This window comes from Rousettus aegyptiacus, unplaced genomic scaffold (genome assembly GCF_014176215.1).
Source record: "Rousettus aegyptiacus isolate mRouAeg1 unplaced genomic scaffold, mRouAeg1.p scaffold_m13_p_4, whole genome shotgun sequence".
NCBI lineage: Eukaryota > Metazoa > Chordata > Mammalia > Chiroptera > Pteropodidae > Rousettus > Rousettus aegyptiacus.
The window spans coordinates 7014090-7086178 of NW_023416307.1; the positions used below are offsets into that span (position 1 = coordinate 7014090).

The window sequence follows — 72089 nt, forward strand, 5'->3', positions numbered from 1 at the left end:
AATATGGAAAGTACTCTGCCACTATTGCCGGCTGTACAAATGGAGGGAGGGGCCACAAGCCAAGAAAAGCGCATGGCCTCTAGAACTGGAAAAGACAAGGGAACAGATTCTCTCCTAGCGCCTTGAGAAAGCCACGTTGCCTTACCAACACCTTGGTTCTAGCCCCGTCAGACCCATGTTGGATTTCTCGCCTACAGAACTACAAGATAATCGACTTGTGTTATTTTAAGTCGCTAACTCGGGGATCACTTGTTATAGCAGCCATAATTAACTAATACGACCCTATAGTTGTATTAGTTTAGATGCATCTTAGATATTGGCTAAAATAGCCCAAACCAAATGGAGTCTTACCTCTAAGTTTTAAGGGCAAGAACCTCATAGAGACTAGATCTTATAGACCTAGTGCCTACAATCACATTACCGTGTAGTTGAAGGTCAGCGACTATTTCAAGTGCATTTCGAAGGAAGGCGCTATTTGAACTGATGGATCGAGAATAGGTAGAAGTTTATTAGGTGCAGAAATGGATTGAGGAAGGGCTTTGAAGATGTTTGAGCCAAGACATGAATGTTTGTGGCGTGTTTGGAGAAATAAATGATCATCAGGCAGAAATCAGTGTGCTCAGGGAGAATGAGTGATAACAAGTCCTTGGTGTGACACACCAAGGCGTTTTATTTGAGTCCTTCTGTCAATCTCCTGTGTGACATTAAATGTGATGCCTTCTCCCCAAGCGGTTTCTTCATAACATACCCCGGAATCTTGAGTCTCTGGAACCAAGACCCTTGCCATCCATGCAGATGTTTTGGGAGAAGTCCGAACCACATGGGCTGGGGCTCTCGGGCTGCGGGTCAATTGTTGCACATTTAGAAATGGCCAGACAGAGGAAGCCAGGAGCCTGAGAAGCTGAGTGAATCTCAGGGTTCCTTGTGCTCCTTCCCTGCAGGAGCTGACAAGCTGTCAAGGTTTCCGTCATAAACCCCATACTCCATGTGTTTCCAATGCGGCCACGGAGATGCACACGGGATCGAGGGCTGGGGTGTGAGGGCTTAGTTCTGGAGGCATTGCTTCCTTTCTTTTCCTGTGCATTTAAGAGAGACATTATTTTGCTTTCTTAAAGTTATGGTGTGGAATAAAGGGACAGTAATGAGTTCCAGATGCTTTTATTTTTCTCCTCCTATAATTGGAAACAAAAATATAGCATGGCTTTTAAATTGAAAGTGCCAGAGAGGAATGATGCTTTTAGCTCTGGGGTTTTAGCTGTGATTTAGAGCTCAGCATGTGGCTGTGGCCGTCATCACGACACACCCGCTCACTCACACTGCTCCCTGCAGACCAAGCTCGCGGCTCTATCTCAGAGCCTGAATGAGGTTCAACTGTGAGTCCTATTTTAAGAAACTCTAATACATGAAACCTAAACTTGCAAAGCAGACAGATTTGGGCGGAGAGAGCAGCCACATATTCAAAAGATGATTGTTTTGCAGAAGGCCACGACTCAGGCCACTTTTAATTGGAGCTCCCCTGGTGCAGCTAAAAGTCTCCCCACACGTCATTAATTTTTGAGGAAGGGGACAATGAACCTTCCAGCTAGAGTGTTCCAAGCTTGAAGTGCCAAGCAAAGATCAACTAAACAATCGAGAAACTAGAATCTTGAAGTATGAAGTGATCTTAGGAACAAAGAATGCTCAAATTACCACGGATTCATTCGTAAAACATCTGACTTTTCAGGAGACTTTGAACAACGTCCTGTAAAGACCTGATTTACAGCCACACTTAGAATCAGATTAGCCTCCTTGTAAGATAGACAAACAGAGCATCCTAAATGTGCAGGAGGAAACACCTACTCAGTCACACTCAAGGTGCAGGTCCCTTTTGGAATCTTCCATTCTTCCCTGTAGCCAACCAGCTGTTACGAAATGGAACGGTGGGAAAATTCAGATTTAGACTGTGGGAAATCAGTTGGCTTCCCCCTTCAAGACATAATAATAGCAGATTACATTCTCTCCAGGGAGATAATCTGTAACACAAAGCAGATCCCAAACCCCAATCTAACAGCAGGCCAGGAAGGAGAGATAAAGCTAACTGGTCACTCAATCCTTACATGATTTGCACAGCACACTGGTATAAATAGGAGTTCTGGACCCCAGAGCTGAAATTTAAGACCGGCCTCTTATGCTTTGTGCATGGCAAAACAAATATTAGTTCAAGGTCTCTGCCGATGCCAAGGCTCTCAGGTCAGTTTTGATGAGTGGTAGAGACTGACCCTCTTCCGGATTCTCTTGCTGCCTGGTTTGTCATTGCTTTCTAAATTTTCTTTTTGCAGCCATGAGAGAAGGCCCAACCTTGTGGGCTTGGGTTCTTGGGCTAGGGGTCAAATGTTGCACATTACCAATGGCCAGCCAGAGGAAGCCAGCAGCCTGAGAAGCTGGGTGAGCTGTCATCCATCAAGTACCTACTGCACGCTAGCCACCTTATAGGGTTCATGTCCGTTACTGCTCCCATTCTCCAGGCCCTTGGATCATCACCCAGTTCTAAAGACACACAGACTTCCCTCACATGCTGCTCTATCTAATCATAAGTAGTGATTTTTACCCCTTTTGAAAATCTTGCCAAGGCTGAGGCTCTATGCTGGACCTGTTACTCAGAACTCTTGGGGTCTGAGCATCTGTGTCTTAAATATGCTCGCCGTGATTCAGATGCACGATGGCACCGAGAACCACTACAGGAGCATCTGAGGTGATGTGGAGTTTAAAGGGGCGACTTGGAGAGCTTCCCCCTTTTCGGGGAACCGTCCACTCTGCTGTGGGTACTGAAGCCCCCCCTGCCGCCTCTCACGGCGCCCGAGAAAACAGTAGAGGAGACTGAAGCAAGGGCATGCTCTTCGTTCCTAGCCGGTCTTCTGACCTAGCTTCGCTCTCTCCTGACCTTCCGAGCAGGGCCGATGGTCCAGGAGAAACCTGGAGATCCATCTGCTTCCTCCATCAATCCTAGAGCCAGTTTCCTGCTCCTATGTTTTCTCCCCCATTCCTACCAGTTCTGAAGACCTGAGTGAGGATCCCAAGAAGTCTTTCTCAACCCCTGTGGGAAACTTGCTAAGCCCTAATGACACAGAGCTTAAAATACGAAGGAGAAGAGGAGAAAACTGAGGACTCTGAAGAGTTACCCGGTCCTCTCAATGCAGGGGAGCCCATTCTCAATGTGCAGGGTGTCCTCAGCTCACTTTCCACCGAATGGCTGTGATTTGCCCCATCTTCCCATCTTTCCATTTCGGTGGGGTCTCCATTAAGTATTGACAAGGCCCATCTTCCCAGCGGCCCATCCATTTCCTTGTGTTTCCATGCTGATGGGACCTTCGGAGGTTGGGGTACTCTGGGCTCTAACCCCCACCCCGCAGACTCTATCTGGGAGTTCGCTGGAGCTAAGCATCCAAACACAAACACCAACTTGCCCTTCCTCTGTGGGTAAACTTGAAACTTATTTCAAGCCAAGGTCTTCATAGAAGGATGTGGACTGAGTTATTTTCCGAAAAACATCTTTACAGTCTTGATTGTCCTCTTGGAATTTAGCTTAAATGAATAATTAAGGATATGTTCCCACAAGTAGCTGTGAGGGTATTCACTGCAGCATTGCTTTTGCTGAGAAAAATTGGAAACAACCTAAATAGCCAATCACAGAGTCTTAGGTAAATGAATAATGTTACTACTAAAAATCATGGTGTATACTCCTGCCCTGGCACATGGAAGGTTATTTATTACATTTTAAAAGCTAAAAGTAGGTTACCAAGTAACATGGGCATTATGATCTCATTTTCACTTCCAGAAAAATGCATACCGAACTATTAATAATCACTATCTCTGGGTGAGGATTAAAGGACATTTTTATTTTTATTTCTTCCTTCTTTGCTTATCTATGTTTTCTAATAATAATAAAGACTGTATAGTACTTGGTTAATTGGTACAGACGTGACTCCCAGCCCCGCCTCTACTGTCACATGACCGTCTGTCTCCTCTTCTGGGTCAAGTCCTTGAGTAAGTGTCTTGCAAAGACATCTGTGATGGTACCGAGGGCCACCCACGTAGTTCAGGATAATTTCTTCTTCTCAAAAGCCTCGATTTCGTTACATCTCAAATAAGGTCACGTGGATAGGTTCCACAGATTAGGATGTGGAGGCATCTCCAGGGAGGGGAGATTTCAACCTGCCATGGGGACAAAAGACTGGATTTGGTCAAATTAAGGAAAAAGATCTGTCTTGGGAAATTTGGAGTGAGACCCTCTGTAAACCAGGAGACAGACCAGATGTTAGTGATCACGGGGGAGCCGCAACCCTACAACACTTTCCGTGGGGTCCCCATCCCCACTCCTGCCTTCTCTGCCCGCAAAGATCACTTCCCCTGGGAAGAGGGCCTCAGAGAGAGACAGTTCGTACTCAACTGTTGAAATTCATGCCTAAAAAGTTCACGGAAAGGCCACAGAACTGAAGACTCAGATTCACTGTACAACGTTGGGCAAAAAGCTTCATTTCAGTTGGCCTCAGTTTCCCCAAATGTAAATCAAGTTACCTCTTCCCAAGGGAGTGATGGGGATGTTATCTTATTCCTTCTTCTCCGTCTTGGGACAATAGTGTCATTGTATTTACCAAGTTCCTTGCAGTGACTGCATCTTACTCTCGAGGCAACTTCTTACAGCTGCGAACTCTCCAGCTGCCTCTAAAAACAACGACCAAAATCCGGAGCTCTCAGTCACCACACACCTGTGTCTGTTCACGCCCCAGGAGGTGTCCTCCTCCACCGTGTCTTGTAACTGGTCCACAGCCATCTGCCGCCTTAACCAGCCCTGAGAAATGGGCCCTCTGCGGCCAGGGCTGTAATAACATCTCTTAAAAGGTGTAGCTTCCTAACAAAATCAGAACACAAACATCAAGGCCCGGCCGGGAATAAACGCTACTGTATTTTTGGAAGGCTGGCTTCTTTCGTTTTTAGGTAATGAGCCTAATCCGATTTTTAGAAACTCCAGTCGCCCTTCGGTGGTCTGACTTCGCCAGAGCATCCTGCGCTTCTGGGCAGCTGTCTGAAATGGCGAGGCCGGCTGGTTGCGCTATTTATGAGGGAGAATTGGGGCGAGGTTCCATTTTTGGCAAAAGGTAAAAATAAAGAGCGTTCTTCTGAGTGGGCCCCTCCGAGGACCCAGCCTGGCGGCTCGGCCTGGACTGCGCACGCGCGGCGCCTGTCAAACTTGCCTCTGAAGAGGTGGGTGTGAATCACTGTGCCTGGCTCTGCTCTGGGGACTTTTAAGTCACGCTGCTCCTCCAAAGTGTAAAGCAGCATTTGATTTCCAAAGAGGGAGGTTATAGATTTTTTTTTTTTTTTTTTGGCAGGAAAATACAGTCCGTACCCACTGTGAGGACTTAGGGAAAACAAACTGAAAGATGACCATCGGATGACTTCCCCACCACGGGGAGCTTCCGGACCCCTTCTCGTGGGATAGTGGCCGCCTTCTGAGGAGGTGAGGTCATTCCTCCAATCAGCGCCGGGGAACCACTGGGTTAGCGAAGAAAACAATGAGCTGGGTGTTCTTAGCGCGTTTGCTTTTTTTAATGAAGCGAGTCGCTCCTGGCTCCTCCCAGATCGCAATGTGAGCAGTGAACTGGCTCCTGATAACCAAGTTCAAGTACAGCAGTGGGTTCCAGCTATTCCATGCACCGAGGTCCTCCCTCCCTCCCTACTGCAGGCGAAGAGGACTGACCTCCTCCTGCTTACGAGCCGGGGGCTCCGAGACTTTTGGGGGAGTTTGGGGAGATTCTGGGAAGTTAGACTGAATTGAATGTGGTACCTGCTGGGACCCTCCTCTGGGATGCTCCAGGTTTGGGCTCAAAGCCATTCGTTCCTTTGGGGCCACCCAGGAAGTGTTTGCAATCCGCCGAGGCCCCAGTGGACCCCAGAGGTGCCAAAGTTCCAATCTGCTGTAGCGGCAGAGGGTGTTCTTGAGCCCCCCTGGGCCGGGCTGGCCAGTACTGGTCCGTGGCCTGTTAGGAACCGGGCCACAGGGCAGGAGGTGAGCGACCAGGCGAGCAAGCGAAGCTTCATCTGTATCTGCAGCCGCTCCCCAGCGCTAGCGTCACCGCCTCGGCTCCACCTCAGATCAGCAGGCCTTAGATTATCATAGGAGCACTGGTCCCTCGTGTCAAAAAGGGACCGCTGTTCTTTAGGGATAGGACTGGGGGGGAGCAGGGGAGGTGATTCAGCCGAGCACCTTTTGAAAACAAAAGGCAGGAGGCCTCTGGCAAGGCCATGTGGCCTGTTCCCTCCCCCTGAGGCCTGAGGAGTGTGAGGGGTTGTGCCTGCAGGGAGGGCCGACTGAGATGCAGTTATGAGCCCCCCACTCCCCAGACGGTGCTAGGAGAAGAGATGCTGGCTGCTGGCGTGGATGAGGTGATGGGAAAGGGTGGAAAAGGTGAGCGAGCCGGAGGAGGGAGGAGGCGCAGGAGAGGCGAGGGAGGCAGGAGCCCCTGCTGGTGTTTGTGTGATGATTTCGCTCCTCTACGTTCGTTCATGTCACGAAAGAGGAAAGGTGTGTTCAGACAGGGCCTGGACGTATCGAAGGACGGCCTGCTCAGCGGTGCCACGGGGAGGAGTGAGGAGGTGCAGGGGCTCGGATGTGAGCTGGGTGGGGAGGACCCTTGGGAGGGGTGCCCTTGCCACCTATGGGGACCCCGTGGGCACCGGGGGACGCGAAGGCAGGTGGATGGAGAATGGAGAGCAGAAGCTCCTGGAAGGATCATCGGCCCTCAACGCCGGCGTCTCCCGTTGTGCTGAAGGACAACTTTCACTCACAGACGTTTGCAACACAGTCCTCACGTCTTCCCACTGGTGCCCGTCCTTGTCCACAGTGGCCTCTGCTCCCATCTTCACACAAACACACAATTATGAAACAGAGTTATCAGCTCCGTCGCTTCTCCGAACGAGCAAGGCAGAGGCCTGGGCTGGGGTATGGAGCCCGACGCCGGCTCCGCCTCCCGCAAGCCCACTAGATTCACCCTTCCCCGCCCCCCCCCCCCCAGGTCCCTCATCTCTGCAGTCGCTTGGTGTTTTTCAACTCTGTCCTGGAATGGCCTCCTCCCTCGGGCTCACGAGGAATTTTCTGGAACATCGCAGGGATCTTCTGGAATAAAGCCTAAGGAGATGTTTCTCTAAGCACAGGCGCAGGCAGACCTCATGGCGGTGTCTCTGCTTTTTCTAGTCAGGCTCCCGTGGAGTCGGATCAGGGTTCAGGTTGCTTTCCCCGAGGTGCCTTCCAGAGCGGCCGCCTTCCAGCTCCCTCCCCTCCCTCTTCTTTTTCTCTGGAACCTCCAGATGTTACCTCGAGAAAGACACATGGAGGCCTGGGACCACGGGGAGGTCCCCTCACTGTACCCTAAGTGGGAGTTTCTGGATTAGGCCTTTCCTCTGTCTGGACTGTGTGGGGAGTCGGTGCTGCCTTTCGACCACACTGGCCAGCTGAGAATTTAGGGGTGACAGAAAAATTTGTGCGGAAGATCTCCCAGCGAAACGCTGCCCCTGTTCACACAGCTTCCCGTAAAGGTGTCTGCGTGTGCTTAAGACAGGAAGTAGTTAATTAATTCTCTCTACTGACCAAAAAATTAAATGCCAAAACAGAAAGAAAAGGAAACCAACGTAAGTCCTCGGCACATACCATCTTTTCTTCATATGTGTAATTAAGGGCCCGGCTCACATAGTCTATTCTTAACTGTTTTTAAACTGTTGGTTTGATGTTAATTTTGTTTTACTAAGAAGGTCTGAGTGCCTTGGTCTGCTTCTTCCTTGGCAGCCGGTCTCCCCTTTCTGGAGGAGTCCGGAATAATCTTAGTCTCGAAGCAAATACTTCCTTGAGGAAACACAAGGTGTTCAAGGAAAGAGCCCAGTCAGGCAGATTTAGGCGTGAATCTTTGTTCGGCTCTGTGTCAAACAGATCTCAATTCAGATTCTGCTTTTGTCATTTGCCAGCTAGGCGTAGCCGTCATGTACTGCTGTGTAACAAACAGCACAATTCTTAGTGGCTTAAAATTACGACCATGCATTTGTTCAGAACGCCATGGTTTCGACTGAGCTCAGATGGGAGGCTCTTTCGTGGCTCTTTGCAAGGGGTCATTTATGTGGCTGCGGTGAGAGCTGGCCGGTCCAGGATGTCCTCACTCACATGTCTGGTGTGTTGACAGGAATGTCTGGATAATTGGGACAGCTGGGCGTGTTTCTCCCTGTGCTATTTTTCCCACTTGGTCCCTCATCCTCAAGGAGGCTAGACAAAGTGTCTTCACGTAGTAGAGGGATTTTTTCAAAAAGGGAAGACCCACTGCACAGGTGTTTATCCGGCCTTTGCTTGTATCACATTTGCAGATGTGCAAAGGCACGTCACATGGTCGAGCCCAGGGTTAATATGGTGGTGGTGGGCGGGGGTGGGGTATGGATTATAGGAGGGTATATAGATTCTGGGAGACGGAACTCACTGTAGAATGAATGTAGCAATCTACCACACTTGTGACCCTGGCCCCGTTTTTAATCTCTCTGAAACTTGGTTTTCTGATCTATAAAATAGGGAAAATCATAGTCTGTGTATTAATCGGGAACAGGCTGAATTCAGGCAACAAAATCCCCCATGAAGCACGGCGTGCATGATGCAGGCGTTATGTTTATTCCCCGTGCGACATGATGTACGGGGTAGGCGGTTGGTAGCGTCACCTCAGAGACTAAACGGTGTCAGGGTCTAGGTCTCTGCACTTCTCTTGGCTTTTCCCTCACGGTGGGAAGGTGGCTGCAATAGCTTGGGTCCTTTCCATGCTTTTCTAAGAAGTAGGAATGAGTAAAGCACATAGCAAAAGGCAATGTCCCAGCTGGGTCGGCCTCCCGCCGAAAGAGCTTTCCACTCACATCTCATTAGCCAGAACTGTCACGTGGCCACCTCAAGGGAGGTTAGGAAATGTCACTTCTAAAGCTGGGTGCAGGACTCGAGGAACAGAAGACAGGGAGAGCCTGTCCGGGGTAGGCGCCCAGCAGGGACGGCAGCCCTCATGCCCCTCACGAGGTTGCCGACCCCCAGCAGGTGCTCACGAAACAGTAGCTACTTTTCTTCTTCTTCTTTAGCCAGCTGGCCCATCTGGTGCCCTTCCATATCCATTCTCCAAAGACCGGGGAGAGGGGGACCGCCGAGTTGTCCCGCAACTCTCGTCTTCCGTGTGTCCCATGCGATTCTGATATCTGTCAGGGATAGCTACGTAACGAACCACCTGGAAACACAGGTGGATAAGACAACAAGCACTGTTATCAGCAAGCATTGTCATTGCTCATGAGCGCACAGGTAAGCTGGCCGGTTTTGTGGTCTCTTGGCTGGCACCACTCGTCCAGCCGAGGTCAGCTGTGGGTCAGGGAGACGGTTCAGCTGACCTTGGCTGGGCTCTGTCACATGCTTGGTTGGTTGGAGCTGCAAAAAGACACTGAAAGACTGGATGGGGGAGGAGGGGGGGGTGAAGCTGGTTTTATAATCACTCTACCCGAGGTCGAGGGACGCCGCAGTGCCCTGTATCACAGAAGAACCCAAGATAGTCTGTGTCCTTGTGAATTGTGCTTCCTCGGTCTTGTCATTTCTCCAGCCCGCATTTCCTTGATTCCTCTCAGTTTTCTGCAGAAACTGTCATGCACCAGCTTTAATTTTACTTGCTCAGTCTTTCTGCCCCTTCCTGCTATCTAGCGAACACGAGGACACTGGACAATTAGAATGTTTTGAGGTGTGGGTGGGGGAGGGGCACATTCCAGCTCCACCCTCAGGCCCACGCTGACTTGCCCTGGGCATTCTCTCCCATCTGCTGGCTCTTGCCCTGGGTAGCTCAGCATCTGAGGACACAAGCAGCCTAGACGGTTGTAGCCCCAGGTCGAGGCCTGGCTTGGGGTAGTTTGCACTCTACAAGCCCTCATTCAGTAGCGAAGGCTCCTTCTTCTCCCTTCTCGCCTGGAGCTTTCTTAACAAGCCTAGCTGGAGGTACCCAGCCAGGTCTGCTCCCTGGGGCCGCATCCCTTGCACATTGACCTCAAAGGGCTTCACTCCTTCTGACCACAGGCATGAAGTTCTGATGAGTGTGGACTCTGGAGCCAGAGGGCCTGGGTCCTAAACCTGGCTCATCTGCCACCCTCCGACGGTGCGCTATGGGGCCAGTCACGTGCCTTTCCACTAAATGGGAGTAGTAATAATCGTGTTATTACTCGTGCATTATCGGGAGGACTAATTGCGCTAATACCCCTGATTCTCCCAGAACACTGCCTGGCACAAGCAGACACTGTGTAAGAGTCAGTCGTCCTTGTTATCATTGGGGTCTGCAGCATTTGCCACTATTAACGGACCCCCTTTGGGGTCCTTGCCACCCTACACTTTCGCAATGTAGTATTAATCCCGGCTGCTGCTTTAATTATTTCTTTTTACATTTATTCAATTCTTCTCCCCGTCTTCATTTATTCACATACGGCCTGTGTGCCTTCCCCGGATTAATCTCTGTGTGAGACACAGGAGACGGAAAAAAAAAAAAAAAAAAAAGCCAATCAGCTATGGTCTTTGTCCTCATGAAGACAATCCGTTAGACAAACGCTTTAAAAATCCCCAAGGAGAAAGGATGAGAAAGTGTGATCACGGTTTTTTGTTAAGCGCAGTAGAATGCTACAGGCGCCCAGAGTGGAAAGCAGGGACTAGAACTTTTTCAGTGTTCTAAAAAGCTATGGCAACAAATTATGCCGGGGTAACGAGGCCGTTACCTGGGGCTTACACACATTTTGGCTGCACTTCACTTGGATTTTGACTGTAACTGGATTTGACTTGTATTTAGTGGCTCCACTTCCTCAGGGTTGAAAAAGAGGTCACGTCTTCCAGCCAAGGGGCCTGCCAGCTTAGCGAGCGGCAGCGTGTCTTCTCTGTGAACCGCACGTAGGAAGGAAGTCTGTCACGTGGCACTGGGTACAACTCGTTCTGTTATACAGCCCGGTTGGCGGGCCGAGCTGTGACAAGCAATGGAGTTTAAAAAAAAAAAAAAATTAATTTATATTTCCGTTAGAGAAATACAGGGACTTCGTTTAAAAAGTCAAACAGTATTGAAAGGGTTCTATTGAAAACAGCAGGGCCTTCACCCATTCCTGCCCCACTATTTAACTCCTCCTCCCCTGGGGCAAACTTCCAAGTCTTTTGAGATGTTTCTTATGGTTTCACCTCAGGGTTTCTCAATAGCATGCACACACTGCTCTTTCTTAATGTCCCTCTTTGGATGCTTTCGTATCCCTCCCCTCCCCCAACACTCACCAACACTTCCTTCCTCTGCCTCCCCAGCCTTCCACGATGGCTATGTGCCCATGTTTGGTCAAATCGGTATTCAGGGTTTGTATTATTTTAAACCAAGTAAATATTAATCACGGCCGAACCATAGAGCTCACCATGATTATTTTTTTTTCTTTTTCATACAGCGTTTCATTTTCCTAGAGTTAATAACCACCCCATTAATTTGTTTAATTGTCTGTGTCTTTGTCATTCATCTATTGCCGCTACCAAAACATGAATCCCTTTGAGCGCCAGCACGTCAAGCGCCATTTTTACCTTAGAGACACATCTCTCGTGAAGAATCTCTGAACTTGCCCCCGGAAAGACTCCAGACTGCAATTCCGTCACTTCCCTTCACGCTTATCATCATAGGATTTCCCTTCATTACCAACCTGGGGTTTCCTTTAACTCTTTCCCATGTAGGCGTCTATATCTCCTTGACTTCCTATCATTTCCTTAAAAAAATTTACTTCCTTGTTTTGGTTGAGCATCTTAATAAATGGGGTTAATGAATGTCTCTGAAAAGAACTTTATTCTACCTTCCCACTTGATTGCTAGATCGGCTGGTACAATGGTGAATTTTATGAGTCAACTCGACTGAGCTAAGGGATGCCCAGATAGCTAGTAAATATCGCTGGGCGTGTCTGTGAGGGTTTTCTGGAAATGGTTAGCATTTATTCATTAGACTGAGTAAAGAAGATCCAGGCCCGAAAGGATAGTGATTTCCTTCTCTCTCTTCTCCAGCTGGGACGGTCATCTCCTCCTGCCCTCAGATATCAGGGTTCCTGCTTCTCGGGCCTGTGAACTCTGGAACTTACATCAGTGGCCCCCTGGTTCTCGGGCCTTCGGCCTCAGACTGAATTCCACCACTGGCTCTCCTAGTTTGCAGCTTGCAGTTGGCAGATCGCGGGACTTCTCAGCCTCCATATCTGCGGGAACCGATTCCTACAATCAACTCTTATCTATATCTGTATATATCTATAACTATAACTATATTTATGTCTATATGTATATATCTATCTGTATCTAAATCTCCTATTAGTTGTGTTTCTCTGGAAAACTCTAACACAGCTGGATATAAAATATTAGTTTACAAATAATTTTTGCTCCTAGTTTTAAAAGTATTATTCTATTCTTTTCCAGTTTCTAAAAATTATTACTATTGAGAACTCTGATACCATTCTAATTCTAAATCCTCTATATATGACTTATTTTTTTTCCACCCTGGAATTTAGAATTATTTTCCTATTCTAGCTCTTCTCAAATCTTACAGGGGTTAACCTTGTGGGTCTCTTATCATCCTTTGTGTAGGAAACTCAAGGAGGCTCTTTTAATTTGGGGAAGACCACCTTCAGTTTTGGAAACTTTTCCTGTGTGTGTCCTTTAATAACATTTTTCCCTCTATACTCTCTTTTCTCTCTTTCTAGAACTTCTATTATTCAATGTCGGCACTCTTAGACAAACTCGTAGATTCTAATTATCTTCTTTTTCCTATTTACATTCTTTGTCTTCCCTCTGGACTATTTTTTTTTCAACTTTATCTTCTAGGTCTTCAATTTTTTTTCTTTCCTATTAATATTTTAAAATTTCTATTCTCATACTTTGAATGTCCAAGAGCTCTTTCTCATTTTATACAGTCTACAAATACTACCTTTTCTCTTTTAGCATCAGCTTTTTGTTTCAAATATGCAACACTTTGTCATCTTTCTGGGGAGAACTTTTTAAAGCTTTATTTTATTTTATTTTTTCTATTCTTGTCACTCTCCGTCTCTTTGAGTTCTTCTTGTCTGTTGTCTTTTTCTGTTTGTCATTCATGCCAGAAGTTTTCCTCAGATGCCTGGTGACTCCTGGCTGTCCATTTTTAGTCAAAAGTGAAGCACGGGGGTTTTCTTTGGGGGTGATGAAATGTTTTGGAACTAGATAGAGATAGTGGTTGTACAATGTCGTGAAATGTGCTAAATGCCACAAAATTGTTCATTTTAAAATGGTTAGTTTTATGTAAATTTTATCACAAGGGAGGAAGAGAGGAAGGGAGGGGAGTAGGGAGCGGGGAGAGGCACAAAACTGCGTTGGGCCTAGGATCTCTCTGTCATGCAAAAGTGCGACCCATTGACTGGTAGAACTGGTCTTAGGGGATTGGCCAGGAACCTTGTCATCTCACTGGAGATTGACGAGCGTCAGTTTCCATTGGCCTTTTCCATCAGACAGCTGTTTCCTCAGGGAGGAATGCTCCAATCTCCTGTCCGGGTGGGGGTACCAACCTGGATCCCAATGTCAAGAGGGGTCAAGGGCATGCCTGCTTTCACCCAATCTCCTTCCTTTCGGTGTGGCATTTCTCCCCGCTATGCTGTTCCCGATACCTTTCAGATCAAAGACACGTGAGTTCAACCTCTCCAGAGAGTAAACTCTGATGCAGTTCTCTGCCGCATTAGGGGAGGATGCTCTCCTGGCTGCATAGATCTAACATGGAGGGAGAGAGTCCTCTGGCTGCTTAGCTCTGGAAGGTCTAGCTTTGCATTGGCTGATCCCGATTTTATTCCCACCCACATTCTTGCTGTTCTGGGTTCTTGGGCCTCTAAACCTTGAGACTTTCCAAATTTTGCTTCCTTCTTGATCCTCAGCTGCCTATAGTTAACCCCCAGACATGTGTTTGAAAGACATGTGTTTCTTCACTCTGCTGACCAGGTCGTGTATTTTTGTTTCAAGCACAAAGACACCATGTTTTTAGCTCACGACGTTCTATTGGGAGGTTCCTACTGCAGGAGAAGTTGTGGTTAGACATGTGAATGCAGGATGGGGTAGAGTCTCAGGATCTAGTCTTTACTTCAGCACTAACTGGCTTTGGCACTTGAATATGTTATGGGACCGCTCTGCAAATATTTACAGTTATGTAAATATTTCCTGATCTGTAAAATGGTGAGTCGAAGGCAAATGCCCATTCCAGTCCTCAAAGCCAGGGCCTGGCCGGAGGCCTTTCGAAGATCAGGTGTCAGTCAGCCCCTTTGGGAGTTGAGAATTACTGGGAGTCCCTTTGAAACTTCGAGTGGTCATTTAATCCGACCTGCACCTTTGGAGCAAATTCTCAGCTAAAGGCACAAAGCTCATTAAAAGTAAGAGAATACTTGAAACACAAGATAATCCCTAGGGGATAGAACTATTGAATAAAACAGGTGACTAGAGCTTAGCCTGTTGGCTGAAATTGATATACTTTAAATTTTCATGCATAAAGGATGGCTAATAGTTTGGCCTTACATTCCTCTACTCAATGACCCGTTTTCCTTGGATCGGACGCTGGCTCGTGCTGGCTTCACACTAATTTTCCAAACTGCGGTTGAAACTGAAGCAAAAATCTGCAGAACTCACGCAGAAGGTTCATTGGCCCTTTAGAAAAGCCAAAACAAACCAGTGATGCAGAACAAACATTAATATTCAAAAAGGATGGAAAAGGCAGCCTCATTTGCGTACGGAAACAACTTGGGAGGGGTGGGGAGTCAAAGGGATTTGGGAGAAGAGTCTGGGGTCCAGAGGGAGATATGGGCAGTGATGCGAGAGTCCCCTTCAGACCTTTTTTAAAAATGCAGAACTTTAAAGCTGTACGCAGAATCTAGGCTACTTCTGAGACCCTGCTGTTAATCTTAGAAAATAAGAATTGGAGGCCAGCATGTGTGGTTTGGGTTTCACTGGTGCTAAGCAACTTGCTTTTGCTTGTGCACCTCAAATGTTTCCTTCCCCCTCCATCCCTTTCTTTCCCCTCCTTCTATATACCTGTCTTTCTCATCTCTCTCTTCTCTCTTTCCTCTCTCCATAAAGCCCTCATCCCTCCTCTCTCTCTCCCTCTTTCCCCAAACACTGAGACCCCTGCCCCAGCCTTGGGGGCAGTGGGAGGCACGCAGGCCTCCCTCCTCTGCTTGCTCTCTCCTCCAGCCCCTGGCCTCTCCTGGCTGCTGCCAGGTCAGCCTCTTGGCTGTCTCTGCTCTAACCTCTCAATCAACCCCTTTAGGTCCCTGATGTTTATTTTCCAAGTTGAAAAGTTTAATTGCAGCTCAGAGAGGGAGGCCTTGGAGGCTGAGCTGGTGTGGGGGAGGTTGATGGAAGCGATAAATTCCAGCCCAACCTTCAGGACACTGTCCAGTGCTAGTGACCACCGGGGGCCACTCAGGGGTCAACCCCTCGGTGGGTAACCGGCGTATGACAGCTTGCTGTGCACAGGCGGCCCCGGTCTGCTCATTCCCTCATCCTATTTTTGCATGACTCACGTTTTTCTCTTCGGGGTGAATTCTTCAGTCCCATCCCCCAACGTACTGTATACGCGGGACTAATATAAAATTTAAAAAATATACATATATAGCACAGATGGAGAGAAAGAAGCTCACCAGGTCAAATCTCTCTGCCCCGCTGCATCCTAGCAAAACCTTCGTGTTTTCCGCCTGACATATTTGAAGTGGCCTGAAGGGCGAAAGGGGAAACTCGGCTTCCTTTGATATGTTAGATACAGTCAATCTGTTTGCCATCTTTGATAGAGGAATGGGTTTGAGAGCTTGCTTTTTAAAAGAAGTGAGTTTTTAAACAGACCTGAGGTCCAAAGGCCCCTGGAGCACCTGTCAAAAAAAGATGCAAAATCCTGAGCCCAGGAAGACAGGGGAGCCCAGCTGGGGTCCCCAGGGCCAGATCAGGAGGCATCCTGAGTGCCAGGGGTTCAGGTGGGGAAGTACCTGGGAGGCCACACTCATTTCCCTGCTGATTTCCTGTGCAATTTTCAGCCATCAGTATCTGCTCTACTATTTCCAGTTGGGTAAAATCTGAAGGCAGAAAATAAATCCTGAGGCGAATTTTTCCGGCATTCGAGGTCTAAGCAAGACATGGTTTGCCGTGTGTGTACACCATCACACCCGGGCAAGGTGGAATTGGCTGGAAAGTCACTTCTTGGGCTGGTTTCTAAAGGTGTTGGTGCCTCAGTTTCTCCTTTCATTTGCCTTTCGCTTATCAGCCTTTCCCAACAAGTTAGAGACACTTCATATTTGTATTGACAAAGAGTCTCACCTTGACCAAACTCTACTCAGGCTCCCCCAAACCCCTCAACTAGGCCTTGACTTTCGGACTTCCATGTTCATCTCTGCATCATTTAAGTTTAGCAAGAATCCCTCTAAGTCAGTTTAAGCAGAGTCCTCCGCCTTTGATATTCGGTCCAGTTTCTCATGCTCCACCTTCCGCCAAGTGGTGTCTGGTCACCCTGGCCTGTCTTCAGCAAGAATCCCATTGGGTTGCTTTAGCAAGAATCCCCTGTACCCTGAGGTTTCCTTCAAGTAATTTTCCATCCACTGACCACCTCCCACCCTGCTCCTTGGCTATACAGTTCTACTTACCCATGTTATATTCAGAGTTGAGTCCAATTTCCCCTCATTGCAGTGGTCTGTAAGCTATTGCCATGGCCCCACTTGAATAAACGTTTCCTTACCATGTTTTAACAAGTGTCACTGAATAATTTTTTCTTTAGCAGTATTTTTGATTTAAATCATTCTTTTGCTAGTGCTAATATCGGCCTGTGACATGACTTATTATTACTATTTCTGCTTCACAGATGAAGAACCTAAAACTCAATTAGGTTGGGTGACCCACCCAACAGCCCACAGTTAGGGACTAATGTTCGAGTCTTCTGATGCCTAAACCCAAACGCTTGCTCTCCACCAGAGGCAGAAATGAGGCGCATCTCTAGTTTGAAGACTTCTTGGAGCAAAAAGTGTTAGCCTCAGGAGTAAGTATGGGTATAATTTTGATGAATTCTTATTCCCTCCCCAAATAACCAAGTGCTGTTTCATCTGCTAAGACAGAAAAGTGCCAACCTTTACTACGTAATAGCAGCTGCATTTCCACTCAGATCACTATCTTAGCAGCATCTAAGCTTTGAAAAGTGCCCTGGGAATGGTCTGTGGATATTTTGGGCCAGATCTCTACCAGGGGAAATAATCTGGGTGATTCAAAGACGCTTTTTTAAGCCCACCAAGTCCCACGTTGAGGTCACACGTCATCAGAGACGCCACTTGCTTCTCCAAGGCTCTCCGAGGCTCCCTTTCTCACTGGCAAATCTCAAACTCATTGCCACTGGGCCAAACCAGGAGCTAAAGGAAGAAATAAATTTGAAAGGAGCCAAGAGATCCCAGAGTCAACAAGCTCAAAAGAAGGAACAGAAGAGAATTTACAGCACTCATCTGTGCTCCGCTGGGGTTGCCAGGAAGCTGTCATTAAAGGTTAATGGCCATGTGTTTGAGATGAATGCTAATCTGTATGAAATGATCCAGCAAGGATGTTACAGAGGAAGCCTGGGGGGAAGAAAGTAGGAATCATGTAACCAGGGTCTCAGTTCTGGATCAATTATTAACTACTCATGTGACCTTGGAGAAGTCACCTCCCCTCTCTCCTCAGTTTCCTTATTTGTACAAAGAGGGAATTGGGTAAGATAATCCCATTTTTAAGTCCCCTATAACCATCCGATAGTCTTTAATCCTCAGTTTTCTGTCTTGGCTTCCACAGAGCACTGAGAGGGGTCATGGCAGACCGCAGCTATTACCAGCAGGCAGAGAGGATGCCTGCCAAACGAGTGCCTTCCCGTGCCCACACATAGTAAGAAACAATAGTGTCACCGTCCCACATGATTCACGTCCAAATGGGGCTTTCTAGTTACAGAGCCTTCCATGGACATTATCTGAATTATTGAGATAAGCAACCCAGTTTGTCCCCCAGACCGCTGAGAGGCCTGGCACACATCCAGGTACATGGAAGAGGTAGGTACCTGTCTTAACCAATCTGAAGAAGTAGGATGAGCCTCTAGACACGGGCCACACCAAGAAATAGACCAGCTACTTCTCGAGATAAGCTTTTGATTAACCTCTGAGGTGATGATTCTGATTATAGTCGTGTGTTTCTATCCCTCCCTTCATCTGTCCATCTGTCCAGCCAGCCAGCCAGCCATCCATCCCTCATCTGTCTATTAGTCTCTAGAAGTGTTTAATGAGCACATACTTCATGCAGGCTGGGGCAGTCCCTGTGTGAGATCCAAGGGACACGTTGAAGCTGGGCCCTTGTACCAGAGGAGGAGGCATTTTGTGACCTGGGAAGACAAACTCCTGAAGCAAAGATAATGAAGCCGGAAGGATCACCTCTGAGAAGGAGTACCAGAGAGTCGTGGGGTCCTCTTTACCTCCTCCCTCCTTCCCCACCCGCTTTATTCTCTTGGACACCTGTGTAGCAGGCTTATCCTTGTCAAACTTCTTTGTTGCCTGAAAGTCATTACGTGATCACATTTACCTAGCTGAGAGAAGGCATTATGCGGCCGCTTCTCAAAGCCTGCCCCAGGGAATGGCGTTATTATTGCCGCTGACTCTTACTCAGTTTTCTCAGAGCATGTTAACACTTTTTTTAAAAAAAATTGAATGTGCTCTTTTTTTGAACAAGCCTTTTAGTATGATTCCCATTCAGCTTGTTATTTTATCATTAATATAACATGAGTGAATAAAGGGTAAGTAATTGCTATGATATTCTTCACTGACTATGGCACTTTTAGGGTAGGTATGGTAAGCTGGAGTTTGTCAGAGGAATGTGAGCCATGTGGTGAGGGAGGGCGTGGCCCAGATATCACCTCACCCCATGGCCACCTGCAGCTCGTTAGAGGGAGGAGAATCTTCACACATTAAAGAGGCTTCCACTTGAAGGAGGAGGATGTTTGTCATGGGTTAACCTCGAAGGTCAAAGGTAAGATGGAATTCTGAGGCAGGGTTTAGTTCAGCGTGAAAAACTACTTTTTGAAACAACCAAAATGTCCATCAAGTGAGAAATGGATGAACAAGACAGGACGTATCCATATGGCGAAATATTATTCGGGAATAAAAAGGAATGAAACACGGACATGTGTTACAACGTAGACGAACCTTGAAAACGTTATGGTAAATGAAGGAAGCCAGACACAAAAGGCCACGTACTATATGAGTCCGTTTATTTGAAATATCCGGAATAGGGAAATCTGTAGAGACAGAGAGTAGATTTGTGGTCTCCTAGGGCTGGTTCGGGTGGGGGGGGGGGGTTGGAGGGAACTGGGGGTTAACTGCCCATGGGTATGAGGTTTCTTATTCAGTGGTAGAAATGCTCTAAAATTGATCGGAGTGATAGTCACAGAACTCTGTGAATATATGAAAAACCATTGAATTGTACACTTTAAGTGGGCGAATTGTATGGCATGTAAATATCTCAAAAAAAAAGCTGTTCTAAAAATTAATTTGCCAGTTTCTAACGTTTTATAAAACAAAGTACTTCTTAGCAATGAGAGTGAAAGAATCCTCTAGCATAGCGCTCACCCATGGAAAGTCCTGCATGGCCACTGGCTCACTTCTGTTCCCCGGTCTGGCCCAGAAATGGGAGGACTTAGCTGAGGCAGTAAGAGCTCCTGCCATCCCTGAAGATGCCAGCAAATATCTGGTGACCAACTAAAGAGCGTTGTAGGTTTCTGCAGTAAGAGAGTGGATGGGTCTTGGCTGGGATGTCCTTGAAAGTAGAGCTTGAGGCCAAGACTTGGGACAGATTGTTGATTTGAGAATGGTCCCAGGAGCTAGTAGTTTGGAGCAGGGCGAGTGAGGTAGGGAAAGAGGAGAAGCTAATGTAAGGTGCATTATCAAGGTCACTGCCAACGGCAGGGGGCTCGACCTCCATAGGAGGGAGGAGTCCTCCTGAGGAGCTCACAAATGCCTCTCCAAACGTTCTGCTGGCAGGGTAGAGGTCACCCATCCACCGGCTTCTTTCCTTGCTGGCTGCGGACTGCTGTCTGGGGTGCGTGAAATCCCCCACACTTCCAGGCTGTGCCTTTGTGGGAGCCAAAGGGACCACCACAAGTCCCCGGAGTTCAAAGCAGAAAGCTGAGCACTGCATGCCCGGGGTGGGACGCCCTGAGTGAAGTGAGCCTGTACGCACGGGGAACTTTCCGGCACAGCTGTGGCTGAAACCAGAGGCGGCTCAAGAAGGCGTGTGACAGGCACCAGACCTATCTGCCACAATGGGCGATTTTGGCTTACACAAGCGACTTCATGGATATGACTAGCATTTTTAAAAAATGAAGTAAGATGGAACAGAAATGATCGAATGTGTGACATCTGAAAAATATCATCTTAGGAATGGTTGTTTTGTGACACGTTCAGCGTGTTTGTGTGCACACACGTGTATTGGGTATGTATTGGGTCGAAACATAAGTTGTCTTCGTTTCTATGGATCACAGTGAAAAATGCTGCTCAGCTGAGGCAATCTAAATGTTTTCAGAAAGTGAAGTTCATTCTAAATAAGTTTTTAGGTTACAGCACAGTAAACTGAAGGGCTGTGTATCTTGGTGAGAAGAAGAGGAATGAATTATGAGTCCAAGGAGATTTGGGTTCTATTCCTGTCTTTGTTTCTTAGGAATACATGATCTAGGACCACTCACCTTATGTAAAGAGATTTATTTTAAGGAATTGGTTCACGTAATTGTGGGAAGCTATCAAGTCTGAGATCTGTAGGGAAGGAAATTAGACTAGAAATTCAAGTAGGATTTTTATGATACAGTCTTGAGGCAGAATTTCTTTAGAAAATCTGTTTTTCCCCTTAAGGCCTTCAACTGATTAAATGAGGCCCACCCATCTCCCTTAGTTAAAGCCAACTGATTGTAGCTGTTAACGGCATATACAAAATCCTTCACAGCAACACCTAGATTAGAGTTTGGTTAAATCACGGGGTGCTCTAGCCCAGCCAAGTAGACAAATACAGTGACCATCGTACCCAATATGTAGGGATTTAGACTGGGAGCAGCCTCAGTTCCTTGCAGTTGGGTGGCTCTTTGAATGTGAGCTCCTTCTCTGACAGCTTTAAAGCTAAATGCTTCAAGGAGGGTGGAATTGACGGCCTGAGGCTTGAGCTGTTATCGGAAATCCCCGAATGTTTGAGCCCAACCCTGCTGTACAGGTGAAAGGACTCAGGCACAGAGAGCTTAGCCCACTTCGTAGAGGTCCTGCCGTCGACTTGTGGCCACAGCCTTGATCTCAGTGGGACCCCTTGCCTTTCTCAGAGAGTGTGATGGGTTCCAAAAAGATAGTTTGCGCCAGCCTAGTGGGGGAGGAAACACTCTGCTTTAACAGGACTTTCGACTTCACTGTGACTGGTTCTTATTCTCTTGAACAAGGAGATAGTCGTGTTTTCATTTGATGGTGAACATTATTGAGAGCACATTTCCTGTGGAGAACAGGCGCACTGCCCTTCTTCCCGGGAAGGGAAGAGAAGGAGGATTTCTCGAGAGGAAGGCGGTGGGAGCGGGCGGAAGCTCTTCTGGGGAGTTCGGCCCGCTCTGACTTGGATGGGTTTTCAGTCATCAAAACCAGATGTGCAAACGTGTCTGGGCCCCTCCACGTTGAGACAGCGCGATTAAGGGGAACGGGAGGTGTGGCTCCAGAGAGGCTCCCCCCTGTGCGGGAACCTGCTGTCCTCGAGTTCAGGTTGGAGGGGAGGTTCTGTGGCAGGCAATGCGTCGGCTTTTCTCCCGACCTTCCTTCCTCCTTGTTCTATGGCCTTCTGCTCATTCAAACATGGAAGCGACCAGGCTCAGCTCAGCGTCCCCGTCATTGCCTGCGTTCAGTTCTTGCTCTGGCAGAGTTTCAGCAGGGTTTAAATCCGTCTGTCCCCAGTCTCTCCGTTGTGCCTTGTGATGAGCTTTTATCTATTTTATATACTGGGTATCTGAGGAACGTTTCATTTAAGAAAAACAAGTTCTGCTGCTGATCAAAAGAAGAAGTATCTGAAAATCATTGTTAAGAATAATGAGAAATTGGTTCCATAGCGTAGCGGTTAGCATGTCTGCTTTACATGCAGAAGGTCCTGGGTTCATGCCCCAGTGGAGCCATGGTCCATGGTCTACGGCCAGGCCACCCTGAACAACCCTGATGTCTGATCTCGGAAGCTAAGCAGGGTCAGGCCTGGTTAGTACTTGGATGGGAGACCACCTAGGAAGACCAGGTGCTGTAGGCATAAATAATAATAATAATTTAGAAAAGAATAATGAGGAACTATTTAAGTACATACAGCCTTAGACATAATGAATGTGATAGAACCTTAAAACATAAGGGAAAAATCAGTAAATCGCACATGACCCTCAAAGTACTTTCTTTCAATACCCTTGTCTATAATCCCCTCTGTAGGAGTCAAACATCCCTGAAATTATTAAACAGTCAGAAATTATTAAAGAGGGGAAGGTATATAGGACACGAGGAGAAATATATCTTACTTGGACCAAGTTGGGATGGACCCAGGAGCCCAGTCTAACACATACACACGCAGGAAAAGGCACTGAGTGAGAGCGTAGGACGCTTCTTATCCAAACAGGCCAGTGCGATCTTAACCCTGCTTCCCAGACTATGAACAGTGAGCCCGCCCATTTCAGCAGAACCAGCTACACACTGGCTTTCCGTCCAACGGACAATAATCTCCATGGTTCTCGTTTCACTCATGGAGAGTGTCACACATCAGGCCAGAGACACAAGCCACACTTTAAGTGAGAGAAAGCCCTGTTTCTTACAGAAACCTCGTTACCTCTATTTTCTTATATTTTTCCTTTCATGTATCTAATTAAACAAAATAAAAAGATATTGCTTGGTCTCAGAGGGAACATAAACACCTTCTGAAATTAAAAAAGGCCTGATGTAATGTTGATTTTTAGTTGTGCTTTTGCTCACGAAAATGGTAGTTCCTTACATCACAGCCACATTTGTTCAGGGAAGTCATTCCGATGTTTCTGTCTCGCTGAAATCTGCGGTGACCACTTAACTCTCTGCTCTGTAGCTGGCCGTTGCTTATGCGTATTGGGATATTGGCACAGATGTGTCTGTATGCTTAGAGTTGATGCCAAGAGCTGTGAGGAGGATCCAGTGAGGGCAAGGGCCAAGATGGGGTGTCTGTTTGACAGCTGGTGGCAGCTCAGAGTGGCAGCACAGGTCTGGAGCTTCCTGAGTGATAGCATCATGGAGCCATGCATGACATTTCACGAAATCCCGTGGGTGGGTTTGTGGATTTTCTGTCTCATGCCTCCTCCCTACACGACCCCTATCCTCCTGCAGTCGCACCCATTTTGAATCTCGGGATAGAAGAACACTCTTATTGTGGCCTCGTTTCAGGTTTACTCTCTTAGGCCCTTTACTTCTGTCGAGAACTGGCGGATAGCTATGATCAAATACTTGGCTCCAATGTCCTAGTCTCCCAACTTTCTCTGCTTCGGCTTTCACCTGAGAAACGCAAGCATTCTTACTGAGTGTCTCTGAGTCTGAGAATTTGCATCCTCGCCCTCGTTTGCCTCCCAGCTCCCTTCTTTAGCAGGAAGGCAGAAGTGGGCTCTGCCAGTCGCCTGATGCCCTACTGCAGATGTGGGTCTGGGCGAGGACCAAGATGCTGTACTAAAGGTGTCATATCGGCAGGGATTGGCCCTGGGAGAAGACATGGTTAAAATGCCAGAGTCAGTTCGTATTGTTCTAATTACTATTGCTCCCTTACCTGAAGTGAACTGAAGAAAAATTAAATACATACTTCTCAGATCTCAAGCAGTTCTGAGCAATTGCGCACAGTTCCTTGCAGTCGGTTCTGGCTCTTTTTCCAGCTCATATCCATGTCTGGTTGTGGAGGAGACTACTAGAAGCTACTCAGTAAAGAGCCTACTATTATTAGTACTCTGTCTCCTATCTGTTGAGTGCTGACACTCTGCCAGGGACGTCGCATACATCATCACCTGTCTCGGCTCTGCCAGATATATATTATCATCATCCCTACTTGGCAGAGAGCAGATGAAAACTCAAGAGGCTGTCATGTTGCCTAAGGACACACAGCTGGGAGTGGCAGGAGCAGGACCCACACCCAGACAGCGCGACTCCAAGGCGGTCGCTCCCCCTACACTACTGCGGCTCGTCGTCTCCAACGCCGTTTCCGTATTGTCACGTTTCTAGGCTCAGTGCAAGCTTAAGTCCTCACCCTACATTCTTCTGGTCTTTCCTCTTCAGTCCCCATTTTTCTTGCTTGACTCAGGCAAAGTACATTCATGCGTTCATTCAGCAACAGATATTTATTGATTGCTGACTATGTGCCAGGCACTGTTCTGGACACTTAGGCTAGGATGGTGACCAAAGGGGACAAGGTCTTCACGCTCAGGAAACTAATCTAAGAGATACCAGTATACAAATATTAGGAAGAAAAATAAAACAAAAAGACGGAACGTTTTCCGGCATTACCCTGATACTAAAAAAGGACAAAGATAGCACAAGAAAAAAGGAACTATACACAAATAGTCTTCATGAACATAAAGGCAAAAATCATGATACAACGTTAACAAATTGAATCTAATAATAAGCAAAAAAAATAATATATCACAATTAAGTAGAATTTATCCTGGGAATTCAAGGATGTCCAATATTAGGAAATCAAAACACTCCACCATATTAACAGTCTAAAGAAGAAAAACCACATGATCATATCGATTGATTTAGAAAAAGCATTTGGGAAAATTCAACATCCATTCATGGTTTGTAAAACTCTCAGCAAACTAGGTAAAGGCTTCTTAAATCTAATAAATGGCAATTACAGGACGCACAGGTCAACACATATACAAAAAGCCAATCACATTTTATATACTAGTAGTATACAATTGAAATTAAAATTTAAAAATTAAGAAATTCTATAATAGCTTCTTTCACCCCTAAAAGAAATATCAAGGCATATATATAATTAAATTTGTCTAGGATCTTTATGTTGAAAACCACACACACACAAAAACTCATAACAGAAACCAAAAAAGACCCACATAAATGGAAAGACATACCATGCTTATAGCTTGAAAAACTCAGCATAGCAAAGATGTCAGTTCTCAGATTCATCTATAGAGTTAATACGATTCCAATCAGAGTCACAGGAGGATTATGTTTGTAAATATAGACAAGCTGATTCCGAAACTTATGTGGCAAGGCAAAAATGAGAATAGCAGAATGAGTTTGAAAAAGAACAATGAATTTGGAGAAATCATGCTACCTGATTTTAAACCTTACTATAAAGATTAAGAAAATATGGTATCGATGAAAAGATAGGTACATAGATCAATGGAACTAAATAGCCCAGACACAGGCCTACGCGAATATGGCCAAATGTTTTTTGACAAAGATGCAAAGGCAATTCAAAAGAGAAAGTGTTTTCAACAAAGGACGTTACAACAACTGGACATCCATGAACAACAAAAATGTACCTTGACTTAAGCCTCCTATTTTATTCAAAAAACCAACTGAAAATCAACCGTAGATCTAAGTTTAAAACGTAAAATTGTAAAACTTTTAGAAGAAAACATAAGGGAAAAGTCTCTGTGAACTGTGGTTAGGCGACGTTTCTGGACGTGAAATAATATTTCCCATAAATATTATTTTATGATCCATAAAATATTAGTAAATTGGCCTTTATCAATATTAACATTTAAAATGGTATGGATACTTTGGAAAGTAGTTTGTCAGTCAAAAAAAAAAAAATAACAGAACTAAACATTCATTTTCCACATGACCTAGCAATTGCCCTCTTGAGCATTTCTCCTAGAGAAATGAGACATGACTACACAAAAATCCATACACAATTGTTTATAGCAGCTTTATTTGTAATGGCCGGAAATGGGGAGCAATCAAAATGCCTTTCAATAGGTGAATGGTTAAACAAATTGTGGTACCTTCATTTCATGGAATTCATAAAATACTACGCAGCAATAAATGCAATGAACTATGGTTACATAGACCAAAGATGACTCTCAAAATTGTTATGCTGAGTGAAAAAAGCCATTCGCAAAAGGCTACATACTGTAAGAGTCCATTGATATGACATTCTGAAAAAGGCAAAGGTGCAGGGACAAAATCAGACCCGTGGTTTCCGGGGATTTAGGGTGAAGGAGGGTACTGACTGCCTAGGGACATGAGGAAACTTCTCGGTATACTAGAAATATTCTCCACATTGATCGTGGTGGTGGTTGCACAGCCATTTACATTGGCCGTGCAACAGTCAGAAACTGTACACCCCTAAAGAGTAAATATTATTGTATGTAAGTTATCCCTCAATAAATATGACTTTTAAAAAGACTCAAGGATGAAGATATAATGCATACTGTGGTCACTATAGTTAACAATACTGGTTTGTATATTTGAGAGTTATTAAGAGAATAGATCTTGAAAGTTCTCATCACACAAAAAAATATATTGTAATTATATGAGGTGGTGGATGTTAGCTAGACCTAGTAGTGACCATTTCCCAGTATATAAAAATATCAAAATCATTATGTTATTCTATACTTGAAATTAATACAATGTTATATGTCAATTATGTGTCAACAAAAAATTATGTAGAAATATGTTCATATTCTCTCCACTCCCTTAAGTAAAAAGAAAAAAAAAAAATGAGAGTCAAAGTAAGGAGCCAGAGAGTGGCCAGGGTTTTAACTTAGGTGGTCAGGGAAGGTCTGTCTGGAAAGATGGCACTTACACAGGGGCCCACCTGAAGCGAGGGAGACAGCTGTGCCAGGATCTAGGGCGTGGCAAATGCTAAGGGCTAGGAATGGGTTTGGAGACTGAGAAACCTCCAGGGGACCAGGGGTGTGTACCTGTGAAGGGAGTTGGAAGGGAGCTGGTAGGGCGACATGCACTGTGTGAGAACTTCGTATTTTATTTCAAGCAAGAGAGGAAGCGCTAAAGTGTTTTGAGCTAGGGAGTGACAGGATTCATTCAGGTGATTTCTGGTCTTAAAACTCTCTCTGCTTTCCATGTGCATGGCCTGGGACAGGGAAGGTGAGAAGGAGAGGAGGATGGAGCGAGGGAAGGTGAGGAAGAGACACACTTGGCCTCATGCCATTCGGACCAGTCCAGTCTTCAGCCTGGAGGTGAAGGGTTAACTCGGAATCTATCAGAACATGTTTTCTTGGGCTTTCCTTGAACAAAGGGAGAGTGACCCCGTGGTGACTGCACTGGGCAGAGCGGAGAGGATTTACGCATGGCAGAACAGGGGTTTCCCCTCAGCCTCCTTCAAATCGGTCACCATCAGTCACCCCACAGCCCGGGCTCTTGAGCCCCTTTCAGGGAGGCCTGCCTGTGGCTAACGCGAGGCGGGAAGAATGTGGCTTCTGTTCAAGGGAACTAACGTGGGGGAGACTGAACGGAAATCAGACAAAGCTCGCCATCAAAGATGAACAGGCGTCAGCACCCCAGTGACGCAGCTCCTGACTGTCCGATTCAGCCGTAGTTTTGGAAAGTTGCACTCACTCCTGCTCATGCTGTGATTAGATTTTAATGTGAAAAAGATTTCTATGCAGAAATCGATCGCCATGCGCTGAGATTTATGGGGTGAGTGATTTTGGTAGAAAAAGTCCCCCCTCCCCCCCCCAAAAAAAAAGATGGGAAATGTTGCAATAGAAGAGAGAACACTGAGAATGAAACCCTATTGGGTTTCTGCATTGAGGAGAGTCACTAATAGTAAGAGCTGTCGTGGAACCGTATTAAGCCTAAAAATTGTGTATCGCTAACAAGAACAGCTACACGATATGCAGAGTCCTCCCATGACATTTAAAGAGGATTTCGGCTGCAAAAGTGGCTTAGACACTCAGGGTTTATTATCTTACATATCAAGAGGTTTCGAGGTCAGCATTTACAGAGTTGGTTTACTCAGCACCTCGTTGACATCAGAGCTCTATGCTCGCCCGCTGAGATTTTCTAGGCTTTTGCCTCATGGTCTCAAGATGGCTGCCAGTCCTCTATGCACCACACCTTTACACCACAGCCACAAAGCACAAAACATGACTGGGTCCCTTTTTGTGTGCCTGTTTTTATCAGGGAGAAAATCTCCCAGAAAACCCCAACAGACTTTCCTGTCATCTCACTGGCCCAAACTGGGTCCCATGCCCACATCTAAACCATCCTTGTCAAATCATGATTTACTCCCATGAGGTTGGGTACACCTTCTCTGAACACATTGCTGCTCAGTATCTGAACAAAATCTTAAGCTGGGTTTCAAGTATATCTAGCAACATACCATAATACTATGGATTGAATGTATACGTCCCTCCGAAATTCTTATATTGAAGCTCAATTCCCCAACGTGATGTGATGCCTTTGGGAGGTGATTAGGTCATAAGAGTGGAGACCTCATGATGAAATTAGTGCCCTTATAATTAGTGCCCTTTCCTCCCTCCTTCTCTCTGTCCCTCTGTCTCTCTGTCTCTCTCTCTCTCTCTACCTCCCTCTCTCTCTCTTCCTATGCCATGTGAGAACATAGTGACAAGGCAGTCATCTGCAAGCCAGGAAGAGGGCCCTCACCAAAAACCTGACCATGCTGGCACCTTGATCTCAGACTTCCAGCCTCCATGGACCAGGTCACTTCTCTGTGCTTTGCATGTACCATCTGGTCTTTATAGTACCCAGCAAGTTAGAGTTGCCCATTTTACAATGGGAGAAATTGGAGATTCAAAATGCAAAGAAATTTGTCCATGGTCTCACAGGAATCTGGAATTTAAATCTTGTTCTAAACAACTGGAATGCCTGAGTTGGTAACAGTCCCCTATGAAAAGGAGGGGAAAAGGAGGACCGACTCACCGGGAACCTATCTTTAATGGGAACTCCTAGGAGATAACACATTCTGAATGAAGAATGAGGCAGGCATGGTCAGACTAAGCCAGTGAAAAAATGTGTTCATCAGAGGAAAGAGCAATCTGCAATACAGCATGGCATCTGCGAGCTCAGTCTCCGTTGTTTGAAACAATGACATCACCAAGGCCCAGATAACTCTCCTCCTCAGTTATCTCTCTGAGTCGATACAAAAGCGGAAAACTACAGCGATTCCCCGAGGCTGCCAGGATGAATTACCACAAACTTGGCGATTTAAAACAATGGAGATTCATTCTCACAGTTCTAGAGGCCAGAAGTTCAAAATCAAGGTGTCAGGTGAGCCGGTTGCTTCTAGAAGCTCTAGGAGAGATTCTGTGTGTTTCCTTCCCAGCTCCTGGTGGCTGCTGGGATTCCAGGGCTTGTGGCATCATCGCTCCAAGCTGCACCTCCGTCTTCACGTGACTCTCTCCTCCTGTCTCTTGAATGTCTCATTAGAATACTGGCCGTTAGGTTTAGGGCTACCCCGGATAATCTAGGACGATCTCATCTCGAGATCCTTAATTAAATCTTCAAAGACCCTTTCTTCAAATAAGGTCATATTCATAGATTTCAGGGACCAAGACGTGGACATATTTGTGGGGAGGGTTACCATTCAACCCACTACAAGTAAGAGAGGGCCCTTTTGGTATTATATGACAAAACCACCATCCAAATTAAAAAAAAAAAAAGCAATAAGGAAATTTGTGGGTTCATGAAAATAGAGAGAATAGGGGAGATTCCAGTTTCAAATAGGTCTAAGAGCTCAAATGATGTTAGCAGAGATTTCTCCTATCTTTCATTCCATTTCTCAGCTCTGCTCGTCTTAGTTTAACTTCATTCTTTCAGCAGGCCTTTCCCATGGGGCTGTCTACATGGGCCCTGCCGGCCCCACCCTCATAACCTTGCAGTTGAAGAAGATAGCAATAGGTAGATATTGAACAGAACATTCCTAAGGAAGACTTTGATTGGCCATCTTAAGTCACATGTCCATGTTGCAGAAGGAATCGTTGGGGGGGGATTGACAACCTCACTAGAACTATTTAGAAGAACTATTTAGAAGAGTAGAAGCGTATAGTTCCTCCGAGGAAAGGATGTTGGACAGACAAACTAAATTTGTCTAAGGATATTCTTCCTCAGTACTGAGTGAGGCATAGCTTTACATCTAGAGGGTTCCAGGCCCCTGATCTCATGAGAGAGAACCAGCAGTTAACAAACTATATTGCGAATTTTCATCATGATATGGTAGGAGCGGGGTGGCACCTGACGGGGGAGAACTTATTCGTGAGCACGTGTAAGAAAGACACCTCTGTCAAGTTCCCATAATACTTGTCGAGGAAAATGAGAGTCTGTGCACATATGTACAGACTAGTAGGACTTGGAAATAATAGCAAAGAGATATCCAGAAAATCCCCGAATGTTTGAAAATTAAACAACATACTTTTAAATAACCCATGGATCCAATGAGAAACGACAATGGATATGAGAAAATTTTGAGCTGAATGCTAAACAAGTTGTGGCACAGTCAAGCTTATGGGATGCAGCTAAAGCCATGCTTAGAGGGACATTCAGAGCCTTAAATGTATATACTGGCTGGGGGTGAGGGAGGTAAAACATGACATACACATTAATTTAAAAAAGTCAGGGGCTTAGCCAAAACAGGGGAATTACTGTCGTTTGTAACTGAAAAGTCCAAGTGAGGTTCTGTTTTCAGAAAGATCCAGATCAGGGTGTTAGTAGTCACTCCTCTGTTTCTCTGCTTGCCTCCGTGTTAATGTCATTCCAGACGGGTTCTCTTCACGTGATGGTGAAGACACCTCAGGTTTATATCCTCCAAGTTTAGCAATTACAGGGGGGAAAAAAGGAATAAATAGTTCTAAATAGCTCCAGCAAAAGTTTCTGAATTGACTGATTCATCAGGCTTGAGTCATATTCCCACCACTGAACCAGTCAACGCGCCCAGCGGTTAAGATACTCTCACCGGATTTAAATATAAAACAAGTGATTTGTGGACATTTTAAAATTTAGTGATCACTAGGAATCAGTGCATTACCTTTCCCCCTATGGGGCTCTGATTACTTTTGAAAATGGTAACACTGGTTATTCCAGAGTGATAAGTTATGATTGGAAGTTAGAGAAATGAAAGATGAATTATAGATAATCATCTAATAGAGAGATAAGAAAAAAAGAAGGGGGAAGGAGAGAGAGAGAGAGAAAGAGAGAGGGGGGGAGGGGAGGGGAGGAACGTGCTCTAACCATCATTTTTCTGAACTACTTCATTTTTACCTCTGCTGACTCACAAGAAAAGCTACCTTTGAAAACACCCAGAAATAAGATGCTAATGATGAATAGCATGTATTCCTAAAAATGAACTAACCTCATTAGCTTTTTTTCTTTCTAGGGTATTAGTTTTAAAATTCAGGAGACTGATCCTTCACATGATTTAATTTCCACAAAGCTTGACAAGGCATGATATCTTCATGGTGGATGAGACGTAATCTTACTCAGTGCATTTTATAGCTGCTTACATTAACCACTTGGTTGACTAAAGATGATCACATTTTTTTTCTAATTTCCAAGACACCTGCTTAAAATTTGTTAATGATTAGTGTAGCAGGACACCTCTTCAACTGATGATCTTCTGGAGAATTCTCTTTCATGGGCAACTCAATGCCTTTTTTCTGTTTCCGACAGAATTTCTTTTCAGCATTTTTCTCGGACAAATGTGTAAGAGGGATTTTTTTTTGCTAGTTTGTTTTCAGATTTGAAGGTGGCATGAAGTGGAAAGTGTGAGATAATGCCATTGAAAAGGGAGTATGTTGAATTTGAATAGAATTTCCTTTTGAAGGGATTAAGATGAGTTTAAATAGTAAATCACATAAAAGCCTCAATTTGGGTTCAAAAATAAAATCTCTTGTTTACTTTCGGAAGGTAGGAAACCATAACCGGCAGCGGCTTATACGGGAAGACACAGTCCAAATGAGCCACCTGGGCGACCCAGTTCCTAAGGAAAATGGACGCAGCCCTCACCCCGGAGGGCCAGTCCACAGCCGGGGGTGTCCGCATTCTATGCCGCCTGCCGCTCTCTCAGTTCTGCAGTGGGTTCGGTTTCCGGGGGCCTCCTTGTAAGGGGGGTATTAACAATCTGAGAGTACTCAAATCAGGACATTCTGAATGGTGAGGAATTCGGAACCATCCTGTAGGAATAATGGATGAAAGAACTGAATATATTTAGCCCAGGGAATTGGAGACTGAAAAAAAATAAAAGAACAGCTGCTTTTAAATATTAACGCGCTGTCATGTAGAGAAGGGAGCAGTCTCGATCGTGTTACTCCGGAAAATGTATTAGAAGAGGGAGGGGGGAATTTTTAAGAGAGTAGATCTGACTCAGGATGAGACAGTGCCTAATAACTCAAGGTGGCGAAAAATGGAGTGAGCATCCCCTTCCACTTAGCTGGTGAGCTCTGGCGGATGCTAGGGGAACTTCTTCCATGTCTGGCTGCCTTCGGTGGCAGGGTCAGTGAGAAAATCTAGCTCGGGAGACTGGGGGCTGTGAGAGAGTCCAGCGTCCACTGCTGGTGCTGAGGGTTGTGGGGTGTAATTTCTCTTTCTCCTGGGAAAGGAGTTTCACTTTGGGTTCCGGGCAGTTTTTTTTTGCAAATAATATCTTCAAGGATGGAACGGCTGGTACAGAGAGAGAGAACATGAGAAGAAGAGAGAACGAAGCCCGGGATCCCCAATACGCGAGGGAACCAAGGAGTGAGAGAGCTGTCGTCTGGAAGGGTGGAGACTGGACCCCATCAGGCTGGATGCTCTGGGAGCGGTGGTCAAAGGAAAGACACATTTACCAACAACGTGGTGGGAGGAAGCGACTTAGGAAAGCAAGCATATCTAATGAAGACTTTGAAGTAACAGAAACAATGGTAGTGATAACAAACATTATTGTGTATGTACTGTATGTCAGGCATCGCATTCCCATTCAGCCTCATTTTACATAGATTTCTCATGTTACTAGGAAAAAAAGCAGGTGTAGGATAAGACAGGCTTTCAACCAAAAATAGGGCAGATCGAGCCTAACTTTCATGCTTTTCAGAGACTAATAGTAACGACCCTTGTAAACAGGAAGTATTATTGTCCCCCGGGTACAGAGGAGAAAGCTCAGCCATAGAATTCAGGTAACTTGCCGAAGAGCACACAGTAAGTAGGAAAGATGGCATATGAACCCATTTGGGCTCCAGAGCGCACTGTGTCGTGCAGAATTGCCGAAGACGAGAATGTATGGCTGACGTTGAGCTGTGTGATGTAAACCTGTCCATCTTCCCTGCGAATTCTTTACTAAAATCTATTTTGTTCTCTTTTGGTGTAATGGCCTCTTTGGGGGGGGTCTAGGAAGGGAGCTTGTGCCCTACCTTAAGGTGATCATAATAGAGGGCTCGTGGAAACTAATGACATCAAGGTCACATCAAGGCTATAATGGGGGGGGGGGGTGACACTTTCTAAGGTGTAAAGCAGAGGTAGACTCATCTATCCACAACATCTTCTCATGACGCCCCTCGCTCCTTGCATGCCTAATCCAAAACAAGGTAACCATAGCTTCATAGAAAGGAAAGTATCTGAGCCCATTTCCAAAATGTTCTGGAACACTTAAAAAAAGACTAAACTATGCTGCAGTGACAACAATCCCCAACACACAGTGATTTACAGCCACAAAGGTCTATTTCTTGCTCAAGCCACATGTCCATCACGGGTTGACTGTCCCTGTTTGTGTCATCTTCTTAGGAGTCTAGGCGGTGGATGTAATCTCCTTCTGAACCATTGTTTACCTTGTGGAAGAGGGAAAAAACACACAGGAAGCCATATACTGGTTCTTAAAGCTTTTGCCTGGAGACGACACATGTCACATGACTTTTGCTTGTCAATCCTGATGCTGGGGATAGGAAGAGAGCAGCAGAGGACCCTCTCCTGCGAGAAGGGCCAGCAAATATTTCTCAATAATGATACCATCCATGACAGTCTCAAAGCATTAAATCCTTGAGGACAGATAAAAAATTCCACCCCGAGCACCATGACCCACTAAAACGTCCTTGCCCTTGATTCTAATGTATCCCGAGGGAGGAAGAAGAAACAGAAGGGAAGAGGAAGCAGAGAAAAGCCCCCTGGAGGCCAATAACATAAATTAGTGATGACAAGGGAAAGGGGACAGAGGAGCTTCAGCTGGGAGGTGGCAAAAGTGAGTGCCCCTGACCCGGGAGAGGCAAGGTTGCAGAGGTGCCTGTCCAGAAGGAGGAGGAGGGTCTGGCGCTGCCTGAAGCTACTGTCTGGTTAGAAAATGGAGCAACTATTTTTCTCTGACCCAATTTTAATATCGTGAGTTTGTAAAGAAGCTGGGGGAGCCAAACTTTAATCTCTAAAAGAGCTTAATTTCTAAAAAAAAAAAAAAAAAAAATAGTAGATGCAGCAGCAGCAGCAGCAGAAGAAGCACTTCTCTGCAGATAAGTGCAGATCAGTTCAAGTCTTAGAATAGAAAAAATAAGTCAGGGAGCAGGCCAGGGGGCATGGCTCAGAGGGAGCTATCCTCAGTCTTCTGAGTTTATACCTCCTGGGCTTGACCGTAAGAGGACCAGAAGGGCAAAATGACACAAAGGGGTGGCCTTCAGCTGAAGGGCCCACAGGGACTATGGCCGCATTTCTCCACGAAAACCGTGGCCCACACACTTACAAAATACGTAGGTGAACTAGGCCAGAATATTTTGAATTAAAATTGTCATAGACACCTGGGACACAAGGTCACAGAGCCTGCGGGGGCTTCCCACGAGTCCCAAAAGCAAGGTTCTGGGTCCCTCTCTGGACTGCAACCATCCGATGTGACCTTTCCATTGGCTGTTTGAGATTCTGAATGTTTTTTTTTTTAAAAGGTCTGGGCCATCTTCCTGGATAAAAGAAACTCTGTGGGGGAAAGTGGCAGATTGTGTTGGTTATCAGGATAAAAACAGGTAACGTGAGCAGACATTTCAACAAGAAAGGGTAAGTTCAAGTTTAACTCATGTTTTTCAGAAACGGATAAAAGGGCATGAGGAAAAGCAAATTACTTATTGATCCTGTCAAGACATATTGGTTTGGCTGCTTTGACAAAAACGAAAATAAGAGTGACTTAAATAAGACAGAGGTTCATCTTTCTCTCATTTAAAGTGTGAGTGGTCCGGGGCAGTCTGAGGGGCAGGGAGTACAGCAGCTTTGATCCACCAGGTGAGCCGGGGGGGGGGGGTTCGTTTCTTCTCTCTGCTCCGCTCTCATTTTTAATAAAAATGGTTCGCTATCCCCAAGTCCACCTTTCAGCCAGGATAAGAGGTGCGGAAGGCAAGCAGCTTCCCTGAAGGGCAGGACTGGACCGTGGGGGTGGCACACATCACTTGCGCAACATCCTGTGTGCTGGAACTTGGTCACATGGCCAGGGCCGGCTGCAGGGGAAGCTGGGAAATACATTCCAGCTGGGCTGTGCTGGACCTACCAGGAGGAAGAGAGAGTGGATCCTGGGGAACCATGCTCAGTAAACAGTAGACGATACATCCCTATGAATCAATAAGCAAAAATTGCATGTTGTCAAAAATCCCTAGATAAGGTGCTATAGCCAATAACCGCCATTGTGAATATTTTGCAAAGTAAAAAGAACGAACTCGTAGCCTTTAGCCCTGGGACCTCTCTGTGGCACTTCCAAAGGCTTCATAACCATTCATCAGCATGCAGGAAGGAAATGTCTTTGATGAACTGACACATTGACCACAAATGCCTGGTCCCAAAGTCCTTTGCTCAGGGCAGACAAAACCTTCAGAGGTCCTGAGCTACGCCACTACGTGGGCAAAATCAAGGGGTAGAGGGAGTTGGAGATGGGCCTCCTCCCACAGTGCCTCTCCTGGGCCCTGGGTGGTACCACTGGGGCTGTAAGACTCAAAATGCCTCGCGTCGAAACTTCTGTTTCTTTCCTGCATCTGTTTCTCTACCGAGGAAGCAGGCATCTTCCTCTCCTCCATCTCTCTCTCCATCACACCCTTTCTACAGGAACGACATCGACCCCCATGGATAGCAAAATAGAAGCTCCCATGTGGTTGGCAAAGGAATTCATTCAAATGTTAGTTTGCATTTTTGCTTCTCATGTTGCCCCTTATCACCGTTTCAAGCAGGTAACCGGGTTTTGTGATTCACCGCAGGGAAAGCAAGTTGGAGCCCTGTGATGGTGAGTGTGTGACATCCCACGGGCTGTAGGCAAGACCTAACGCAGAATGTTGACCACTATCCCTAAACCTGACATCTCGCCCAGGGCCTCCTTTCTAGTGATTGATCGGTGTTTCGTTAGAGTCCCCACAGGCACTCGAGTTTCCACAGTAACTGCAGCTCTGTCCTCCGCTGTCCAGGCAGATGCCTCACAATGTCAGGAAAGCAGGCTGGCTGTCAGCAGGGCAGCGGGTGTCCTGTGACAGCAGGGAGGGAGAGCTGCGGCATCGCCTGCAGGTCTGGGATGACAGAGTGAGGGCCAGGGCAGTGTCCCTACAAGTTAAGCTGCTGCTAAATATGGCAGCGGAGACAAGGTTTGCAAAGCAGAAGGACATTCAGGTTGAGAATGGCCTCCTCCCCCTTCCCTAGGGCCTGGAGCTGTCTACGAGCTGTGTCTAGCTAGTGCCATTCTGGACAGCCTGACACTCCTCATTGGTGCATCTCACTGGGGGCCTCCTAAGGAGATGGACAGATGGACAGATGGACAGATGGAGGAGGGGGGCAAGTGTAATGGAAAGAGGGAACAGTGGGAACAGGGGAGAGGAGGGGAAAGGAACAAGAGAACGTTTGGGAGGGGAGGGAAAGGGAAGAAGGAAGGTAGGAGAAAGGGAGGGAAGGAAGGAAAGAAGGAAGGAAGGAAGGAAGGAAGGAAGGAAGGGGAAGGAAGGAAGGAAGGAAGGAAGGAAGATTGTCCTGTTAGCTCAGCCTCAGGGCTCAGGATTTTCCAATTCAAACTCCTCCTCATCCCAGGTGTTATGGTTAAATTGTATTCCCCTCGCAAAATAGGGATGTTGAAGCCCCAACCCCTAGGACCTCAGAATGTGATCTTATTTGGAAATAAGACCATTGCAGATGTAATTAGTTAAGATGAGGTCATACTGGAGTAGGATGGAGCCCTACTCCAATATGGCTGGTGTTCTTTCGAAAAGACAGAGATGCAAGGAAAAGGCCATGTGAGGCTGGAGACCGAGATTGGAGTTACACCGCCACAAGCCGAGCAACGTCTGGAGCTACAAAAAACTAGAGGAGGCGAGGAAGTATCCTTCCCCTGCGTACTTTAGAGAGAGCATGGGCCTGCTGACAGCTTGATTTGGGGCTTCTAGCCTCCAGAACTGTGAGACGATAGATTTCTGTTGTTCTAATCCACCCAGTGTATGGTACTTCTTAGTCTATAAAACTGAGACACAAGATTCTAAGATGAGAGCTAGGGATTCTTAAAGAAGGTGGACCCCACAGTAGAGCTGGCCAATCCCAACTGAAGATAGCTGGATCCCTGGGGGTTGAGTGGCCATGGAGAGGGTCCTTAGTAAAAGACTCACTATCAGGGAGAAAGGGAGACTGAAGAGGCGAAGACCCAGGGCAAGGACATGGGCAAGTGCTGGGACATTTGTAGCTCTTGAGGCTGGAGCAGTCAGCTGACCATGATTCTCGCTGCCGGGTAGCTCCTGCACACTAGGACAGTGCCCCTTGTAGCTTTGTAGTGGCCATGCTCTCAGACTCCCCTAAACTTCCTTTATTCTGGCTTCTTTCTCTTCTACTCACATCCCCTCTAATAAAAGCTCTCACCTACCTCTACAGATGCTTTTGTGGCCAGATCTGAAAAAATCTTGGTCATCCATTAAAATCATAGAATAAATCAAAGGCCACAGGAAAAAAAAAAGAAGTAGAAGTTCCCATTCTTAGAGCCTTCCCAGCAGGACAGGGAAGGCTTGCCTTGAAAAGTAGACTTGCTCCTTGCGGAAGGTGGGGTGCCTGTGTTCCAGCCTAGGAGAGATTTTCCTCCCCTGCCAGGAGCCAAATGACACATCTGAAAAAGAAATATAGGTTTGGAAAGACAGGAGAGGGAAGAGGCAGGCAGTCCACTCCTTGGAAGTCAACCGTGAAAATGATGTCTCTTCAACGTGTGGTCAGAAAAATGATCCCAGGTTGGGAATTCTTGGAAGTTCATCTCTGACTTTTGGGCTATTCAATGCGCTTCTAAAAGGAGTTGAAAGCCTCGCAGCCTCTGCTCCCAGAATGAGTGAAGTGGAGGTGGGTGGGGGTACAGTGGCACCAGGGACAACCAGGACTCTGGGTTTTCTAGATGCCAGGGCAGAGCAAGGTTTTGCCATTCTGTCTCCATCAGAAATGTTTCTACTGCAAGATGCTGTCAATACAACAAAAGTATTGATTAAGTTTAGTGTTCATGCGCTCTACCTAGAGTGTTTTCTATGAAAATTAACTTAGGGGTGTTTTCTGTAAAATACCAGTTTTTGAGCCCCACCACAGATCAACTGAATTTGGCTCTTTGGACAATAATATAGTGCAAGGATCTAAATTTTCTCAAAGTTCTTAGAAGTGGCTCTGATCCACTGTGAAGGTGAGAACCCCTGACCTAAGGTCTGTCGACAGAAAGTTAATGAGAAGAATCCTCTTACTCAGTGAGATAATTCCGGTTGGAAAGGATACAGACCAAACACTTCCCAGAAAGACAAGCCATTCACACACTGGCCTCTGGAAACACTAATTCTGTTTTCCTTTTCCTTCCTTGTAGATCGTGAGTCAGCGAGGTCTCCTGCTTAGACAAGGCAGAATTCATGAGAACAGTCCATCAACTTGAAGCACAGTCCTTACCAGATGGGAGAAAGTTGGTTATGAAGCCTCCATGACAGTAATTGTTTCTCCACATGCAGAATAAACCTAATTGATGAAGCCGCTAAGTCTCATTCTACAGTTTGGAAACCAAGGTTACCTTGTAAACCTAGTGCCAAACCAGGGCTGTTAGTCTTGCAAGAGCCACGAACCCTTCGATAACCACAAATATCATTTATCTTGTCCAGAGGTGCCTATCTTGTTAGCAGTGGAACTGGTATTCACATGTAGGACTTAGGCTTATTGTACAAACCCTCCTCTCTTACAGGAATGGCAAGAAGGAAATAAAGAGGTGAAAAATCAGAGAGCTACAGAAATTAACACACAATGAATCATAGATCTTAATATAAAATGCAAAACTATAAAACTCCTAGGAGAAAATGCCCTTGGGTATAGTGATGCTTTTTTAGATAGAATGCCAAATACATGATCCATGAAAGAAAGAATTTATAAGTTGAACTTCATTAAAATCAAAAGTCTCACTCTTTGAAAGTCAATATCAGGAGAATTAAAAGACAAGCCACAGACTAGGAGGAAATATTTGCAAAAAACATATCAGATAAAGAACTGTTATCTAAAATATGCTCAGAACTCTGAAAACTCAACAATAAGAAACAAACCATCCAATTAGAAAATGGGCTAAAGATCTTAACAGACAACTCATGAAAGAAGATACATGGATGGTAAATAAGCTTATGAAAAGATGCTCCATGTCATGTTATCAGAGAAATGCAAACTAAAACAATGAGATACCACTAGACACCTATCAGAAGGGCCAAAATTAAAACAATAGCAACACCAAATGCTGGTGAGGATGTGGAGCAACAGGAACTTTCATACAATGCAAAATGGCACGGCCACTTTGGTTTCTCATCAAACTAAACATACTCTTAGTACATGATCCAGCAATTGTGCTTCGTGGTATTTACCCAGAGGAGTTGAAAACATATGTGCGCACAGAAACCTGCACGAGATGTTTAGAGCAGTTTCGTTCATAATTGCCAAAACTTGGAAGCAACCAAGATGTCCTTCAGTAGGTGAATGGATAAACTGTGGTCCATCCAGACAACGAAATATCATTTGGCGCTAAAACCAAATGAACTATCAAGCCATAAAAAGACATGAAGAAAATTTAAACGCGTATCATTAAGGAAAAGATAATTATAGGTGTGATGGGAGCACAAAAGTAGGATATAAAGCAGAACCAAACGTCACTGAAAAATCTGGACCAAGCGTCAGAGATGAAGCAGGAGATCAGCTTGTGGATTCCTGTGAAGCCAACAACTTGTCCATTGCAAACACATGGTTCAAACAACCAAACAGACACTTGTATATATGGACATCACCAGATGGCCAATATAGAAATCTAATAGACTGTGTAATTGGAAGCAGGAGATGGAGAAGACGTACTATCTCTGCCAAAACAAGACCAGCAACAGATTGGGGTACTGACCACGTACTGTTCATATCAAACATTAGAATAAATCCGAAGAACACTGAAAAAATCATAGTGCCAAAATATAATGAAAATAGCATTCCCGATGAATTTAAAGTCCATATACAAAACAGATTTGTTCAATTAAACGTAATTGACCAAGAACCAGGATAACTGTATGCTAAAGCTAGAAATATGGGAAGAATGTGAAAAGACAATGCCGAAAGTAAAAAAGAAAGACAATTGAGATGGATGACGGAAGAAACAAAAATCGTTCAAGACCGATGAGAAGCACAAGTAAAGGGTGACAAAGGCAGGGTTAGAATCTCAAATGCGGTTTTTCCACAATTGTCACGTAAAGACAAACAGAGCTGTTATAATCGATGCAAAGAAGTAGAAGAGAACAACAAAAAAGGAAACAGGAGATCCCCGCCCAAAGATTCAAGAAATAAACGGGAAATTCAAACCTAGATTAGGAATGCGGGCTGACCAACAAGGAAGCACATTACCTGACCAGGAGAAAATGAAGAGAAAGCATACCGAAAATCTATACAGAAGAGATAAAAGGATGACAGATACTTTCGAAGAAGTTTTCTATGAGGAAGAACCTGTGATTCTAAAGCTAAGCAAAAGCCGCCTTGAAAATATTAAGAAATAAATCACCAGAGGTAGATGGGATACTGATAAAATTATTTCAAGCCACAGAGACTGAATCTGTCAAAATCCTAACAAGAATGTGTCAACTGTTACGGAAAACAAAACAATGGCCTACAGACAGAAAGTGTTCAATATGCATCCCAATTTTCAAGAAAGGAGATGCCAAGGAGGGCAGTATTTCCCACACAAGTGAAGTGATGCTCAAGGTGGTACAACGAAGGTGTCTACCTTACATGGAGCAAGACATGCAGGATGATGAGGCTAGATTCAGAAAAGGAAGAGGTATTCGAGATCTACGTGCTTCAAAGAATTTCAGAAAGTCAGCCTATGTTTTATAGACTAAAGTAAATCCTTGAATATATCAGTTGTGAAAATCTAGGAGTTGCTCTTAAAAAAATGGTGTGCATCAGCACTTGATCATCCTGAAGCTTAACCTGTATTGTGGACAGGAAGCCACTGTCAGTCCAGAGTATGGAGAGTCAGAATGGTTTCCTATAGGCAAAGTTATCAGACAAGGATGCATTTTTCTCTCCCCGTTTGTTCAATCTGTACACAGAGCATGTGTAGAAAACAGGACTAGACTCAGAAGGAGGAGTAAAAATTGATGGATAAAATAGCAATAACTTAAGATTTGCAGAAGACACCATTTTCATGATTTGAATGACTTCTGATGAAAGTAAAAGCAGATGTCAAAGCAGGACTGCATTTGAACATCCAGAAGACAAAATACATGACTACAGAAGAAATACACAACTTTAACGCAGACAATGAAGACATCAAAGTTGTTAAAGATTTTGTTTACCTTGGTTCAAATGAAGACTGTAGCCAAAAAGTCAAGAGAAGGCTGAGACTCAGAAACGCAGCAATGGAAGAAATAGAAAAGATTCCCAAGAGAGCAAAGATGAGTCATTGGCCAAGATCATCCATACCCTTATGTTCCAATTACTATGTATAGATGTAAAAGTTAGGTGGTGAAGAAGGCTGATGGGAAAAAAATAATCGATCCATTTGAAACATGGTTTTGGAGGAGAGCTCTGTGAGTACCCTGGACTGTCAGCAAGATAAATAAGTGGGTCCTAGATAGATTAAGCCTGGGACATTGCTGGAGGCAAAAATGACAAACCCGAAGCTATGCTACTTCAGATACATCATGAGAAGACAGGGCTCTTTGGGAAAAAAACAACAATGCTGGGAAAAACAGAGGGCAGCGGAAAAAGAGGAAGAGCAACTAGAGATGGATTGACTCCATAAAAGAAGCCATAGGCATGAACCTACAGGAGTGAGCGGGCTGTTAAGGACAAGACACTGTGGACATCACTCATTCATAGTCACCTGGAGTTGGAGCCGACTCAACCGCGCATAACGCACACAAATGAAAGGAACCAATCTGAAAAATCATGCTGTATGATTTCAACTACAGGGCATTCTGTAAAAGGGGAAATTATGGCAAGAATAAAAGGATCAGTGGTTGCCTGGGGTAGGGGACTCGGGGAGATGAATAGGCAGAGCGCAGAGGATTTTGGGGGCAGCGAAAATACTTGGTATGATATTATAATGATGGATGTATGTCATTACACATTTATCTAAATCCATAGAATATACAACACCAAGAGTGAACCCTAAGGCAAACTATGGACTTTGGGTGATTCTGATGTGTCCGTGTAAGTCCATCCTTGGTAAGAATATAACTTTCTGATGAATAATTTTGATAATGGAGGAGGCTATGTGCGTGTGGAGGCAGGAGATATGTGGGAAGTCTCTGTACCCCCCTCTCAATTTTCTTGTAAACCTAAAATTGCTCTAAAAAATAAAGACTTTTAACTCTCATCTTCTGCTGCTCCTACATTGTTGCTCTAAGCTCTAAGAGAGGATGTATGATGCAAATAAGAGAGGAAAGCAAGTATTGGCATCAAATTTGCAAGATGCTAGGCTCTGGTGCGCTGGTCGTCCCTGTATTGTTCACCCAGTTATTCATACTGACAGTAACTACCATCATGGAGACCACAGGTGGCAAGCACTGAGCACAGACTTTTACAAGACAAAGTAAAATCAACTTTTTCCTACGCTGCCATTTCCCCCCATTCTACAGAAGAAAACAACCAAGTAACAACAACAAAGCAACTTCTAGAGAGGTTAAATAGCTTACTTGAGGTCACTGAGCCAATGGCATGCTTAGATTCAAATCCTGATCTTTCTAATTCCAAGGGTAGCATTCTTGCCAAGTAGTCTCATAACCTTATTTTGTATTTAAGGAGCCATCAAAATTAGAACCCACATGGGGAGAATGTACCTCCTTAGCTACTCGAGACTATTTCATTGTTACACGCTGGATTCCTGTAACAAGATTTCCCCAAACACGGTGGCTTCAATGAGATAAAGATTTGGTTCTCTCTCGTGAAACAGTCCAGATAAGTGATCCAGGGCTGCAGTTCAATTTTATGTGGACCCGGGATCTTTCCACCTCACTGCTTTACCATTCAGAGAGGCTTCTAGAACAGTTTGTCACAGGTGGCTCTACACCACCTCCACATCCCAGCCCATGAGAAAGAGATGCAGAAGACAAAGAGCAGGGTGCACCTTTCCGTTTACAGGAACACCCTAGAAGAGGCACACACCCTACTCACATCCCAGTGGCCTGAACCTGACCGTGCAGTTGGTCACTTTGAGCTGCAAAGGAGGCTGGGAAACATCGTCTTTAGCTGGATTAACCACGTAGAAACTTCTATTATTACTACAAAGAGTAAAGGATATTGTGGGAGGCAATAGCGGGTCCCGCCACAAAATGCATAGGGAAGATGTCGTTAATCAGAGCACAGCAAGAAGAGATGGAAGTTTGTGGGGAAATGAGAATAACCAGAATCAGGACCCAGATCTGCCACGCAGGCTGTGCTCTTGGTCTTCACAGGGACTGCCCTAGTTTGGGTCCTTAAGCCTCTGGACTATTTCCTCTGTTTCATAATTGCTCTCCTTAGCTCCTGTTTCTTTCCCATATACTTTTCTATATCACCAACGGTATTCTAAATTGCATTCTAAAATGCAAAGCTAATTATGTCACCTCTCTTCTTAAACCCTTTTGATGGCTTCCCACTGCTTAGCGGACCGAATCCAATCCTCTTAGCAAAATTGTTGGAATCCCGGTCAACTTTTAACTCTCATCTTCTGCGGCTCCTACATTGTTGCTCGAAGCTCTAAGACATTAGTGATTCTCAAAATGCTACGACCTCACACTTCCATTGCTTTTGTATGTGAAGTCTCTTGTGCCTGGAAGGTCCATCCCTGCTTTGTCCTTCTGGTGAGTGGATTCGGCTCAGCCTTCAAGGACTGAGGCTAAAGAAGTAGCTCTAGTGATGCTCCTGTGAAGCTAACTAAGCTTCTCTGAGCCCCCCATCCCCAGCAGGGTCATTCACACAGGGAATAGTGGGAAGTTGGCAAGCCTTGGAATCACACACACCTGGATGCAGAGAGACACCTCTGCCACTTCCTACCTGAGTGAACCTGAGCAATTTCTTAAACTTCACTTCTCTTATCTGTAGGGCAGAGGTAATCATACCTACGTCATAACATTATTGTGAAAATTCAATAAGATATGCATAGATATATGTTTTCCTAAACACATAAAAGATGTTCAACTCAATAACCTATTATTGAAATTGTTAATCTGTATGTGAGTTAAGTTAAAGCTAATATAAATTTATATTAAATTATAATATATTATACTATACTTAATATACTATATATAAATCATAATATATTGTGAAATAACATTCTTTATGTTATAATTATAACAAAAATATCCTAATAGAACATCTGAAAAATGGAATGATCTTTATCTTAATAGAGGTTTGTGTTATGTGGCTATAATATTTGTCAAAACTCAACAGAAGATTTGTTTATTTTATTATATGTATATTTTTCATCAAGAGAAAAACAGTTATTCAAGTCTGGTTAACAACATGCATGCCAAAATGCTTAAGGGAAAGTGATGAGATGTCTACAATATCCTTTGAATTGTGTCCAAAAAGTAAGAACTGATAAATGGATAGATTGGTGGAAAAATGGATGGATTTGTAATAATAATAATAATAATAATATATACTAAAATGTTAATGGCAGAATTCAAGCTGTGAGCATATGGATGTCCACAGTACAATTTCTTTGGCATTACTATGTGTTTGAAATTTTTCATAATAAAAAATAAATAAAAAGACCCCACTATAAAGTGGTTTTAAAATTATAGTTGTTTTTTTCACCACTTAAGTAACAGTTTCAAAGCAAGTGTGCCAGGTTTGTGGGCAGTTCTGTTCCATCTGCTCATTCAGGGGTGCCAGGCTTGTGGGCAGGGATTCAATTTTTTCCAAGTTGTCAAGTCATTCTCCAGACTCAAGGACATTGTCCTTATCTATGGCCAAAGCTAGACTACTCTGTCCCAGTTCCAAGAGAAAGAGAGAGTGCAGGAGACATGCCCATCTGTTAAGGCCTAGACCCAGCTGTAGACAGCATGACTTCTGTCTGCATTCCACTGAGAGAAATGACTCACTGAACCACATGTGACCGCAAAGGAGGCTGGGAAATATCTAGCTCTATGCCCAATAAGAGGGGAGTATCCCCCACTTTATGCTCTCTGAAAATACATCAGGAGGCCATCTATCACACCAAATTGTAGTCATTTGAAACCCTCAGTAGACTACAAACTCCTTGAGGGCAGAAATAGTGTTTTGCATATTTTAAAATCTCCAAAACTAAGCATGAGGCCTGAAATGAAATAGATCTTAAAGAAACGTTTGCTGAACAAATGGATACCTAAAAGAATAAATAAATAAATGAGCTGATGAATGAATAATGCCTTCTTGGACCATACATTTCTTAGTGTGTATCTACTTTTATCCATGCAAAGCAAGCCATCTCCTGATCTTGTAGATCTATAATATGCCAACTCATTCAAATCAACTAATTTCTTATTAATTTAGGAATTAATTCTCATCTCTCTTACTCTCTCAAATTTTATCTTCATGAAGAGCAAAAATTACTATTTTACAAAGTTTACCAAACAACCTTAGATCTTAGAAGGAAAATATTTAACCTGATTAGGAATGGAAAGTATTTTCTACTTTATTAAAGCACTTGAGTAACTCCAACTTGGATTAAGATAATGAGAAATGGCACATAAAAATTGTCTACTTATTATAATTGACCCATAAGACTTCTATCTGGTTACTATTTTTAAAAATTCAATGTAGATACTTGGAAGTATATAATTGTGTTTCTTCCATTATATGCTTGAATTATATAATTGAATCTAACTTTCGTGAACTCATATCGAGTTCTTTGCCAATTGACCCAAATTATTGTGTTTTAACTGCACTTCTCCAACATTTAATCTGAAATTTAAAGCAATAGGATACTATTGTAGATGGCATTCAGCTCAAGTATTAATTGGATCACTATTGAAAAAAATAGAATAGGAAATCTAATTTTCTCTCCCGTGTTTGATGGATTTGTCTTATAAATGCTGCAGAACTATTCTTTCCAATTCTCATGTCACTTCTTTCTACACAATTCAGGGGACTCCTGCTTTTCCACATTTACATCAAGACTTTCTCATGTACTTCTGCATTAAGTAGTGAATTTCTCAGGTTCTTTTAACTGAGTCTTCTTCTGTCTGTATATTGAAAGTTATTTTCAGCAGGCTGGTATGATATGCAAATACTAGCCCAGAAGATATGGTGAGTTCTGGTGGTACAGAAATTGACTATCAGAAAGAAGATATCATTTAAATAAGTGTGAGCTTGGGCTAAAAGACAATCAGGTGGTCTATGGTGGGAAGAGACTCATCTGAGTGTGAGGTGACTGAATAAAGACCTGTCAACCAGGATGGAAGTAAGACTAGACTATTCCCAAGCTCTGGGTTAACTATGTCGATTGCTTCTCACAGGAGTTCTGGCCAGGTGGGATAATGGTGCGGTTGTGCTTTTAAGGGTTGCAAAGTTCAGAAATTCCCAAACTATACTCACTTCTGCCACTAAGGTGGGAGTATCCAAAACCACTCTTACTCTGACACCAGCTGCAAGTTTGAGGGTCCCCAAGACCACCCTCAGGTTCAATAATTTGTTAGAAAGATTCATAGAACTCAGAAAAGTCATTATACTCATGGTTACAGTTTATTACAAATAAGGGATACAGGTTAAATCAGCTAAGGGGAGAGGTGTATAGCACAGAGTCCCAGGAGTCATCATATGCAAGTTGTACGAAGAGCATCTATTTCTCCATGACACGATATGATGTGCCTTGACATACACAAAGTACTTTTAACCAGGGAAGCTCAAACCTTGGTGTCCAGAGTTTTTCCTGGAGCTCAGTCATGTAGATACAGTGGACCATCCGCAAGACTTACTGTTATCTCCAACCTCTCCAGAAGTCAAGTTAATACCTTGTGCCCCAAGGCCTCCACCATTAATCTCATTGTTAGCATAGACTCTGCCAAGGCCCCAGACCCCCAGATAAACAAAGACACTCTTATCAGGTAGGGAATTACAAGGACTTAGAGGTTACCTCAGCAGCTAAGGGTAAAGGTTAAACCTTTCTTTGGGCAAGGTAAATCTGGCATTGCACAGAGGGGTCATTTGTGATCAGGGGGACCTATCCCCAGCGTGGATCAAAAGATCAAATTTATGATAGAAGATCAAACAGAAACTCAACTGGTCTTTGTGTCCAAGGGTCAATCTCAGGACTATCACAGCAGACAAAGCCCCAAAGTCTGGACAGTTCAGATGAGCAGACATGAAGAAAAAGGTCATACTTGAGGTTGAGATGCCAGAAGCTTGTTTATATTAGGAGCTTGTCCTATGATGCTTGACTGGGTCTCTCTGGTTTAAAAGTCCAGGACTGAAGTGGTCCAGCTAAAAAAACCCCAACCAAATAGATATTCAAATCACATTGGTTATGATGACTAATCTGGGCACCTGAAGGCTTCCAAGTTATATATAGCTTGGCCTGCTTGTAGAGCAGGTAATTATATCCAGAATAGCTGAGACTCCGCGTGTGCTGATGGACAGGCACAGGACAGGGCCTGGGTGTGGGAGCAGGATATAGGCTTCAAATGGCATCTGAAGCAGACATCCTTCTGTTCTCCTTGGGGTAGGAAGCAACAGTGACCACAGGAGAATCCAAAATTTCTCACAAATATTCTTCACAAGCTCATGAAGAGTAGGGTCTGCCTCCATACCTGTCCTGTCAGAAGAGTTCAATCTAGAACTAAGCTCCTACACCATTTCTCAGACTAAGCCATATTGGATTGAGATGACTTATTGAATACTAAGTGAGTGTCGCTAAGACAAATATTAGATGGAGGATCCTTACATAAAGACTTTTGTAGAGCCTATAGCCAACAGGTATATTTAATCAATCTATAAGTTTAGTATTTATTGAACACTTTCTTATGTATCTGGCAATGGATTCAGTCCCAGGGATAGCACTACAAAGTTTACTCTTAAGGAGCTTGTGTTCTACTCTAAGCCAAACATATTTCATGAACTAAGTGCAAGCTGCACATTCTCTTGCTTATCCAAGGTCTACAAAGATTTTGTGATGGCATCTAGCCGCTCCATGAAAGATAATAGTTAGTTAGCTCTCTACTTTCTCTCCCTGGATCCATGGATTTAGGAGCTTTGGAGAAGCTCTAAAAGCCCTGGTGACCAAGAAAAAGAAAATGCCGATGTGGGTGATCAGGCGCAGGGCTGAGAATATTCGCAAGACACCTGGTACTAAGGCAACAGCTGGAGTTTATTCTGATGGGTCGTGTTCATCCCATACGAGTTGTCAAATATTTTGAACATCTCCGGGGCAGGGTCTTTTCCTTGGCTTCACCATCAAGGGCTTTTTCTTCTCAAAGAGGAATTCTTGATCTTTTTGATGAATGGAGACTGCCCCTGAGGATACTTTCTAGAACATTTCACCTCTCACTTCAGATGGTGATTCCCCCCCACCCTGCCCGCCCCAGAACTTCACAAGCATTAAAGATTCATCTTTGGATAATGAGCAAATCTTCAGAATCGTTTCACTGATTCATTCTACCTCAGGACCCAATGTGATTTGGTTCTGACAGGGCTCCTCTGTGCGTGAGAAACTGTACTGAAATCTCCCAACAAGAAACCGAGTCGTATCGTATTGCGTTGTATGAGAAATCCACACCATCTCTGTCCCCCTCTCCCAGCGACGGCAATCACTGCCAATTCGCGGTGCTATTGTGAAAATGAGTCATTTGAAGGGATGCCAAAACAGGCAAAGAAAAGAGGCTAGCAAATTGGCCTGATGGATTTGTAGCGTTAAATAACACAGATTTAAAGGCGGTGTTCTTTGTAGTGTCGCGTTTTTAATCCTCGCTGAGAATGTCGATTAAAGAAAGAAGTTACCTAGGTTTGTGACATTGGAAATATGATTATATTACCCTCTAATAATTTTTTAATTTTTGGCTAGATAACATGCACATGTTTTAAAACCAAAAATGATATAAAAATGTTCACATTAAGAAGCTATGTTCCTAGTCCCTTCTATCAACCTTTTCTCCTATAGATAACCACATTTGTTAGTTCTTTTTTTGTATTATTTCTCTCTCTCTCTCTCTTTTTTTTTTTTAATGCAAATGCCAGCAATGAAGCTTCCTCTTTGCTTTGAGGGATCTTACTTTAGAAGTGAGAGCTCGAATTAGCGGACACATTGCCAGACTCCCCTGCAGGTAGGTTGACGGCACGTGATCTAGGTTCAGCTAATCAAAACGCCCGCCCCGACTTTGAATTGGGAGGTGATGACATAACGAAGCCAGCACAGGGGAGAACCTTTTCCAGTGCAGCAGCAGCAGCTGCATCCCATGTCCGGAGACAGTAGCACCAGTGGTTCAAACCACAACATCTTGGGTCTGAGGCCGGCGGGTCAGCAGGGCACATTGAGACACTTTAAGAGGCAGATTCATGGTGAATCTTGTGCTTCTTAAACTTCAGAGCTTCTCACCAGAACGAGCCTCTTCCAAGGACTGGAAGGCGGTTCCGGCCACGTGCTCATAATGTTTCTTAAAACCTGAAAAGGCAAGATGTTTTAACTGCAGTTGGTTAAGACACTGTCTCTTTCCTCTCCAACTTAAGTCTCCAATTTAACATTCGTCACACTTCCTTTTGTGTTGTGTGGCCTCAGAGCAGCTGCAGCATCTCGGAGAACAAGAGGAAGCGAAGTTCACTCAGGATACATTTAGCTTGAGTTTGGTGACACCTTCATGTGATTTGTAATCGCTTCCGTAGTCTTTGCTAGCCTCCCTGGGGTCAGAATGGCTGCCAGGAACATTTCTACCACTCACCGTGCCAATTCACCAAGCCTCGTGACATGAAGGTTCAGGGCCAGAATTTGTATTGCAGTATCGTTATGTCCTTAGAGCTGGCCTTGGAATTATGCGGAGAGTGGAGGAGAAACAAGATTCGAAATGCACAGAGCCAGAATCTAATCTATGGAAAATCCTTCTGAATCTTCATATCACAAATGAAGCTCGTAGAGGTCTTCCCGGCTCTGACAACAATCCTGCAACTTTACACGACATTGCCAGGAAGGAGTATGACGCTGATTATATTATCAATAATATAAAACGAATTCAGGTCTCAGCCAGGTGATCAAGGTTAACAACATCAGCGGTAAGTCCTGATGGTAGCATGTGCCCCTTGATACCATGGGATGAAAACGGCCTTCCACCTGTGTGGTCTTCCTCTCAGCAACCCTTAACCCCATGTAACCAGGAGAAAAACATCAGACAGACCCAAGTCAAAGGACATTCTACAAAATACCTGACCAGTACTCCTCCACCTGTCGAGTTCATCAAAAACAAGGGAAGTCTGAGAAACTGTCACAGTCCAGAGGAGTCTAAGGAGATGTAATGACTAGATGTAATGTCATCCTGGGTGACATCCCAGAACGGAAAAAGGAGACGAGGGAAAAATCTAATGAGATTCAAACAAAGTATGGAGTTTAGTTAATAATAATGTACCGAGATTGGTTCACAGTTGTAATAAATGTACAACAGGGAAATAGGGCGAAGGGTGTACAGAAATTCTTCGTGCCCCTTTCCCAATTTTCCCATAAATCTCAAAGTGTTCTATATCAAAAAGGGCCCTTAGAAAAGCAGGTGGGATCAGTCGTGCTGAAAGAAAGATGGCATTATCTATTCTTTCTGGAGAAAATACTATAAAATTACTTTCTATAGCAATATTCTTACACAGGCAAAGATGAAATAGAAAAATATAGTGCTGTGCCAGGCAAATCATTAAAATGCTATGTAATATTTCTAAATTTTATGAAGTGTATGGTATTTTTCAGCTCTTGAAATAATTAAATTTTATGCTTCTTCCCTTACTCTAAATATTTACTTTTGTGCCTAATTTTCTATTTACAACTTTATATTATTAATTTGTAAGAATGGTACCTCCAAACATGGATCTGTTCATGGGTATATGTGCCCAGAAGTGGACTGGACCAGTCTATGGTATGATGGGGGGTATGTGTACTGTTCTTTCACCCTCTTAAAGGCCGAAGATATTTATATAACTGTTATTTAAATAAATTCATCTTAAGCATAAATTGTCCACACTTTGTTTCTGCTGTTCATAAATAAGAATTCGATAAGTTGTGTATCACTTAAAGCAATGGTTCTAAGCCCTGGTTACACATTAGAGTCCCCTCAGGTGGGAGTTGGGTAGGGGTTTAAAATATACTGACACCTGATCCCAGATCTTGAACCAGCACCTTCCAAGGGCAGGGCCCAGGCATCGGTAATATTTAAAACTCCTCAGATGATTCCAATACTCGGCAGGGCTGAGAACCATTGACTAGAGTCTGGTCTCCAGGTGGCCCAAATCAAGTATTTATGTTCTGCGTCCCATCATTTTTTTGTGAATTTTGTGTCCATCATTGTGCCAGGCATGATGGATGTACTGAAGTGTGGAACAGACCATCAAAGTGCTTTCAGTCTGGACATCCTGGAGTGGGGTCTGAGCATCCGGATCTCTCTTTAAGGAGAAGCTGGAGAGAAAATTGAGTGCAGACTTTCTGTGGAGAATAACAAATGAAAAGTGTCCGGGTAGCTGTGTTTTGCTTGATCACATCTTGGGGTGTTGAGAGAGTCTGAAAGAGTGTTCTTGGATTTCCTGGACGCTTCCAGCAAATTCGTGTCTATGAAGAACCTTCCTTGAAAGTTCTTGAAGAAACTTCAAGACTCTTATCTTCAACATTAAGAGGAGAAAAGATTCTCTCTGCGTCCTGCAGGCCCAGAGCCCCTGCCCTCGTGGAGATGGAATCCAAATGAACCAGCAACACTCGTGTGGTTAGGAAAACAGAAAGGAAAAGAGAGAGAGAGAGGGAGATCCTGCTCACGATAGCAACAAAGATATAAAAAACTGAGGGAAAAAGGAGGTGCACGAGAAATCGACAAACATAACTGAATACGTTTTCAAAAATCCACTTTGTAAATAGAAAGAATCGAGTTGGGAAAGTTTAACATTGTAAACATGTTTAATCATCCCAAGCAGACTGTATATATTTATGATAATTTCAGTCTCTATGCCAGTGAAATTATTTTTGAAACTTGACAGTGTAAAAGTTGATTCGGCAGAACGTGTGAAACTGGTAAAGTTTCTGAAGACAGAAGAAGGGGTATTTATTTTGCCAGATATTAAAACATTTTTAAAGTGAGAAAAATATAAACAGAATGATACTATCTTAGGAACAAACAGATAAGGAACAGACGAAAAAGCATAGAGATAGCTCTAATTATACACAAGTAATCAGGGTATGATAAAGATGGTGTCTGAATTAAGCAGGGAAGAATGAATCACTTAACACATGATTTTGGAAGAACTGGCTAACCATTTGGAAAAAATCAAGCTGGATTCCCTCCCCATAACATCTCTGGTAATAACTTGCACATGGTTTAGTATACTTTTAAAAACATAAAGGAACCAGAGGAAAAAGAGGTAAAATTTTATGTAAACTTGTAGTAGAAAAAGCTTTCTAAGCATAACACCAGAGGAGAAATCAATAAAGTAACACATTGGAAGAAATGACTATAAAAAATATTTTACTCTTTTAAATTAAAAAAAAAAGAGAGGTAAAGTACATCTAGGAAAATAACTGAAACACATATAAAAAACATAGGGTTTAATATCCTTAAAATACAAAGAAACCTGACAGCCAATAAGAGACAAATAGTTCAATATAAAATAAATGGGATAGAATAAAAACTAACTATTCTTACAATAAGTACATATAGCCAATTAATGTATGAAAAAAAGCATTCAACCTCCTTAGTCAATATGAAAACAAAGAGAAGCTACTTTTGGTCTAACAGATTAACAAAGTGGCTACGGAGAAACGGATTCACTGCCAAGAACGTAAACTGATAACGTCATTTCTGGACAACGGTTTGGCAACGTCCTCAAAATCTTTCAAAAATACATATCCTTTGGCACAGTAATCTCTTTCTGGGGGAGATTCTAAGAAATGATGGCAAAAAAAAAAAAAAACCATGAAGAGATAAAATTAAATACATGTTTGGGCATCAGCAGAGCAAGGAAACCATTTTTTTTTTTTTAAAGAATTATATATGTGATATTTTAGGAAAGGATTGGAGTAGTCATCATAGACAAACCAGAATCCGTAGAACCTCCTTTATGACTTACTATTGATTTTATTTTCTAATTTGAATTAGACAAGGGAATACAAGGAGAGAAACCATGGTCTTCTCACTATTTCTTGAAATCTCAACCTACACACTGTATAAGATGTGAAATCTACTATAATACCAATAGTGCTGAAAAAACACTAGAAAAAACAATACACAAAACAATAAGTGAGTCTTTTAAAATGTTTGGCCACTAAAAATTATCATTGCAAATTTATATTTATCGACATTGTAAGATATTCATAATTTATCAGGTAAAGAATAGAATTCAAAAACAATGATTGGATGAGATCCTGTATTTGTTAAGTAAATATTTAGAATTGCATTTATGCACAGAAAAAAGCTCAGAAGAATAAATACCAAAATGCATGCAGGGTTTAGCTGTGTGGGGGGATGGGGCAGATGCTGGGCAGTGTATTAGGAGTTTTTTTCCTCCATATTTTCTAAATTTTCTACAATGAAAATGATTTGCTTTTATGATAAAGACAAGATGTTAATGGAAACTTCTTGGCTGCTTAGTTTTAATACGTTCTGGAACAGGGCAGCGTGTAAGTTAATTATTCAATTAAAGGAAAATAGATCGTTAGGCTGCATGCCTTGGGTCCCATCTCCAAATAATAATTAGGCCCAAATTGACAATGCCGTGCATTTGTGAGAACGTCATAGATTCTAAGACACATTTGATTTCCAAGCATCTGTCCTCTTGGCTTTCTCAGCCACCCTCAGTGTGCCTGGCTGTGCTCACCCCTCATTAAAGATGAGAGAGCCAAGTCCCAGAGAGCCCAATGTCGTGAAGAATGCCAGCACCCTCATCCGGCTGAAAGCAGGGTCCTCGGGCCACTGCCTGTGCATAACACGTGCCCCACAGCTGAAATAATAGACTTATTTTGCCAATCTGTACTGTGCATTCTGGGATCCCGTCCTCCTTTACTGCTTTTTTAGGATATGAAGGATGGGGGTGGGGTGTCTCCTGTTCAGTCGACATTTGTGGGGCACAGTGAAGAGGCCACAGCCCCGAGGGGGAGAGAGAACTTGACTGAATTATAATGCTGTCTTGAAAGGAGTTCGTGGAGGCCTCGAGAGCCTCGTGGAAGTGACTGCCAGCCTTAGGGAACTGGCGAGCTTCCCAGAGGGCTGACATGTGATGGTGAAGGCATTGCAAGAGTCAGATACCTAGAGAGAGAAGACAGCCCCAGCCACCTCTGGTCCACGAAGCCTGAAGCTTCCCTGGGGCCTCACGAGCCGTTCAGGGAGGCCTTACGAAAATTATCCCCAAGCCTCTCTCCTGGTGACCCGCAATCACAGCAAGGGACAGTCGGGGCACTCCCGGAGGCGGGCCCTCTCACGTGCCCTTCTTTGCCTTCTCTTTCAACGCTCTCACCACTGGCTCCCCATCAGAGCCCTCGTTGACTTCCGGAACAGAGTCAGGCTTAGCCGGAGCCACCCGGAGCACCGGAGCCCATGCCGGGAGAGGAGCCACCTAAAGTTCTGCCCGTGACGCCGACACCGCTGTGGGGAAGGAGCGAGGCCCAGGGAGCCCCATGGAACCTGAGCCATTCTCGGTGACTCAGCTTCTACCCCTCAAACGCTAGGATGCTAACATCTCTGCGCAGAGCTGTCGGAATTAAGTGAGTTAACTCATGGATAAGACCTGGAAGGTAGGAGTATTCAATACAGGCCAGTTACCACTTGGAACAGTCAATCTCTTGTAGTTGGGGTCAGCAAACTATAAGGGGTTGGTGGGGTGGCCTTGGGGTCCCAGTCAGCTCTGCTCTTGGAGAGCCAGAAATGTGACAGCCCACCTGTCTCCCTCCCTTCACGGAGCTAACTCAGCTCTGAAACAAAAGATGACTCTTTACATCACCATTCATTTTCCTGAAAAGACTTTTTTTTTTATATTCATTAGCTATACACTATAAATAGGTTACTTTTGTTTTTCTAGAAAAATGTTTCATAGCCTTGTGTTCTGGCATATTATATTGTTCTTTCATCCTTGCTTGTTCAAAAACATCTTTCAAACTGCTTGCCTTCCATAGAAGAATAAATAATATGTCATTTCTGGAGGGACTCTGTAAATGATCTCATATCTTAGTTTAAAACAAATTTAATATAATAAGATAACTGCAAAGCTAATATTGACTTTTTTTTTTTTTCTCCTGATGCTTGGTCCCTCGGCTAAAATTTCTTTCTTCTTTCTTTTCTTTTCTTTTTTCTTTCTTTTCTTTTCTTTTTTTACCTAACTCTGCCCAGTTGTAGACACCTCAATCAGAGAATCTGTTCTTTTGATTAAAACGTTATGTGCAAGGCCATTTACTCTGGCTAAGCGGGAAGCTGCTGTCGGGAGGCAGTTTCTCTGTGGAGGGAGGGTGGGTGGGAGAGCCAAGGCCGGGATGGGGGAGGAAGTCTTCGGTTCCAGGGTCTCTGGGCTTGGAGTGTGCAAGGAGAGAAGGTCGAAGGACGGCAGAAACCGGTGACCTGGGCAAAGGGGCCCGTCCTGGACAAAGTCAGGGCGGTCAGGGCAGAAAAGAAGGGGTTCGCCTTTCTTTCCTTCTCTCTTCCTTCCACCTGTGCCTCTTGCCTTCTGCCTGCCCATCCCCCCATTCTCTAGGCGAGTTGCAGTGGGGGCGGGGAGCCAGGAGGAAGGACTTTCATCCCCTGAGAAGTGGCGTGGAATGAAACAGTGCGTCAAAAAGCATTTCCTAGTTTTCATATCACATCCCAAGTGTTTCCTCACTTCAGACCCAACTCTCAGGAACTCCCCTTGGAGGAGGAGGAAAGCAGGACACAGAAGGAGCTGGAGACGAGCCCCGCGGTCAGCGGTCGGTCAGCGTGCGCAGATGCTGGGAGAGGACGCGGGCCTGGGCCTTGAGCTTCCTGTCCCGACCCCTTCTGGTGCTGGCCACCATAACCTGCGTTCCACATGCAGCATTAGTCTCAAGAGTCCGTGCTGACACCCAGGACTGGAGAGCACGGGGTGAGGGAGTGACCTGCCCCGTGGTCACCCAGACGCGTAGTAGGACCCCGCGCCCCCACCCTCCCCAGCTCCATCATCTTACTCCTCTGAGAGTCCACGACGGCCCATCCACTCTCACAGGCCTTATTTTATTGACTGCTCACAGCATCCCATTTCGTTGAGGCCAGATGGCCAGTCCAAGGCCATCCATCAAGTTCTCAGAGTGGGCAACAGAGACAGAATACCACCCAGATCTTCCAGCACCAGGCCAGGGCACCTCTCACACGCCCAGCTCGGTCTGAGCTAAAATGACAGTAGCTGTGGGGACCTCCCAACCTCCCACACTGAGTCTCCTGTATACTTCTCGCACCCAAATTAAGTGTTATCACTGAAACTGTCCCAATCAGTTTGACTATCTGTTGCATGTTCATTAGAAATTTATGTTGGTCTTCTGTGAATTTCTGACTGGCATCCCTTGTATATTTTTATTTGGGCCTTCCCCACATTGCTCTGTGAGGTGCCCTTTATTTTCAGGGTAACCACCCTCTTTGGGCTCCCTTGGCCTTCCTCCTTCCCCTTGCTGGTGTTTCTGCCTCACCCCGACCTGTTTCTCGTCACAGTGAGCAGTATGAGGAAGCCCCAGGAAGAAGTCACTCCACAGGACTTTGTATCCCCTGGGTCCTTTGTCTCCTCCTCTCTCTTCCGTGTTCTCTCAGTCCCTCTTCCTAAGTTTCTTTTCTCGGTCACACCAAGACTCTGCCTTTCTGCCCTCTCATGGCAAAGGGGTCCCTAGTCACAGCCCAGTGGATGGGACATGCCCATTCTGAAGAAATCTATGAGATGCACAATCCTATCTATAAGATCTTCTGCTCCCAAAGGATATCCTGTGGCTCATCAGCCCCCATGGCCTGCAGTGAACACCCCTGGGTAGAACAGCTCCTGAAACTGAGCCAGCCCAGGCCTCCACCTGCTGGGAAGCTAGTGGGCCTGTCGGATGCCTCGGGTTGAGGTGAGAGCATGAGCTCTGGGCTTGCCCTCCTTTGCTCCCTTCCAGCTGGGTTATTATGAGCAAGCTACTGAACGTCTCTGGGGCCCCAGCTTCCTTATCTGTAGAATGGAACATTAATCAATAGCACCTGTCTCGTAAGACTGTTGGAAGGATGCCATGAGCCAATACGTGTGAAATGCTTAGAATACTGCTCAGCACACAGTAAGTGCTCGATGAATGTTAGCTATTGTGAACGAAGAAGGCCCAGTTAAAGGCATTCAATTTGGATGGAGCTATGCGGAAAGATTTTAGCTTCTTTAAAGAGCTTCCCAAAGAGAGGAAAGGTAGAAGTAAGTTCGTCTTGCTAGAGATATTCAAACTCAGGATGGACAACGTGAGTGACAGCGAGGTGACCAATCAACAGAAGATGGATCGCCTTGACCGCCAAGCTCCTGTCCATGCAGAGCCCCAGGAAACACTTGGCGATGGTCTCCCATGAGCTTTGAAACACAGGCCTACGTGGACAAGTACGTGCCTCCCTCCCTTGGAAAAACCAACTGTCATGGGTCGACTCATTTCTGTCCCCCTCTCCCCAAACTTGTATGAAATCTTAATCTTCAGTACCTCAGAATATGACCGCATTTAGAAATATGGTCATTGGAGATATAATTAGTTAAGATGAGGTCATTCTGGAGTAAGAGGGCCCCTAATTCAATATGACTGGTGTCCTTATTTAAAAAAAAAAAGAAATTTAGACCTGGACATACACACGAGAAGGACTCCATGTCAATATGGAGGCGGAGACTAGGGCGGTGCGTCTATAATCCAAAGAGCACCAAAGACTGCCAGGAAAGCACCAGAAGCTAGGGGAGAGCATGGAGCACCTCCTGCCTCACACCCAGGAGGAGGCAACCCCGCCAACACCCTGCTTTCAGACTTCCCGCTTCCAGAACTGCGAGATAATGCATTTCTGTTGTTTTAGCCCCACAGCGTGTGGTACTTTGTTCCAGCAGCCCGAGCAGACTGAAATGTCTCCTCAGAGCTCCTTTTCCCTCCCGCAGTGGGAGAGCCACATTATCTCCTCTGTGGGCGATGGCCCACTTTGCCACCTTTTCGCTTGAACGCACGCAGGAGTCCAACAGCCGAGCACTGCTTATTGGAGACAAAGGGCTGCTCGAAATGTTCAGACGTGGAGCAGCTGCCTACTCCAGGACCCCTCGTGCGGAAGCGGCCTTCCTGGGCCCAGGAAGCTCCAGCGCTGGTTGGGTTTAAATTATTGCCATGTAGGAGGAGTGCAGCCATTTGCTGGTCAGCGGTCAGAGCCCCTGTGCTCAGCTAAAAGCAGCCGCAGGGCCGCAGGACAGAGGGAGGAAATGAAGAAACAGGTATGTAGGCAGGCCAGAAACCTTGCAAGGCCCCTGCTCCATAAGCCCCATCACGACTGGCTTTTAGACCCGGGCTGCCCCTTCATCCAGACAATGGTTTAATTGGAGCCACCAGGGTTCCAGTTCTCAGCCCCAGCTCACGTCAACAGTGTGTAGGCTGAGTGCACCTTTAAAAAGCAGAACCTATGAGTCTCAGGGTCCTGCCACGGGACTGCAGTGAGGACTTAAAGAACAAGAGGCCAGACGCTGTGGCTTTTGCCATCGGTCTCGCATGAACTCCTTAATACCAGCTCAGATCTTACCGGCACTTACTGTGCGTTGGGCGCTTCATGAGTGTTGTGTCCTTTCATCCTGAGTGTCCTAGGCAGTGATTTCTTTCACGATCCCACCTTACGCATGAGGAAACTGAGGCACAGAGGAGTTAAGGAACTTGTTGTCTAAAGCCGCAGAGCCGGGGATGGTAGAGCCAAGCCCTGTGCTCACAACCACCGTACTAAACAGCTTCCGCTGTGTGCTCCCTGCAGTGGGAGGTCCTCGGGCAGACGACAGGCAAAGCAGGCCTGGTGGACGCCTTTGACGTCATGAAGGGCAAGGTCAAGGGCCCGGTTCAGCCATTTTGTCTCCCCCCGAGCCCGCTGGCCCTGCAGATCATAAAATCACACCCTGTAGGGCCGAACAAGGCCTCGAAATTCATACAGTTCCCACAAAGAGGCTGAGATCTAGTGAGGTGAGGTGACCGACCCCAAATCCCAGGACAAATCAATGCCAGAACGGGGCCAGGAGCTGAGGTCTTGGTTTCCGAAGCAGCAGTCTTCGTGAAATGCCACGGTCTGTCTTATTAAGAGGGAGTGATTTCCTTCCGCAGCCTGAGAGATTCCTTAAAAAAAAAAGGCTGAGAAACCCTTTCTGATTACTCGGGTTGTGACGTATTTGGTCAGGTTGGCCGTGAAGATCTTCCATGGGAGTCTGAAAGGTGGGACAGATACCACAAACTCCCAGCTGGGATCGGCACTCGACCAGCTGAGTTTGGGCGGACTCCCCTGCGGGAGGCCGAACTCAGGCCAAAAGCTCCCAAGACCATATTCTAGGTGTGGAGTTGAGTGAGCTAACTTTTTGCTACAAGTTCATCGGCCTTCCTATGCTTATTGTACTAATCACTGATTAATATCAGCTGAAGACAAGGGAATCATTTTAGCATACTATTCAGAGACAGCTGAGGAAGCATTTATCAAGGGTTGGTAGTTCTTGAGATAGAGCCATTAAATTTTTCCATCCATTCAAGCACTTATCTATCCATCTATCTATCCATTCATCCATCCATCCATTCATGCATCCACCCAAACATTCATTTATTCATCCATCCATTCACGCATCCACCCAAACATTCATCCATCCATCTATCACCTGTCCATCTCTCAATCTATCCATCCATCTGTCCATCCATCCATCCACCCGTAAAATTTATTCACTGGATTCCCACTCTGTGCAAATATTCCGCCAGACCTTAGGATTTACAGAAGAACAAGACAGAGTTCCTGCCCTTAGAAGAGCTTGGGTTCTAGTGGTGGAGTCAGGTTGGAAACCTGTAACTACAACTCCACGATTTCAGTAAGGGAAATAGCCAAAGGCCTCGGGAGGCTGGAAAAAACTTCTTGGAGTGATGTTTAGTTGGGTCTTGAGTAGGAATTTGTTAGGCAGAAAATGGGGGAGAGAGAGAATATTCCAGACAGAGAAGCAAAGATGAGCAGAAGCATGGTGTGGACTGGGCAGGTAAGTGAGCAGTTTGAAGCGCATGTGCAAGACATGTTCAACCCTTGTCTCAATCAATTCTGCAACATTCCTGTAATGTTTGTGTGGCAGGGGAGCAAGGCCAGGAAAAAACATGTGGCCCTTGCTCAGAGTCACCAAACAGCTAACATCTTTTGAGCCCCCACAGTGTGCTAGGTCTTCACAAGCCACCCTTGAGGCGTCACCTTTGCTTTCTGGATGAGAAAAACTGAGACTTAGAGAGGTTAATGAGGGTCACACACTAACAGGTGGCAGAGATCTGGACCAGGTCCTCAGAGCCCAGCCCAGATTAGATGCATCAGGTCGTGGGAGAGGACGAGCTCTGGCGTGAAATTGGTAGCAATCCCAACCCTGGAGCTTAAACCTCGAGTTTTAGGTTCCTTTTCTGCTAAACACTTCCCCTGAGTTGCTCTCAGAGAAGCAGACGGGCGGCCCCAAGGAGGTGCTGCGAACAACATGACAGACAAAGCAAAACCCCAGGCCCCACAGAGACGCCACACCTGCCAGAAACAAACCTACTCCAGTGGCAGCCTGAGTAATCTGTTCCCAGTGCTCACCCTTCCTTTCCCTTCTCACTCCAGATGGATTTTATAAACGAGATAAAATCAGAACTTAGAAAACTAAACGGACTCGATCACGAGTCCTCTCCTGCTGGCCAGGGCAGCCCAGCACTGTTTTTCCAGGTGGTTTCCGGGCCCATTTCTAGGAGAGGCCAGAGGTGAGGGGTGGGGGAGGTGAGCGAGGAGGGCTGGAAGGGTGAGGGAGACCTCCTCCCCAGGATGCCATCCGAAGGGGGGGCCGTCAGGCGGATGGAGCAGAAGAGGAGGCCTGTGCCTCTTTATCTGCATGTTTTATGACCATTTCTCCTCCCCACGCTCCTCCCTCTGCCCCAGAAACCCACCGTGTCTCTTCCCAGTAAAGATTTTACTACAGCTCCAGTGAAATATTAGGTCAACCCCATTCATCATCCTCAAACACAGGCAAACATTGCCTGGTGAGGCCAGTCAGGAGGAAAGCAGGCCCCAAAGCTGAGGGTCGTTGTAAGGCCAAGGCCTGGGGTGGGGTCTGGGATTCTTTTCTGTCTTACTTACATAGTGAGGTTAGTACCATAAAATGAGTCCGCAGATCAGTATTAAACTGTGAAGTCGCCAAGGTGTTAAGACCAAGATATTGATAGCCTATTGTTTAAGCTTTGAATTGTGTGTGTGTGTGGCGGGGGTAGGGGGCAGGGAGTCAAAACTGCTATTGGATTGGCAAGTCAAGCAAGTCCACTATATGCTGGTACCACAATGCAGGAGAAAAGAAATTGTGTGGTATACAATTATAAGTCGGTACAAAAAATAGTCAGGAAAAGACTGAATTGTGATTTGAACCCTGGACAGGCTGATCTAAGGGGCCATAAGCTAAACCACTGCACCATGGAAGCTCTAAGGCCTGGCATGTGCCTATCCTGACATCAGGCTTTTGGACTTCAATAGGCTTGGTTAACCACTAATCGTGTGAAGAGACCCAGAGGATAAAAACTGGGCACCCTCCTTCCAGATTCAGAACTTGAGAGACCAAAGGAAAAGTCCTGGGGCTGGAGAACAGACTTCGTTCTGGTTTGGAGACTTGGAGGTCCTCCTATAAGCTCTAGTTCAAAAAGGGTCACCTGGCGCAGAATTGCCCTGAGGGATTGTTAAAATGCAGAGCTCTGGGCCCAGAACCGTAGACTGGGAATTCTGGGAGAGAGGACTCTGAGAATCTGCGTTTTTAACAACCTCTCCCTACCCTGCTCCTTCTACACCGGCCTCAGTGATGCTACTGCACAGCGAAGCTGGGGAAGCACCGAGCAGCCTGCCTGCCTCCCGGCTCGCTGTTCTGACTTTCCAGCTCTCCTTCCAGGGGCCAGGAGCTCTGGGCATGCGGTATGAATAAGCAGACGGCATTCGATAAGACGCAGAGCAGTTGCCATCATTAGGGATTGCTGGGCGTCTTGGGATATGTATCAGTCAGGGTTCTCCGGAGAAATAGAACCAATTGACGATGCATATGGATGGATGGATGGATGGATGGATGGATGGATGGATGGACAGATCTATGTTTTTATCTATCTAGATTTATTTTAAGGAATAGACTCCTGCAATTTGGGGGCTGTCAAGTCCAAAATTTGTAGGTTAGGCCAGGATGCTCTAAATTCAGGTAAGAGTTGATGACTATATAAGGGAGAGTGTCTTCTTTGGGAAACCTTAGTTCTTTGCTCCTAATGCCTTTCAACTCATTGGATGGGCCCCATCCACTTTATCGGGAATAATCGCCTTTACTTAAAGTCAGCTGATTGAAGAGGACAACCACTCCTACAAAATAGCATCACAGCAATACCTTAGATCAGTGTTTGACTAAATAACTGAGTGCTGTAGCCTAGCCAAGTTGACACATGAAACTAACCCTCAACAGGATATTTCTTAATTGATTTAACCTACTTACCCAAGGTAGTATTGTAAGGAGAGAACATTTGATGACTAATACACAGTAACATAATTCTGTAGTTTATAGCAAAAGCTGACTTCAAAGGAAAAAGAAAACCCGTGCCTGCTGCCAGACAGAATATTTTCAAGCTACTTGAGGCAGAGGGTCGCTTCGGTACTCAGAAGCCTGGGTTCAGCAAGCAATGACCTTTCACGATCCCGAGGGATTTTCCGTCTCATCCTGCCGCTGAGCGCTGGTCTCATAATGAGCACTTTAATTAAGACGAATGTTTACAAGTGCCAAGGAAAAATTGCGCCTTAATTACTTTGCCTCCAAACAAATGATTTTCTTAGGTATTCTTTCTTACCGAGAATTTTAAAGGAGACAAGCAGAGGGGAGCAGGGGACGAGAGGGGCGGGGGCTGGGGCCTGGGTGCAGGGAGATGGATGTGTTCATCCAGGTTGTGGTTCTCAGGCACGCGGTACACAGGCCTCCTGGGGCATCCCCACTACGACGTGTACGACACACGTGCGTGTGTGTGAGAGCCTCTTTTATGGGAAGAGAATGTATACTTTCATCGGATGCTCAAAAGAGTTAGTGACTCGCAAAGAGGTTAAAACCCCTCTTGCTGAGTTTGGGAAGATAAAACCGACCTCGTTTAGAGGGTCGTGGGGTGGCTGCTCAACCAAGAACCACTGTAATATAACTTTAAAAAAAAAAAAAACTTTACTTTTTGAGCAGTTTTAGGTTCACAGCGAGACTGAGCGGAAAGTGCAGAGACTTCCCTCATACCTCCCACCCCAACGAACGCACCGCCTCCCCTATTATCGGCATCCTCGCCACTGTGGTACATCTGTTCCAATGGACGCACCCGCGTCGATTGACACGTCACCATCGGATAAACTCCATAGGTTACACTGGGGTTCACGCTTGACGTTGTACATTCTGTGGGTTTGGACAAATGCGTAAGGACATCATACGGCATAGCTTACTGCCCTAAAAGTCCTCTGTGCTCTGTCTGCCGATCCCTCCCGCCCCCTCCCCCTTCTAACCCCTGACAAACACTGATCTTTTTACTGTCTTTATGCTTTTGCCTCTTCCGGAATGTCATACATTTAGAATCATACGGACTTTTCGGATTGGTTTCTTTCACTTAGTAATGTGCCTTCAAGTTTCCTCCGTCTTTTCTTAGCACTAGTAAGTATTTCACTACCTCAATGTCTCGCAGTTTATCTAGTCACCTGCCAAAGGGCATCTCAGTTGCTTCCAAGTCTTGAAAATTATGAATAAAGCGTCTATAAACATCTGTGTGCAGTGTTTTGTATGACCATAAGTTTTCCACTCCTTTGTATAAATGCCAAGGAGCACGGCTGCTGGATTAACAGCAAATTTCATAGATCAATGAGATTTTTCTTTGAATTTATGATTTGCAACTGAGCACTAATTAGCCCAGTAGATTGGAAAGTCAGAGTGGACAGGCTTCTCTGTCTGAGACAGTTTGTTCTCAAACTGACCCGAAAGAAGGGTCCCGGAGCCGTGCAACCGGAGTTCACATCCAAGCCCTGCCACTCACGAGCTGTGTGGCCTGGGCGAGTCACCCACCTTCTCCGTCAGTTTCCTCATGCATGAGGTAGGAGCGACGACACCTACCTCATCAGGCTGTGAGAGCTGCGGAGTTCGCGCAGGTGAGGTGCGTAGAGCCGTTCTTGGTGCAGAGCAGGCGTTAGACGCAATCAAGTCGCGGGTATCAGGGGTAAGCCCAGGCACCTGCATTTTTAACAAGCTCTCTGGAGAGTCTGTTTGCAGGCACGTTTAACTGCACTGGTGGAAACACAGGACTTGACTGAAAGGGCCTATTCACAGCATTGGGTCCTGTTTTGTAAATCAGCCCTCATAACGCACAGAATTACCTCGTGACCCTCTGATACCTAACACCGGTGCTGGGGACAGCCAGGCTGTGGCCCAGACTGGCCCCTCAGCTGCCGGGGTGCAGGAGGCACTTTAAGCAGTTGCAGAGGCTGCTTCTGGCCCCAGGTGCTGCAGGACACAATCCGAGTGTTTCCTGGATACATGGTGGGAACCCAGAGGATGGGCGGAGCATCCCAACGAGGACTGGCACAGCCAGCAGTTCCCTCCGGCCCTGCCTAGGGCCACACTAAAGCCGCCCACACTGCATCTGCCCTCTCGTCTGCTCAAGGACACCGACCCCAGGTGCCTCCTCCCACCCTCTGCTCCCCAGTGCCTGTGTCTGGCCCTGGTTTCTCTCTCGTTGGCTTTCCACCATGGCTCCGCTTCTCTGCCAAAGTTACAGAGAACCCGGTGGCTGTTTGGATTCCAAATTATCCCAGAAGAGATCCCGCAAGTTCTCACTATGGTGGCCTGTAGACAGGTGATGCCTCCAGACACCACGAGTGGGCCAGACCCGGTCATGAGGACGATCCACAGACGTGCCGGCCGCAGAGAGCTAAGTCAACAGGAAGTAGCACCCCGGTCCTTGGCTGGCAAGAGCGTGGCCCCACGTCTGGGAAGTCTCAGATGGTGACATGTGGAAGGTAGAGAACTGGGTCCAAAGTGGAGCCCTACTGGAAGGACAGAGGTAACAGAGAGAGAGGGAGTGGGACCCATGTTGAAAGCAGATGAACTCAAAGGTGAGGCAAGGAGGCCTGCGCCCGCCCGGGGAGGGAGGGACTCAGCATCGCTCGTGAGAACAGGCCCGCGTCCATGAGTGGACATCAAGTCCTCCAGCTACGAGGGGGAGGCACCACAGAGAGTCAAGACCCTATCGGCATGACCTGGGGACAGCCATACACTGAGCAAGGCACAAATCCCAGCGCTAGCCACCCTCACTGCTACACTTTGGGGCCCATCAAAGACACCAGGCACGCTGCTGGACAGTCGACCACAGCCCCACAAACTAAGCCTCAGCGTTAGTGGCAGAATAACTCAAAGGTTAAAAGCGGGGGCTCTGGAACCAGGAAGCCTGGCTCGAACCCCAGCTCTGCCATTGAGTAGCTACGTGACTTTGGGCTACTTTCGTAATGCCTCTGATCCTCGGTTTCCCTGTCTGGCATCTCGGCGGTAAGCCACACGAAGCGCGGAGCAGAGTGCCTGGCCCCTCGGGACTGAAGTGGCAGCTGCTGTCTGTGGTTGTCCTTCCTGCTACGTGGGCTCTCGCGGCTGCACTCACCCGGACGCACCGACGGAGGGAAAGGAGCGGGGGGAGCAGACTGAAACTCTGCGAACAGGATCTGGGCTCACCGAAAAGCAAGAGCTTTTGAAAATGTGCTTGCCTGAGAGCGTTTTGCTTTGAGGGGTACGTCATCATCAGTTTGGGCTCAAATAAACTCGTAACAATTTTCAAAAAAATAAAATAATAAAACAAAAACGTGCTTACCTCTGTCTCCCTCTGCACACACTTTACAGACAGTATGAACAGGATACAGACAGCTTTCCACGTGACCTTGGGAATGCTGGCGTACTCCTGCACTATAAAAACACCAGAACTTTCCTCTAGTATCCTCGCAGGAAGACCATCTGCAGTATACAAGGGTCTCTCTTCCGTTAAAAAAAAAAAAAAATGATTCACTCAGAACGTCAATAGTAATTATACTGGGGGAGGGAGGGAAATGAGGGAGAAATAAAAGCAAAGTCCCTCAAGGCTTATTATAATCCTAATGTGAAAATTTTTGCACATGTGAACTCTCTACCCTGGCGTGTCTTCTAGATCTGTCAATCGAGCTTCGAGATAAGTAGCCACCACACCCAGCTGTGTACATGATATGATCGCACCCATCTGGGCCGAGGGCCAGAAGCACCTCATACAAATGCCATCATTCTGCGAGGGGAGATGTATAGTGGGTAGGGGCTCTCGGGGCGGGGGGAGGCAGATGTGCTGGTGGATGCCAGCAAGGAGCCAGAGGACGGAGGGGAAGAGAAGTAACCCCTACTGCATCCTTCCCGTTAGGATGGGAGAAGGTCAACGCATGGGGCATGGAGACGGGACAAAAGGGGACAAACTGATGGGTCATGACGCGCGGACCCATCATGATCAGGGGCCATGACCCCGGGAGGGGTCGCCGAGGCAGGAGGAGAGCAGGTCGCCTCGGCCGACTCCCAGGGCTGCTACTTCCCCGGGGGTCGTCTTGAGCAACGGCAGTAGAAACCTAACCAGAGAGACCACATGAGTTATTACGTCTATAAGTACAATACAAACAAGTATATTTATATTGTAACAATATTTATACATATATTAACGTAAGCACATTTGTTTAAAGTGTGTCCACACTTCTTTCCTCCAGTGCTGTGTGTCCAGGGATACTGTACGTGTTTTGCAGATGCTGGCTGAGTACCTGTTCATAGGTTCAGCCAGTGGGTGTAGGGGGACAGTCCCAGCCAGAGCCCCCAGCCCATCCTCCTCTGGCCCAGGAGGTGTGAAACATCTGTTGGCCATGCACCATTCAGACTGTGAGGTCCTAGAGGGCAGGGAGGGGCACTGAGTGTCCTGGCTGAGGTCCCACGATTGTCCACATGGTGAGTATTTAGACAGGTAACACGGCAGAATGGAAACCAGCAAGGCGGCTCACACCAGCCAATGGGGTGGCCCTGGGCCTGGCCTGCAGGAGTCGGATGACGAGACAGATACATCTCTGAAAATTCCTGGGTGGTGGGAGTCTGTTTACACACATGTGGAAGAGGAACTTGGAGGGGCCAGCCTCGCCTGGCTGGTCAGTGCAGTCCTTCGGCCTGGTCCACTGGCATCCTGTGAATGCCAGGAATGGAGACACCTGTGCCCCACATCTGGGCTGATTGATAATTCAGCCTAAGCCTGAGTTGTGGCAGAGGTCTCTGAGTTGGGGCCATAAACGGCCTCTGTCACTCGCTTGTCGATCCTTGCTGAGGGCTACAGTTCCGTGCACAGGGATGTTCAGAGCATCACAGAGGACCCCAGGCTGCTAGGGACAAAAGCCTCACAGGACTTACTTGGCAGCCCTGGAGTGTGGCTCAGGGAATCTCTCTGTCTCCCTCTCTCCCTTCCTCCTTTCCCCTCCTCCTCACCCGCTCCCCCCTGCCCCCCCCCCACCCCCAGACACACCTCAGAGGAGGAGAAGAAAATCATGCACATTTAAGTGTTTGGAAAGGATTAGTCCATAAAGCCGGTTCAGATGGCCAGCTTTGGGGAGGGGGCGGGGGATGAAGTTAGAGCCTGCACTTCAACCCACACTCAGATTAATTCCAGATGGCTTAAAGAACTAGATATAAAACATAGAGCCATTAAAAGAGAAACTTCAAAGGTGCTGTGGGATAGAAGATGATCCCGCCGATGAACTTCCCCAACACAAAAGTGAGGGAAGAAAGCACAAAGAAAGGCTTGTCGGATTTGGACACGTGAAAACACGAAATGGCTCCGCGCCAAAAAGGCGCCTACACGCACTCCGAGGGCGGATCACAGAACACGCGCAACGTGTGTGATCGTGACACACGCAATAGAGTTAACGGTGTTGCCACTTAAAGAGTTCTTACAAAACAATAAAATGGAAACGTGGCGAAACGCAAATACATGCTGCACGAAAGAAATGCGAATGGGTAATATGCACGTGAAAGTAGTAAAAGCAGCTAGAAGGCAAATAAACATTATTTAAACCGGCATCGAAATGTCACTTTAGCTATCAGAATGAGCCAATCTTTTGCGAATCATATTGTTCTAACGATGCGTAGTATGCTCACACGAGTGCATTGCCACGGATTAGCGTAACTTTTCTGGAAAAGCGAAGGCCACTATGTATAAAAGATATTAAATACATGATTACTCTTCAAAAGCCCATTTCTACTTTTGGAATTTATTCTGAGGAAATAATAAAAGTCGTAAGGGCATGGGCGAAGACGCACATCGAAAGACACTCACTGCAGCCTTACCTGTATGACACTGGGAACCTGGGAAAGGCCCAAACGTCCCTGAGCTGGGACTTCATCCGAAAAAGGCAAAGCTACGGGGCACAGATTCAACTAACCAACGATGCTCGCAACTCAACGCTAAATGAGGAAAACGATGCCCCACTACGTACAAACGGGATTCCAGTTTTGGAGCCTCCCTCTCTCCTCTCCCTATTTCTCTCTCTTTCGCTCGTTTTATTTCCTTTTTCTCTCCATCTCTCCCCCCATCTCTTTCTCTCTCCCTACCCCCACTTTCTCTGTCTTTGTCTTTCCCTGTCTCTTTGTCTCTCCATGTCTGTCTGTCTGTCTGTCGGTCTGTCTCTCTCTCTCTCTCTCACACACACACACACAGAAACACACGTGATTTCAAGAAAATTAAGTGAAATATTAAAAGCAGTTATTTTCCAAAGAGTGGGTATATTAATAATTTTTTGTACCTTTTTACAAATATTTAATACTTCTATGATCAGACCAAAAAAAAAAAAAACCGTTTATATTAGCGAGGTGACAGCACAGGCTCCGTTGGCTGGCCACCCAGTCCCCGTGAGTGCAAATGGACATGGCCACCCAGCACCCATGAGTGCACCTTGACACGACCATGGCCCAGATGCCAAAGCCGTGCTCGGGCATTTTAATAGGACACACAGAATGGTGAGAACCTAGGACTCTAGTAAATTCTGCCTTCCACAGGGGGACTTCCATGGAAAGTTCCACGCTAAGAATTTCCCAAGGTGGACTTGCCGCCCTGATGTCTGAAACACGGCCAGATGCAGGGCCTCACCCTGGAGGAACCACCGTCAGCCAGCGACAGCCCGAGGACCGAAGTCACACCACCTGTTTCAGTACAGCCATGAGCGAAGAACAGTTTTAGTATTTCTAAATGACTGTGTAATTACCTCCACAATATCCTCCAGTTTGCCTCTCGGACCACAAAGCCTGAAATCTTCACTAGTTGCCCCTCCCCCACACACATGGTGATTGGCCATTCGGAGTTGGAACAAATGCTTACTTTAGTCAAACACTAGTCACCGTTTTCGGAAAGTAGTGCCATCTTTGAAAACTAAGGGAGTGACGTCGCCTAAAGTTCGAGTGAGAACACACACAGGGAAGGTTATTCTCTGATGCTACCGGACAGTTTTAGCCTCTTTCCTCACAGTAGTCAAGAATTACATATCGAAAAACCTTCACTATATGCAAACTTATTTACTTAGCGATTCAACTTTTCAGAATTTATTCTAAGAAATATTACATATGTGCACAGAGATTCAGCTACACAGATGTTCACTGAAGCATTCACCATGGGATTGAAAAATTGAAACCAATCTCAACGTCCGGTAATCAGAAATCTGCTGAATGAATTATGAAACCATCCACTGAGGTAATATTATGCTGCCCTAATATAAGCATTATTGATAGACATGACAAGATGTTCATGATATAGAGTAAAACAAAATAGATTATAACAATTGAACAAATGAGCCCACTCTTATGATTATTAGCATACATGGGAAACTTCCAGAAGAATATAAACAAAAATGCCAACATGGTTATCTCTATGTAATGAGACTATAGATAATTCTTATTTTCTTCATTTGGCTTATCTGGACACCGGATTTTTATAAAAGGAACATACAGTATTTATGCCTCCGCTCCCTTCCCACCCCTACGCCCTGACAATTATACCAAAAGCTGATGAATGTAGAACGTCTTACAGAACTGCCGTACGAATATTATTTGGAATTAATTTTCATTTAGGTAGAAGGCAAAGGCCTAAGTCCACCCTCTCCTCCCCACACAAAGGCTAACCAACTGATCTGGCTTTATAGACTGACTCTTCACAAATGTTTAATGTACAGGACTTTTCCCATTCCGCATATCTTAAATGTACCTGAAAGCTCCATGTTTCCAGTATTTAGTGCCGCAAAACGATATACCTAAAATTTAGTAGCTTAAAACAGCCATCATTTTATTATGCACTCAAGAAGTTGTATTACGTGCTCAGTAGAGTTGGGTGGAGACAGACTGACTCTGCCCCACATGGTGTCAACATAGCACCTGGAGCAACTAGGGCTGGCTGAGATGTTCGACTTGGGTGGTATGTCGGGGGCCTCAGCTCTCCCTACTGCGGGGTCCCCGATTCTCTTCCATGTATCTTCACAGGGCCAGCTTGGACTTCCTCCCGGCACACTCATCTCTCAGAGTAGCTGCACTTCTCACATGGCAGATGGCTTCCCCAACTAGCAGAAGCTGTTGGACTTTTTAACATGTGGACCCGGAACTGGCTCAGCATCTCTTCTGCCACATTTTATATGTTATGGCAGGCCCGGGCCAGCCCCAATTCAAAGGGAGGGAGCACTAGGATTCACTGGGAGCCACCAAAGGAACAGACGACCACACTAAGCATTTACAGGAATATTTTAGCAAATTCTCTAGAAAGATACACTGATCGATTACTAATGTAATTTATATTTTCCTATATAGGAATTCTTAAACTCAACAATACCTGTGAAAAAGATGGTTTGTTATATATTTTACTACTAACTTGCACCTCTCATTTGACACAGTGCGTATTCGATTAGTTCAAAAACCTTAAAACAACTCCCGTTAAATGCCACTCAACAAGATAACTGTCATTGAAATATCAACACCTCCTTTTTTGTTCCCTTAAAAGCAGCTAATGGCATCTATAAATTTGAGCTCAAATATTGCTCAGGCTCCAGACTTCTTTGGTGGGATTCAAGTTACACTAAGCATGTTGGATTCAAAATTTTTCCAACCAGATCAACATTTATCACAGATTAGCAGAAAGGACTAACAGAGGCCGCAGACGTTCAGCTGAAGTTGCTTTGGCTACGGTGGGCAGGCGA

General features: G+C 45.5%; 1 pseudogene; it reads left to right on the forward strand.

Moving 5' to 3' along the window:
* Positions 1–22250: 22250 nt before the first annotated feature.
* On the forward strand, positions 22251–22366 carry LOC118601882 (annotated as a pseudogene).
* Positions 22367–72089: the final 49723 nt, after the last annotated feature.